Source organism: Muscardinus avellanarius (assembly GCF_963383645.1).
Source record: "Muscardinus avellanarius genome assembly, chromosome: 19".
Classification (NCBI taxonomy): Eukaryota; Metazoa; Chordata; class Mammalia; order Rodentia; family Gliridae; genus Muscardinus; species Muscardinus avellanarius.
The window spans coordinates 19,609,198-19,679,347 of NC_137805.1; the positions used below are offsets into that span (position 1 = coordinate 19,609,198).

General features: G+C 54.3%; 3 protein-coding genes across 4 annotated transcripts; 2 read left to right on the forward strand and 1 right to left on the reverse strand.

The window, feature by feature from the left end:
- Positions 1-16,560: 16,560 nt before the first annotated feature.
- NXT1 (nuclear transport factor 2 like export factor 1) lies at positions 16,561-16,983 on the forward strand (the record flags this gene model as incomplete). Its single annotated transcript, XM_080716132.1, has 1 exon — positions 16,561-16,983. The coding sequence occupies one exon, from the start codon at positions 16,561-16,563 to the stop codon at positions 16,981-16,983; it is 423 nt and encodes a 140-aa protein (XP_080572258.1).
- A 17,160-nt stretch (positions 16,984-34,143) lies between these two features.
- On the reverse strand, positions 34,144-56,434 carry NAPB (NSF attachment protein beta; the record flags this gene model as incomplete). 2 transcript variants are annotated; one of them, XM_080716174.1, is made up of 11 exons in its annotated part: positions 34,144-34,254; positions 35,500-35,550; positions 35,939-36,007; positions 36,947-37,051; positions 39,736-39,820; positions 39,937-39,992; positions 42,730-42,807; positions 42,939-42,985; positions 44,706-44,822; positions 46,872-46,951; positions 56,337-56,434. In XM_080716174.1, the coding sequence occupies 11 exons, from the start codon at positions 56,432-56,434 to the stop codon at positions 34,144-34,146; spliced, it is 897 nt and encodes a 298-aa protein (XP_080572300.1). The 2 variants fall into 2 exon arrangements, with proteins under 2 accessions (XP_080572300.1, XP_080572301.1); XM_080716175.1 differs by lacking the exon at positions 44,706-44,822.
- A 10,364-nt stretch (positions 56,435-66,798) lies between these two features.
- Positions 66,799-69,851, forward strand: LOC308277170 (cystatin-like 1; the record flags this gene model as incomplete). The annotated part of the gene is made up of 3 exons (XM_080716293.1): positions 66,799-67,017; positions 69,145-69,261; positions 69,768-69,851. The coding sequence occupies 3 exons, from the start codon at positions 66,799-66,801 to the stop codon at positions 69,849-69,851; spliced, it is 420 nt and encodes a 139-aa protein (XP_080572419.1).
- Positions 69,852-70,150: the final 299 nt, after the last annotated feature.

Consider the following 70,150-nt stretch of genomic DNA (forward strand, 5'->3'; position numbering starts at 1 on the left):
ACATCAGAGTCCTATGTGGAAGAAAGCAGTTTTTTGCAAAGGCCACTCCCACCAAGCCTCCATTTTGCACATCCGTCCCTCGCCACTCCAGCTCTGGAGGACAGCAGCGTGTCCAGCACACGCCACGATCCTGGGCTGACGGGGTCGCTCAGCAGCGCACACCACCTCCGGGGCTCTGCCCGGGCCAGGGAGCCTTGGGTCTGTGGGTGCCCACAGGCCTGCTGGCTTTTCACTGCCAAAAGGCCCGCACCCCCCACCTCTGGAAACTCCTGCAGACACCCCTTCCTCCCTGCAGTGGAGAGAAGAAGGAACGCCCAGCTGGGGCTTCTCACCTCTTCCCCTGCCCTCTGCACCCCGAGCCCCTGGCGTCATGCTCCTTCTCGGGTCCCCTCTGTGAACGGGCTTGGGGCGCAGGGCACCCGGGTATCCTGCTCACAGCCTGGTGCCTCCCCACCAGCCACTCTCAGGGCCCTCTCCAGAGCCCTGCACCCAGCCCAGGTGCCTTCCCTCCGAGCCCTCTTGCTGGGCCCCAACAGGGCCTCCCAGGTGTGTCCCCGCCTCACCCAGCCCAGAGCAGGGCCCCGGTCTTCCCACACCCTGCACTGCACACGCACTGCTGTTCTAACCTCTACTCCTCCAGCCTGGTCCCAGGTACCCAACCTGTCCAGCATGCCTCGGGGCCTCCATCCTGGTGGACAGAGACTGTCCTCATGGTCTGGCCTCCCACAGAGGATGGGTTGCTAAAAACACACACACAACCATACACACACAGAGCCATGTATATTCACGCAGGAACAAACAACATGCAAACACATGTGAACACATACACATATACACATGTGCACAGACCAACTCAAGTATGCAGGCACAGATAAACACATGCACAGGCAAGCTCATGTTGCATACATGCAAACCCACACAATCATGCACATGCAAGCATACATAAATGCATGTAGACTTACACACATGTACATAAAACTCATGTGTGAACATATAAATACGCACAGGCAAACACATGAGTACACATACAAATACACATACATGTGTGCATATCCACATATGCACATGCAAACTCAGGTACATTCACATATAAATATGTACACACATGCACATGAAAACCCATGAATGCACCCACAAGCATGTGCACAAATACCTGCATGCCTATGCATACACATTAAAAACACACAGTGGCTGGGCGTGGTGGTGCACGCTTGTAATCCCAGCAGTGGGGGCTAAGACCAGAGGATCGCAGTTCGCAGACAGCCTCAGCTACTTAGCGAGGCCCTTCACAACTCAGTGAGACCCTGTTTCAAAATAAAGAATAAAAAATAATAGGGCAGGGGGTGTAGCTTGGAGGTCAAATGCCTCTCTGGGTTTCATCCCCAGACCCACAAAAATAAAAAATAAAAAAAGAATAGAAAATAGGTCTGGGGGTGGAGCTCGTAGGTAGAATGCCCCTGGGTTCCATCCCCAGTACTGGAAAAAAAAAAAGGGCAATAGCATTGTTAAAAATATAGAATTTTAGCCGGGCATGGTGGCGCACGCTTGTCATCCCCACGCTTGGGAGGCAGAGACAGGAGGATCGCGCAGGTTCGAAGCCAGCCGCGCGCGCTGGTTTAGGAGACCCTGTTTCCAAAATAAAAATGTAAAAATAGGTCTGGGAGTGTAGCCCGGAGGTAGAAGGGCTTCCAGGAACCCCAGTACCACCTATATATATATATATATATATATATATATATATATATATATATATAGAGAGAGAGAGAGAGAGAGAGAGAGAGAGAGGGAATTTTAGTTGGCTTGATGGTGCATGCTTGTAATCCCAGCACTTGGGAGGCTGAGACAGCAGGATCACGGGTTTGTAGCCAGCGTGCTGTAGCTTTAGCCAAATCCCTTTTCAAAATTGTTTAAAGGGAGAGGGGCTGTGAGGGCAGCTCAGGGGAAGAAAGTCCCTTAGTTCAATCCCCAGTTCCAAGGAAGAAGGAGGGAAGGAGGAAAATATGAAAGAAAATAATGTGGGCCCTGAGTGGACGCCAGCTCTGCCACTAGGATCTTGTTGTTTAGAATATTTTTGGTGATGAGGAGAACAGGCCATTGGGCGGCTCCTGGCACGTGCGGGCAGGGTGGTGGGGAAACCGTGGACGCGTCTTCTTGCACTTTGTCTAGGCCCATTTTCAGAGGTTTTGAGTTCGTCCAGGAGGAGTACGCTCTGCTGGATCACATCACCGGCTCAGGAGGCTGCAACGCGGGCTTGTATGAATGGAGTCAAACGTGCAGGAGCCTTTCTAGGGCGGGACTCCGTAGGGAACCCTGGACTCAGGCAACGCAGGGAGCCCTCCTAGAGCGGGGCCCTCGCCTGCCCGCAGAGACCTTCACACCGAGGCCGAGAGCGAGGGCGGCTGCTGGTTGCTGGCCCTCCTGACTCCTTCTGGGCCAGGGGAGTGTGGCAAAGTGCTGTCAGATTCCAGGACCGTTTGATAAACGGACATGGTTATTAAACAGTTACCGTGCCTTCTACAATCTCTGAGTTACCGGATGGCACATAGGGAGTCTTGAACAAGTTCAAGCTCTCCAGAATCATGGAAGGGGGGCGCAAAGGCAGACTGCTGCAGGGGCCTTCCCGGCCGAGAGCGGATGCCGCGTGGGCTGGGAGGGAGGGCCAGGGACCTTGCGTGAACAAGAGGTCACCCGGTTCCAGAAAGCCCTTGGCAAGAGGCGGCGTGCTCGCTGAGCCCTGCTGCAGACTATTGTTTAGCCGAGGAAGCCATCTGTTCCTGCCTTGGGAGACGCCCGGCGAGCAAGGCCACCGCAGCCGCTTTGAGCAAGCTGGCCTCTGCGGAAGCAGCAGTCTCTGGCCGCGCGCGACCCGTCCCCACTTAGGGCGGGAAGAGCCCTCGTGGCCTGTGAGTGGTCTTCAGCGCATCTGGCCTCCATGGGACTTGTTTCCAAACCGCAGAGTTAGATTTATCTCCAAATGAGATAGCTTAGCCTGCATCCAGAGGGTGTGAGATGGAGATGAGCGTCTCAGGAGCCAAGCAGCCGGGCCCGGGCCAAGCGTCCGCCAGCGGACCTGAGGCTGGCTGCAGCCGACGTTCTGAGCTCCTGCCCACGGCCTTGCCCCGGTCCTGCTCCTTCTCCTTCCCCCACCACCTGGGCGGCCGTGCAGGGCGCCTCCTGCCCAGAGAAGACACCTTCCTGCTCGCTCCTTGTCCTCGATGGATGTCCAGTTAAGCCCCCAGAGCCAGTGGACAGTCCAGGGCCTTCATGTTGAAAGTGCTGGAGAGCAAAAGGTGCTTTCCGAACCACAAACAAATGACTTGCCTTTTTGGAGAAAAAGAAGATGAAGAGTGACAGAAATTGTCCCTGTTCTTGAAAACCTGCTCCTTCTCCTGGGACAGGAAAGAGGGCACAGATCTGCGTCCTCATCAGAAGACCCAGGAGCTCCCTGGCAGGACCCTGCAGAAAGACTGGAGTGTCTGTCACCAAGAAGGAAGGAAGGAAGGAAACTGCGGTGCCTTGCTCGGGCATGGGCAAAGGGGCTCTGTGTGCCGGGTATCGAGGTGGGGTGGGGAGGCCTGAAGTAGAAGAAATAAAGGAAATAGATAGGAGGGAGAGAAACAGGGAAGGAAAGGGGGACTTGGCTGTACATCTCAAGCTCCGCCCATTACTGGGAGGACGCGCAGCTGAACCGCTGCACTGGGCTCCACCGGCTCCCGCGGACGCCTCTGCTGTGCGGGCTGTGGCCACGGCTACGAGTGAGGCCTCAAGGAGCTGAGGGCCACTTTCGCTGAAGGAACTGAGCCCTGGCCTGGGCCCGGGACGCCCCACGGGAACAGGACGCCGTGGTCTGGCGTCTCAGGCTCCCCTGCTAAATGAACTTTGGTCAGATTTCTGCTCAGCTCTGCACGGAGATGCTCCGAGCACTTGAGTTGTATCCAACAGTAACGCGGGGTCAACTTGGCGGGGACCTCCTCCTGGCTGCGGACAGAGAGCTGCAGGGGCGTTAGCAGGCCGCACCGCCCAGAGATGGCCTCTGCTGCTACGGCACGTTCACACTCACTCGAGACGCGCACGCGCGCGCACACATGCATGCGTGCCCAGAGAGAGCCATCTGATCAGATGTCCTCTGTGGCTTCAGGAGAGACGACCTCTGTACCAAGCGGTCTGCGCTGGAGTAACTTAAAGACATCTCCAACGTGCGCTCAGAATCCACAGCAAGAGCACGGTTTGCTGCTTAGATGCCACGTCCTTAAAGCAAACACAAGCTTCCCCATCTTAAGCCGAGGCCAGTGCCGTGTAAGTAGACTGCACCACTACTCACTGGACACGGTTCGTTGGGTGTGAGGCAGAGCCTGGTACATCGCAAATACAAATGAGGAAAAGACACGGTCCCCTGGTGGCCTCCGTCCGCGCATCCGGACCCCGGAAGGGAACGCTCTGATGTGCCTGGCGTGCGGCCTTACTCCCGGCAACGGGACGCCGGAACAGTCATGACGCCGTCGTTCCATATAGAGCTCATTCCATTCAACTCTTGATTAAGGTTACGCATTGATGTGGTCGCACTCAGCAAGTTCAGAGAGCACAGAGTCAGACGCACAGCCTCTCCAGCTCTTCCGCCCAGGACGCCCGGAGGCAAGCAGAGTCATGGGCTGCTTTTTTTTTTTTTTTTTTTTTTTTGTACTAGGGATGAACCCAGGGACATTTGACCTCCGAGCTATACCCCCAGCCCTGTTTTTCATTCTTTTTTTTGAAACAGGGTCTCACTGAGTTGCAGAGGGCCTCACTAAGTAGCTGAGGCTGTCTGCGAACCACGATCCTCCTGTCTCAGCCTCCCGAGTGCTGGGATGATGAGCGTGTGCACCGTCACGCCTGCCTCATCTGTTTCTTATTCATCCTTCCAGATAGTTCTGTTCTGGTACACCCCAGCACATATTTTTTTTTTTTCTTTTCCTTTTGGTGGTGGTGCTGGGGATTGAACCCAGGAATATTTTGCCTCTGAGTTACACCCCCAACCCTTTTTGATTTTTTATTTAGAGACATGGTCTCACTAAGTTGCAGAGGCTGGCCTCGAACCTATGATCCTCCTGCTTCAGCTTCCCGACTATGGAATTACAGAGCACACCCCTGCCCCAGGCCCACCCTCATAGCTTTTTATCTGTTTCTAGGATACTCCCTAGGGCCGTGGGGGCCCAATCCCTGGGGCCTCAATTCGTGTTCCCTTCCAATGCTTCCTTACTAGCTATTAGAATAGGCTGGCGTGGTGGCGCGCACCTGTAATACCAGTACTTGGGAGGCTGAGACAGGAGGTTCACAGGTTCAAGGGTCAGTAACTTAGTGAGACTGCTTCAAAACAAAAACATAAAAAGGACAGGAGGTAGAGTGCAGAAGTTGAGTGATCTTGGGCTCAACTCCAGCACCACAATAAGTAAGTAAGTAATTCAATCAACCAATCAATGAATAAATAATTGCGGGTATGACTTGAAGGTAGAATGCCCCTCGGTTCAATCTCCAGCACAAAAAGACTCCCCCTAAACCAAAAAAGAGCGTCAACTCCATCATCATCTAACCCTTGAGGGCTTTCATTAAAATGATTAACTGCAACCCACAATAGACAATATCACTTAAAACGCTATTTATTTATTTATTTGTGGTACCCGGGATTGCATCCAGGAGCGCTGTACCTCTGAGCGGTGGAGAGGGAGTACCAGGAAGCCAAGGACCGAAGAATGTCCCGTGCCCACCTGGCCACATCACTGAATCTCACGGCCGGAGACAATGGCAATGCGCCAACAAAAATTATTTTAAGTCAGGCATGGTGGTGCACACCTGTAATCACGGTGCTTGAGAGGCTGAGATGGGAGGGTTTTCAGGTGTTAGGCTAGCCTCGGCAACTTAGGTCTTCTTGTCTTGGCAGATGCCTCTAGATTCTAAACCCTGCGTCTGTAATTCAGGTGCTTGACTTGCCAGCTTCGGACAATCTGCGATGGCTTTGCACAGTGAAGCTCACTTCTCACTTCCCAGAGAGCCTCTCAGCTAACGTGGCGGGCTCGGGGCGGCCAGCGCTCCCTCCCGGGCAGGGCATCCATGCCACGGCAGCAGAGGCGGGCTCCGATCCCTGTGCCCTGGGGCCACGGCGGGCCGAGCCCGCAGGCAACCCTTTGCCCAGGTGCCACTCAGGAAGGGTTTCTAACAGTGCCTCTGGGGCGAGAGCAGCCTGCGGAGTGCCAGCGCTGCCACCTGGGAGGCAAAGCTGCACACTAGGTGTTCAGAACTTCCTCACAGGGGAAGAAGAGAGCCCTGTGCTGCCGCCATAAAGACAAAGCCGACCTCTCTGTACTCGTGTGTGTGTGTGTGTGTGTGTGTGTGTGTGTGTGTGTGTGTACCAAGGACTGAACCAGGGGCATTTTACCTCTGAGTTACACACCCAGTCTTTTTCATTTTATATTTTGAAACAGGGTCTTGCTCGGTAGCTGAGGCTGGCCTTGACCTGGCATCCTGCTTTCTCAGACTCCCAAGTCTCATCTGTATTTTCAAAGGCTAATCAAGGGAAGAACTTGTTTCCGAGGCTCAGGGCTTGACTTGAAGGGAGAGGATCACTTTTCAAAGGCGAGGGCGCCCTCGCGTGGCAGAAGCTTTGAATAACAGCTAGGGGTTGAAGAGGCTGGGTACAGAGGGCTTCAGAACTGGAAAACCAGGCTCAGTAGTCAAGCCTGACCTGATCGCCAGAGAGTGTGGATTGATTCCTCATCATACTGGCTAAGCCTCGGAGCCCTTTTGGACCCTGCAAGCTTTCATCCTCCGGCCCAGAGCAATGTTTCTCAAAGTGTGGTCGGCAGGTAGCACCAGCTTCCTATGAGGACTGGTTAGAAAGGCAAATTACAGCCAGGTGTGGCGGCGCACACCTGTAACCACTGTACCTGGGGGCTGAGGCAGGAGGATCGCAGGTTCAAGGCCAGCCTCACCAACTTGGCAAGCGCCTCAGCAACTTAGTGAGACCCTGTTTTAAAATGAAAAATAAGACTGGGCAGGGGGTGCAGGTGAAAGGTAGAGCACTCCAGCTTCAATCCCCAGCACCACGGGAAGCAAAGACACGTGGAGGTGTGGGGGAAGGTGAGCGCCAGGAAGGACCCAGGACGCACATGGGATGAAACACTGGAAGCCGGAGAAGCCGAGCAACCAAGGAAGTCCCAGGCAACCTCCAGACAGGGAGGAACTCTGCTCCTGTTTAAGGATTTCTTCCTTCCTTCCTTCCTTTCTTTCTTTCCTTCTTTCTTTTATTTTGGTGGTACTGGGGTTCTTGGAAACCCTTCTACCTCCGGGCTACACTCCCAGACCCATTTTATATTTTATTTGGAAACAGGGTCTCTTAAGCCAGCGCGGCTGGCTCTGAACCTGCGCGATCCTCCTGTCTCCGCCTCCCAAGCGCGGGGATGACAAGCGTGCCCACCACGCCCGGCGTGTCTAATGATTTCTAAAATGAAAGCTGCATGGCGTGGTGGGGGCGTGCACACGTGCGCTGGGATTGAGCCCAAGGGCATGCTACATTCCCAGCCTCCCACCTTTTTTTAAGAGGGTCTTGCTACGATGCTGAGCCTGGCCTCACACCTGCGATCCTCCTGTCTCAGCCTTCCAACCTGAGACGATAGGCATGGGCCACTGTGTCGGGCTTAGAATCATTTTAAAGGAAACCATTCCGTGGCATTTGATGCATTCCCGGTGCTGTTCAGCCTCTACCCAGTTCCAAGCACAGCCACGCTCCTGTCACACTGTCGCCCAAGCCTCCCTGCCCACACCCTGGGAGCTGCAGTCCGTCTCTGTGGATCCTCCTGGTCTGATATTTCACATAAATGAAACCACAGGAGGAACCCTTTTGTGTCTGCCTTTTCTCACTCACATGTCTGAGTCTTGGGGGGAGAGGTATTGGGGTTGAACCCAGGGCCTTTATATTTTGATTCAGGGTCTCACTAAGTTGCTGCAGCTCTCACTGAATTGCTGCGGCTGGCCTCGAGTCTGCGATCCTCCTGTCTCAGCCTCCCAGGTGTGCGCCACCTGCCGGGCTCACTTAGAATGTCTCACTGGCATCCCAGCACGTGAGTGCCACGCTCACCTTTTCACAGCTCAAGTAAGCTCCTCACATGGAGAGCGCACGTCTTGAGGGACCCAACCGTCTTGATGTGCTACTTCCCACGGAAGTCAGGAAGTCAGCCTCCCGACTCAGGATCTCGAGCCCTGGGAGTTCAGGCACAGCCACCGTACCCGGCCATGAACGGAAACTTCTGAGGCTGAGAGCCTCCCCTCCTGGCGGCCTCAGGTGTCCACCACAGCAATGGACGGCTTGGTGCCACACATGGCCACCTGCCGCTGCCGCGTGGCTCGCCTCTGTGCCTGCTCACAGAAGGAACACAGCTACCTCGTCCCCAGAAGCTGGCTCTGTGTGGGCCACGGACACCGCCTCGGCTGCAGCCCAGCCAGCCATCTGCAGAAGCCAGAGGGAGCCAGCCACCCTCGGGGCAGTGGCAACACCCTGGAAGGCTGCAGGGGACGGTTTCCGAGCTTTCTTTGAGAGCAAGGGCAACTCCAGCTCATACGGACATGAACTCAAAAGGAGACTCCGTGGTCCTGGACTCTTCTGGAGCGTGGAGGCAGCCCACGGCACGCAGCCGAAGGACGGACGGCAGAGTGCGCTGTGGCTGACCCCCGGCATGCGGAGCACTGCACAGCTTACTGGCTCAAACTAACAGCCATCTATTTGTGCACGGACCTGCTAGTCAGGTGGGGCTCCGCAGGGCGGGCTCACTGCTGCCCAAACCACACCGGCTGGCGCTGCCCAAGCAAGACCAGGGGTATGTTTCCAAGGTGGCCCGCTCACAGAACTGGCCGCTGGGCACTGGCTGTCAGAAAGTGGCTTAGGTGGCCGGGCGTGGGGGAGCACGCTTGTAATCCCTGTGCTTGGGAGGCAGAGACAGGAGGATCACACAAGTTTGAAGCCAGCCTCGGGCACTGGCTTAGGAGATCCTGTTTCCAAATAAAAATGTAAAAATAGGTCTGGGAGTGTAGCTCGGAGGTTGAAGGGCTTCCAGGAACCCCAGTACCACCAAAAAAAAAAAAAAAGTGGCTTAGGTGGCCACTGGGGTCCGAGCACGAGCCCGCCAAGTGCGGGCACAAGCTGCGTCTCCTTTTAGGGCCCAGCCTCGACAGTTAGTAGCGCCACCTCCTCTGGTCTCACACAGGCCGCCTGACCCAGGCGAGGGCACCCAAGACAATCTGGGGATGGGATGGGATGGCGAGCTCAGGCAGCGCCAGCGACGCCGGAAAGACTTTTGTGATCAGTTTTGAAAAATATAACTGCCATGTGAGGTGAGAAATCACCAGTTATCCGGGTAGCCATACCTCCTGTGCCTGTGCACAGAGGGCGTGTGAGAGGCACACCAGCATGTGTGTGAGCAACAAGCACGTGCATGTGTGCCTACGTGAGGCGTGCATGTGTGCACACGTGAGCTGTGCATGTGCTACTCCAGCAGCAGGGTGCCCCGAGTCCCATCCCCAGTACCCCCCAATAAAACACTCTGTAGCTCCTAAATTCGTCCTGCTCTCCCCCTCCCTTGGGGACAGCTCTTCCACCCACTTTCATGGACACTCCCCCCACGTGGATCCAGAGGGGCCTTCCTGCAGGTGGGTCAGTCCAACTGTCCCCAGGAGTCTGGCTGGAGTGGAGGGGCTCGGTCAGTCCCTCGCAGGCCCTAGGCACCTGCTGTCAGACTGTCCTGCAGCCCCAGAAGCCACCTGGGCAATGCCTGCCACCAACTCTGGAAGCCCTGCAGTCTTCCTGTAAGCACCTTTGGGCTTAAATCACTTCTTTTGCTTGCAAAGAATAAGGATGAATACCCACGGTCCATTCCACTCCACGGAGGCTGTGTAGCTGTCTGACTCCTCCCTCCAACCCAGGCAGCCGGCTGGGGGAGACTATGGAGCCTCCTGGCAGTGACCCCGGAACCTTCTCAGACAGCAGCATTACCGCCGGCGGGCAGACACGCAGGTGCACCTCCCCAAGGCCCTGCCACTTCAGGTCCACAGAGGCCTGGCGCGGGCCGCCACCTGCAAGCCCAGCTACTCAGACGGCTGGGGCAGGAGGCTGGCAGGCTCAGGGCCGGCCTGGGCAACTCAACTTGGCCACGCACGGTCTCAGACAGAAACAGATGGGCCTGGGAGACAGCTCAGCGAAGGAGCGCTTCTGGTTCAATACCCAGCACAGGGGAAAATTACTTTTTTAATAATGTCTACAGAGTCTACACTCCCATTTTACACATGTAGTAACTGAGGAACAGAGAAATAGGACTCGGATTTCACGAAACACTGACCCCACAGGGTCTGCTCATCCTGAGGTCCCCTGCGTCTCCCTACTCTGCCGCGACCCTGCCTCCTCTGGAGTCTGCGTGACCCTGCACGCATGACGTGGCACGAGCTTCACGGAAGCAGCCCTGAGGAAGAATGGGTTCGTTCGCAGGAGAACTCTTTGCTCCTGGATGCTCTTTCGTAGCTACTGTTCTTTTGATAATGATTCTATTAACTTTTCACACACATGGCTCCCGTGATGCTGGACGAGGTCCCACAATCAAGACTGTAGGAACAAGTGAAACTGATTCTGTGGAAGATAAATTTTCTGGTAATATGTTTGAGCCCTCAGACGCCCCCTGCCTTGCTCTAAGCTATAATAAAATTGGCTAGGGAAGAAAAAGGGGGTCCCAACACATTAGTGGATATATTACAACAGCAAAAACACTTCAGGAAAGCCCAAAACAGAACTTAGTCACCCAAAAAGCTTAAGTAGTTAGAAGAAAGGAGGAGGCTAAGGCCCACGCCTCCCACTATTATGACTAAGTCTGGTCCTGCTGACATTATTGGGAATAGGCGGTGGCAACCCCCTAGGGGGAAAGAAGCTAATGGTACCATTTACTGGAGTTTACAAAAATAGGGGCTAAATGGGTTACTATTAATGGTAAAAAGGTATCTTATTTTAAATTAACTAGAGCAGGACCGGTTTGGTGTTTTATTAACATATGTCCAGAAGAAAAGCATAACAATTAGAAAAGAAGGTGTTTACTTACTGGAAAAGGAGGCCGTACAAAACTCCCTGGTTACATTGGACTTGGTTTTTTTACAATGTTTGAAAATAGAATGGAAAGAGATATTCGAATATATATATAATGGAAAGGAGCTTATTACAATATATAAAAATATATAAAAAGAAATCTTAACGATAATTTTTAGTTGTAGCTTTGATCTCTTCATACAGGAAAAATGTTGTGCCACAAGTCTAGCAACTGGTCAGCATGTGCTGCCAAATCGAGACGTGCGCAGTGATGGGTATCCTAGTTAGAGTGTGTATAGAAACCATTGATTTAATACAATACTTGTATGTAAGCCCAAGTTATCCAATGATGTAATCAATTCCTTTATTCTGTATATATTCCCTGCCCACTACCTTGCGAATTACACTCAGATACAACATCCTTCAGTTGTCTGTGTCTGTCACCCTCAGCCGAATCCTTGCCCACCTTCCAAGACCCCTGTCCCAACGGTCCCAGCGCTCCGGCCGAGCTGGTCCGTCGCACTGCCCCCCAAAGCCAAGCCCGCAACTGAGCTCACAGAAACAGCCTCTGCTCAGCCTGGGCCCCAGCAGCTCTCCTGCACAGCAGAGGTAGAGAGAGGAGATGTGTTTGGATGGCAGAACTTCAGGCACAACTGCTCAGCCGCTGGGCACCGACGGGCTTCCAACACGAAGCCGCTCGTGGCAAACAAACGCCGTCAAGCTCCTGGCCAGAACACTGACCTGGCGAACATCAGTCCTGTTTACAGAAGTCAGCCCCTCAGAGTGTCAGGGCCTCCGTGTGCGGCCAGATGCGCCCCACCTCGCTGGGCGGGCTCCACACTGCAGATGGCGCCAGCGGCGCCCCAGCTGCGCATCTGCCGGAGGCACCCCTGTGATTTGGTGACAAATCCTACCAATTTGTCAATGTGCTTGTCCCAAGTTTTAAAGCCGGTTACTGGAGGGGCTTGGCAGCGGGGGATGCTGCTGTTAATGCAAAATGTCAACGCGTAATCCTGCCTCTGCAGCGGCTTCGCCGCCGCTCTGGGCTTGGCCTACAGGAGGCCCTCCCACAGCCGGTTTCCCTCCTGTGTCAGCCTGGGGAGACGAGTATGGCTATGATTCCCACTGTGCAGAGGAGGCAACTAAGCCCAGGAGGAAAGAGCCCGCCACGGCCAAGGCGCACCTGACAAGCTGCGAGTGACTCTGCTCAAGTCCGACTTGCAGCACTGGCTCTTGAAACTGCAAGTTCAAATCTCAGGGCCGATTTGGCTTCCTACACAGTCATTAGAGGGCGTGGGGCGCACACACTTGTCATCCCAGTACTGGGGAGGCTGAGACAGGAGGATCGCAGGTGTGCAGCCAGCCTCAGCTACTCAGCGAGGCCCTCCGCAAATTAGTGAGACTGTTTCAAAATAAAGGATAAAAAAATAGGGCTGGGAGGTGTAGCTCGGAGGTAGAACGCTCCTGGGTTCCATCCCTAGTACCACACACAAAAAAAGGGGGCTGATTCCTTCTCACCTTTTCTCCCTGCCTCAGGGCAAGATGCTGTTGCAGCGGGGAGTGAGCAAAGGCCCCCTTCCCAGAATCCCTTGACAAACACCTGCCTCGGGCTCTGTGGCTGCACTTGGGCTTCCCGGCACTCTCAACTAGGGCCTACACTGTCAGTGGTCTGGCCCCGAGGGCCAGGGCTCTGTAACTTCTCCACACTCAAGGATTGCAGAGGGAGTCAAAGCCAGGTTGCTTCCAAGAGCAGTAGCTGTGGGAAGCGCTCACTGAACCCTATTTACTGAGCCGCTGCGCTGGGCCAGGCGCGTGGCGATGCTGGAGACACCCACTTCAAACACCCTTGCCTTCTCCTCCACCTGCTGCTGGCGCTGCTGCCTACGTGGTTAAAATCGTGTTTTTACAAGTCCTCGGGGCTGGATAAACGCTCTCCAACCAGCTTCTCTAGGTTTAAATGGACTCCAGGCTGGCTGTGTCCCTCAGCTGTCTTATCAATACAGCCAGGAACGATGAATGCTAACCCCGCACTGAGCTCTGTAAAGCTGTGCCTGTGACGCCAGCCCACTTGGGCCAGCAGGACCCTGTGGGCTCACTCTCCATCCTCTGCGCCGCCATCTGAGTTGTGTACCGCAGATCCTAGCACTGCAGCCCTGGGAATTTATAACGCCATTTTAGAGTGACTACTGCCCCAAAGATGCTCATTTACCTGCAGCTTTTCACCTACTTGATGGCCGTGGCGGGGTTATATCAAATAGCCCACCCTGGCTACTACAGTTGCCCTGAAATCTGAGAGCCAGGGTTCTTTAAAGAACGAAAACAAGGGAGTAAAAAAGATGTCAAGAAAGTCGAGGTCAAACTACTTTATTTAACCTTGCTTTGCCCAGAGGGCTCTCCCAGCTTTGCACGACTCACTTGGCCTCTCAGAGTAGCAGGTGAAACTGAGATCATTGTATCTGAAGAAAACAGGGTTTTGTTTTGCTACATTTAAGTTTCCCAAGTTCCCACACTAAAATATTCCGTTCTGTTGGGCGTCTTCTTAACACCCAGTAAAACTTCAGCCCCAGTTCCAGGTTGGCTGCAACTGAGCTAGTTTCGATGCTGATACAACAGAATCACCCTAATAACCAAGCTCTGGCCAGAGTTAGCACCAGGCGGGCTCCCGGGTGCTCCTCAACTCAAGGACACTGCACGGCCAGCTGCCACGTCTCTCCTGGGGTACTTGTGTCACGGTCCAGCCTGGTCACTCACACCCAGACTCAGCTCTCTGCGTGCCCATCGGGATCACGGAGTGGCTGCAACGCCAAGGGGAGAGCCCGGCTCGGGCGCTCGGCCACGCAGGTGCCAGGCGGCTCCGCTCTCTCGGATCTCTACCTTCCCAGCCGCTAAGTCGGCCTGACAGCCTCAGTGGGGCCCTGCTGCGTCCCCGTGACGTCACCCAGCCCCATGAGCCCCTGCAGTGAAGACGCCGGGACGGTCGCGAGCCGGACGCCTCCTCCCTTTACCCTGCACACCTTTCCCCGCCTCCAGGGCCAGGCACCCGCGCTGCCGAGCGCTGACCGCGCCCCCGCTCCGGGGGAGTGGTCCTGGACTGCAATCCAATCAGAGAGCCTCCTAACTGGCTGGACCAATGAAAACCGGAGCTCCGATTTACCAAGGTCTTCTGGGAAAGTCCCTTGCCGGAAGTCGCGGGGCTCTTGAGCCACACAGGGGCGGGGCTAGCCTCTCGGGCCGCTCTCTCACTGGCTGGGCCAACTGCCGGGAGGCGGGAGGCGGAAACCAGGAAGCTCGCGCCTGCGCAGAGCGCGGCGGCCGCGCGGGAACCGGCCGGGGGCTCGGAACCCTTCCCCGCCTCGGACTCGGGCTGCCGGGCGGGGCCTCCGGGAGGAAAAGGCGGGCGGAAGGGGCGCTCTTCCCGCGGCCCGCCCGAGGCGAGCGGCGGAGGGCGCGTGGGCGCCTGGCGCCGGCCGGCCGAGATCGCGGCGCAGGTAGGTGGCCGCCGCGGCCCGGGCCTCCGCGTGCGTCCTCGCCGCCGATCGCCGAGGAGACGCCAGGTGCGCGGCCACCGGTCGAGTCGCGCGGAGCAGCGGACGGCGCCGAGGCCGGGGACCGCCTCCCCGCTGGACGCCGGGCGGAGCGCAGGTGGACCCCGGGCCCGCCGCCTCCGTGCCCGTCCTCCTGCGCCCTGGGCGGCGGAGGGGGCAGGGTCCGTAGGTGCCGGGAGCAGAAGTGGCGATGGTCATTTCCCTGGAAGTCGGGGAGGGAGCGGGCAGCGCCTCGTTAGAGCTCGCTGGGAAGATGGGAGCCGAGCGAGCGCAGGGCCGAGGGGCGCGGAGGCGGAGGCGTGGTGCGCGCCGGGGTGCCGCGCGGTGGGGTGGGAGGCGTGGGCCCTGGAGGGAGAGGTCCAGGCCAGCCGTGCTTAGGTGCTCTCGTCCTCGATTTCAGAAGTGCAGGAGCTGGTACCCAAAACAAAATGACAGCAGAGCCTTGACGACATTTTCAGGGCGCCTCACTGCCCTAGAGAGAAACCAGGACTGTACAAGTCGTCCTCGGTTGTTCCCTGCTCATCATTTGTGGTGACCATTAAGTGCCGGTATCCGTAGGAAGCACTCAGCTAGTAACAGTTGGGAATGCTTGCTGAAGCTTAACCTCGAGCTCCGTGGGAGCAGTGGGAAGAAGCAAGCTGGCGTCTCATACCCACGTCTAGGACCAGCTCTTTGCCCTGAACAGTACCCAGCTTTCCCAGCCCTGTGTGAAACCTCTCGGCTGACTCATACACTGATAGTAAGGGAAGAAAAAGTTAAGGCCTTTCAAATGAGAAAGTTATTTGCGATTTGTTTCTAAATGCAATTTTTATATATTATTGTTACCTTTTTGGTATTAAGGATTAAACCAAGGGGCCTTTTACATCGAGTTACACCCTCTAGACCCATTTTATTTTTTACTTTGAGACAATATCTCACTAAGTTGTGGAGGGCCTAGCCAATTTTCTGAGGTTAGCGAGGAACCTGCAGTCCCGACTCAGCCTCCCAAGTACTGGGATTATGGGCGTGTGCCACAACAACCAGCTGCTAAATGTAATTATAGCCACTATTTTAGCAATGTCCTCTGTTGTGGTTTGTGTGTGTGTGTGTGTGTGTGTGTGTGTGTGTGTGTGTTGTTTAAAGTGGAGTATCTTAATCATATTGTATGTTTATAGAGAAAAGTGTTTCTCTGTGGTTTGGGACTCTTTTTTGAAACATGACATCGTGTCCATCCCTTTCCCCCTAGAACCTCTTTCTCTTGTGACACTGGCCCACAGGTCGGAGAAGGTAGATACTCATGCCAGGAGCTTGGCACCTTCTGATTCCCACTCATCCTGCGCTGTTTTGCTGTGGATAGCTTGTCACAGGGACTGCGGCTGCCATTTTGGTCCCTGGCACTCGCTCTTGCCCAAGATCTTAATTACAAGTCTGCCTTCTCTTCCCTTGTTGGGGAAGCTCATGGTAGTCCTCACCGGGTGATGTGTATGTGAGGTCTCTGGCTGGCTTTGATTGGACCAGCGACCACTCTTCTCTCCAACCTGGTCCACTCTCTTTACCCAGAAGAAATAGTTTCCCTGCTTCTTTAAGGGCGGTCACACTTGATGAAATGTCGACAGAAGGCCTCCAGTAAAGAGTGGCTTGTTGTCGGGTGTACTCTGTTTACTCAATGGGCCTTTTAAAAAGCGTAGTAACCTGAACAGGTAGGTAGCAGGCTTCTCCGCTTAGCATGTGATGTCCTGTTTAACTGTGGCGGTGCCGCGGTTGTGATAGTTGTTTTGCAGGGAGCGCGTGGGCTCGGTCAGATCCAGCAGGGCTACGGCTTGAGCCTACCGTCGTAGCTCAGCGTGTGCGAGGAGGGCTGTGGGGCGGAAGGGACGCGGGCAGCCACGCCCATGCTCTCTAACCTTGTTGCCCGCAGGCCCGGCAGAGCCCCCTCTCTAAGCAGAGATGGCGTCGGTAGATTTCAAGACCTACGTGGACCAGGCCTGCCGCGCGGCGGAGGAGTTCGTCAGCGTCTACTACACCGCCATGGACAAGCGGCGGCGGCTGCTGCCCCGCCTCTACATGGGCACGGCCACCATGGTCTGGAATGGGAACGCCGTTTCAGGACAGGAATCCTTGAGTGAGTTCTTTGAAATGCTACCTTCCAGCGAGTTCCAGATCAACGTGGTGGACTGCCAGCCCGTGCACGACGAAGCCACGCCGAGCCAGACCACCGTGCTTGTTGTCATCTGTGGAACAGTGAAGTTTGAGGGCAATAAACAGCGGGACTTCAACCAAAACTTCATCCTGACCGCCCAGGCCTCGCCCAGCAACACAGTGTGGAAAATAGTGAGTGACTGCTTCCGCTTCCAGGACTGGGCCGGCTAGGGCGGCAGGGCCTCCTCCCGGCCGCGGGGGAACCGCGCTGCAATCTCAGGACTGGGGCACGCTTCTCTGTGTGGCCACGAGGCTGCTGGCGACGGCGGCCGCGAGCTCCTGTGTCTGGGCCCTAGGCGTCTCTCTCCTGAGTACACACTCGTCGTAGTTGCCTTTTAAAGTAGTAAACTTTTCTATTTTTCTACTTGTCCGGTAGAGACTCTGATTCTGGAAATCCTGGCAAATAAAGTAACACAAGTGTCGCTTCTTTTCCTTTGCCTGGTGCCTATGACTTGGGTTTGAGGTTGGAGGAGGAGGAGGTGGGCTTGGTAGAGAAGGGAGGCTGGGAGGATGAGGGCTTGTCATTTTTTTGCACTACTGGGGATTGAACCCAGGGGTGTTGTACCTCCAAGCTACACTCCCAGCTCTTTTTATTTTTCTATTTTGAAACAGGGTTTCTCTAAATTGCTAAGTAGTTGAGGCTGGCCTTGAACCTGTCATCCTCCCGTCTCAGCCGCCTGTAATACCAGCATTTAGCTCTCTCAATCTTCAGTGAGGGAAATACAGCTCATGTGAGCCATCATCAGTTGGGGTTTGTGTTGTGGACTGTAGCAGTAATTCCAAGTGATGATAAAGATTTGCCATGGGGACCGCCCAGCTGACTGTTTGGGTGGCTCCTCCCCAGCTGCCTTCCTCACGGCTTCCTGGGGGACAGAAGAAGGCTCAGGTGTGTTCCTTGCTCTCCGCTAAAGCGGGAGACAGTGATATGGCAAGCTCAGTGTAATCAAACATTGAATAAGTGGTCAGCGCTAAGTCGCACATGTGACTGTGGCTCCTGTGTCTCAACCATCTCAGTCTGTGTAAGTCACACTGGTGGTCACTCAAGGAGATCAACTGAGACACTTCTCAGAACATGTGCCTGTCGATAGGCAGTGCATGACTGTCATCGCAGCCCCCGTGCCTCGTGCGCAGTGGCCAAACAGGTCTTACTGACTTGTGTAAGGGGCTGAGGCTCTAGTCAGATACCCAGTGAGGTCCCAGGCCTACACACAGACTTTGAGACCCTGGTGCGTGGAGACTGTCCCCTAGGACGCTGCGAGGAAGGCCTTGGAGGGAGAGCCGCTGGTGTGAGAGTGCCAAGACTCCCGTTCCCTGGGCGAGCTGGGTGCTGTTCCTCACCTCAAGCCTGGACAGAGGGCGTGAGGCTCTAGGGAGCCCCTCAGCTGGACGTGAGCTTTGTGGAGTCTGGGTGGCCAGAGAAGCTTACAGACAATGGGTTTCGTTTTTCTTTTTGGCCAGGCTGACCAGCCTCCCGAGTAGCCAGGATTACAGGTGTACACCACTGCACCCAAGTCTTCTTAAATTCACTCAAATTCTTAAATTAACTTGTGTCCAAGTTGGTGAGAATGGGGGCACCATCCTAGTTTGAAACAGACCACATTCTGAAGCTCCCTGCCAGGTGTTCCAGGATACCTGCACCTGAGTGAACACAATTCACAGGGACCTCAGCCTTGCTCAGTGTCCACTGTGCACCCGCCCGTGTTTTTTTCTCTGCCAAGTCACTCTGCCCTTCGCCTACATTCTCCTCTGAGGTCTCCAGTCCCTCCTGCCCTGAGCTGGTGGCTGGAGGTTGGGGGTCCAAATCCCGGCTGTGTTTGCTCTTGTGATATGGGCTGTTTCTCTTGTGCATTGTAGAACAATGTATCTACGTTGTAGACTGTGGATAATAACATTGCCCCCCGTCCAGCTTTGTGGGAGGAGATGAGAACCCAGTAACAGACCAGCAGGTCCTTACCTCTGTAAGCACAAAGCATCCTTTCGCTTTCATTTTCATTGTAATCAGCCCACGACTGGGCCTTGTTTGGGGACAGCTGCAGGGAAGAGAGGTGCTTTCTGGAGGAAGGCTGTGGTCAGCCAGATGGACAGGGATCTGGGGAGAAACTTCCCCAAAGATGTATAGTGGCCAGCAAGCACCAGAGTAAATGGGAATGCATATCACTTTCCCTTTCCTGATGTCTGCAGTGTAGACTGAGCCCAGAACCTCCCTGTGGGCAGCGGGTGCTCCACCACTGAGAACACCCCAGCCCAGGCCACTTTCTTGGTAAGGAAAAGTGCCCGTCACTCACACATTCTTCAGATACTGACTGCTACAGGCTCCTCCTGAGGAAATAGAAAAACACAGTCTCCCAACCCAGAAATCCTCTCCACAAAGGTAATAGAGAAGCTGGGCATGGCAGTGCATACCTATAGTTCCAGCATTTAGGAGGCTAAGACAGGTCACAAGTTCAAAACCAGCCTCAGCAATTTAGCAAGACCCTTGGCACCTTAGTAAAGCCCTGCCTCAAAGCAATAAATAAAAAGATCTGGACGTGTAGCTCAGAGGTAAAATGCCCAATGCATACACAAAGGCAGTAGAAAAAGAAAATACTTTTTGTGGTGCTAGAGTTCAAACCGAGGACCTAGACCTTGCTCAGCAAGTGCATTACCCCTGAAATGCACAAGAAAACACTTTAAAAAAATAAGCAGGGCATGGGGCCACATGCTTGTAATCCCTATACTTGGGAAACTGAGATGGGAGGATCACAGGTTCAAAGTCAGCCTTAACATTTTGCGAGGATCTCAGCAGTTTGTATGAGATCCTATTTCCAAATAAAAAGTAAAATAGGGCTGGAGGTGTTGCTCAGGGGTAGAATGCTCCTAGGTTCAATCCCTAGCCCCACTTCAACAACAAACACTAAACTAGAAGTTGGGCATGTAATTATCAGAGACTGAGGCAGGAGGATGGCTTGAGTCAAGCTTTTCAGTCTGGACAACAGCGAGATCTATTCAAGACAAACAGACCAGAATGTAGCGCACACCACAGGCAACCCACTACGAGATGCAGGCACAAACCTCATCCTTTCCTACAGCCAAACAGATGTACGTTATGTACGCGTTTTCAAGATACCTAGACTTTTAGAGGACGAGCTATCTGTTCAACACATATAGTCCATCCTAACTTTATCTAGTAACTGAAGTGAATCTGTGTTAGCTAATTAGCTTTATGGGGGAAGAGGGATAAACTTATCTTTGTGGCGGGAGATAGTTCTGTCCACTGAAGTTTGGCTCCTATCCTCCTGCAGCAAAAACCGGGAGCTGAGAGCTCTCTCTCTCCCTCTCCCTCTCTCTGTCACTCTCTCTGATATATGTTCTAAGAGAAAGATCCTAAGTTCTAAAGAAAGCCATTTCCAGGTCATAAAGCAGTCAGAAGGCCTAGCTTGCGTTCAAGGATCTGTACACATTTCAAGAGAGGAGGAAGCACAGTACTAACCAGTTTTCTAAAAGTTCAAAGACAAGGGAGAGGAGTCTCACTTTCAACCGGTTTAGTTACGCCTTGCTTTTATTTTGCATTTGCCCTTTCACTCCCCAAAGTGACCTCAACAGCGTGTTGGCAAGAGGTGTGTGTGTGTGAGTGCGCACGCGCGCGCGTGGCTGGTGGCAGTGAGGGGCACGGGGCCTGCAGAGCCTAGGCCTTGGCTGGGAAGGTAAGGTGAACGTTTGCAGAGGCGCAGAGGTCTGACCCAAGGCGGGCCTTTCGTAGCGGGCTTTGGCTGGGATCGGTGCAGAACTAGAAGCGCCCAGGGCATGCACTGCGTTTCCCGGGGAAGAGCAGGCTCCTTGGAGGAGCTCGCCGTGGAGCGGCGAGGCGGTTCTGCCGCGCAGCGCGGACGTGGAGGTGCCTCGGGCCGGGCACGGCCCACGCCTCCCCGCAGCAGGGCCCAGGATGCGCGCCCGCCGCCCGCCTCCCCGGGTCGCGGCCCGGCGGTGAGACCTGCACGCCTGCCTCTTGGAGGAAGCCGGAGGAGGCCGCAGGGGCCACGGACTAAGCGGCGGGAAGACACTGGCAAGTGACAACCGGCGCCGGAAGTTCATCGGACGCCCGCGACTGGCTCCGCCCCCGGCCCAGGACCGCCCTTGCTGCCTACTGCGCAGGCGCAAGCGCTGGTTCGTGGCAAGTGACGTAATCCCAGGCGACCAGTCCGTAGCCACACCCCCGCAGACGTCGGGTGGAGAAGCTCTGCGCTAGCGGCCGCCGCAGCCGACGTGCGCGCGCACCTCTCCGCCCGCCCCGAGGAGGCGGGGCCTGCGGGGCGGGGCCGCGGAGGCCAATCAGCGGCGCCCGCGCCGGCGCGCCCCGCCCCCGGGCCGGCTGTTCCAGCGGGCCTGGTGCGCGCGGGGCGGCGGCGTCCGGGCGCCGGCGGCGAGGTGAGTGCGCTGCCCCGGGCCGCGGCGGCCCCTCGCCGGCCCGGCTCTTCCGGAGGAGCGGGACCCCGGGGCGCGGGCGCGGATCTCCCGGGAGGCACGCGGGCAGAGCGGGGCCGGCCGGCTTCACTCCCAGCGGGGACGCGGGCGGCGCGGACCTCGGCCGCAGGAGGCGGCCCGGGTGCCCACGCGGTGCCGGGGTCGCGTCGCGGCCGCAGCCCGGCGCCCCGCCCGGCCCCTCGGAGCGGCGTCCCCCGGGCGTCGGCAGGCCCGGGGCCCGGCTGGCGCGGGCGTCCGCAGCCTCGGCCGCCCACCCAGCGCCGCCCTCCCCGCGCCCGGGGTCTCCTTGGGCGACATTGAGCCGCCGCCTGGGCGGCCGGCCGCAGTGGCGCCGGGAGCTCGGCCTCCCCGAGTGGAGGCCGGGATGGGCCGGTGGCACAGGGTGGAGCCGGCACCGGGAGACGCGGCGCGGCCTGCTGGGGACTGGGGGTCCCGGGGCATCTGGGCTCGGAGCGGGGTTAGGGGGAGGCGAGGGTTGGGGGTCGGAGACCCGAGACCAGAGCACCCTGGGAGAGGAAGAGTGGCTTGCCGGGAGAAGGGGGAGGTGCGCGGTGAGGAGAGGGCGTCTGCCTGGGCGGCCGGGATCTGGAGGGTCCGCCGCGCAGCGTCAGGCAGGCTCACGCCCCACCTGCCACGCACTCCAAAACCCTGCCCCTCGCGGGCGAATGGGGCCATCACCAGCCTCGGCCTGTGCCCAGAGGCCAGCCAGCTCTTGACCTGCAGCGAGCGCTGACGATCGAAGTAGCCTGTGCGAATGCAGCGGAGGAGCTGAGCCGCAGTGAGGTTCACTCCCGGTTTAATCAGCTGGGCACTTGTAGGCTCCTCACCGCGTGGTGGGGGCTGAAGGGAAGCAACTGGAAGCTGCTTTTCCAGGCAGCTTTCTTCGTGAGAAGTAGCGCTTGTCTCGGAGCCGTTTTCAGTAATGATTGTCTTAAGGCTCGCTCTCACCGTGGCAGCTAGCGTTTCACCTAAATTACCTGTTTCCTGACCAGTGAGCTGGATATTACTGTTGTCATACACCTCTTACTGCTCTGGGGTGTGTCTGTGCCTAAATTAGGAAATGACCTTGATAAGCAAATTTGGGTGTGTATGTGTGGTGCTGGGGATGGAACCCAGGGCCATTCTACCTCCAAGCTACACCTCTAGGCCCATTTTATTTTTATTTTGAAACAGACCCACTAGGCTGATGAGATCCTCCTGTCTTAGCCTCCTAAGTACTGGGATTACAAGGGCGCCCACCACGCCCACAATGACTGCTGTAATAATGCACATCATTGTCCAAAGCTTAACTCTCTTGTGCTTATCACTGGGGGATATCCCCGGTACTCTGTTTTCATGCAGATCATATCTTACAAAAGTGCACGGGGAAGCTCATTTCAGAACACTGCCAAGAAGCGAGATGCAAGTTTATCGGTTAAATGAGAAAAGCGTAGATCGTCAGCCAGTGTCTACTCAATATAAATCTGCAATAATCCTTATGATTTCTAGTCCTTTTACTTCAGTGTGGCTCACATGTGAATTAATTCTTGTTTTATTTTTGTTGTTTCCAAAGCTGTGTTTTGGCAGAAAGAAAGATGGAAAGTGGTGCAGTGCTGCTGGAATCCAAGTCCTCGCCCTTCAACCTGCTGCAGGAAATGCACGAGCTCCGCCTCCTGGGCCACCTGTGTGACGTCACGGTCAGCGTGGAGTGCCAGGGCGTGCGCGAGGACTTCGTGGCCCATAAGGCAGTGCTCGCAGCCACCAGCAAGTTTTTTAAGGAAATGTTCCTGAACGAGAAGAGCGTGGACGGTGCCAGGACTAACGTTTACCTCAGTGAGGTGCAGGTCGTCGACTTTGCCTCATTCCTTGAGTTTGTTTACACAGCCAAGGTGCAGGTCGAAGAAGACCGGGTCCAGCGGATGCTGGAGACCGCGGAGAAGCTGAAATGTTTGGACCTGTCAGAAACTTGTTTCCAGTTAAAGAAACAGATGTTGGAGTCGGTGCTCTTGGAGCTACAGAGTTTCTCGGAGTCTCAGGAGGCAGAGGCAAGCAGTGGCCCCCTGGCAGGCATCCCTGGCTCGAGGGGCACGCACCCCAATGGCCTGGCGGATTCCTCAGACTACCCAGGGGAGAGTGTGGATGACGGCGTGCTGCCTCCTGAGGTGCCGCTGAGGAAGCCCAAGGAGAAACCCGCCAAGAAGGACGTGGCCAAGCTGCCCTACCCCAAGATCAGAAGAGCCAGCGGAAGGCTGGCCGGGAGAAAGGTGTTCGTAGAAATCCCCAAGAAGAAGTACACCAGAGGGCTCCGGGAGAAGGAGAAGGGTGCGGCGGAGGAGGCCCAGGGCCCGGGCCCCGACGGGGCGGGAGCCGAGCCAGAGCCGGCTGTCAAAAGTGAGGGCAGCGGTGCAGGCGTGGAGCTGGAGGTGGCGCTGCCCGGGGCCGCCGGGAAGGACCAGGGCGATGAGGGCGAGGAGGAGGGCGGCGACGGCGACGGCGACAGGAAGAAGAGCAACTTCCAGTGCACCCTCTGCCAGAAGGCCTTTCTGTACGAGAAGAGCTTCCGGAAGCACGTCAAGCAGCACCACGGCGTGTCCACCGAGGTGGTGTACCGCTGCGACACCTGCGGCCAGACCTTCGCCAACCGCTGCAACCTCAGGAGCCACCAGCGCCACGTGCACAGCAGCGAGCGCCACTTCCCGTGCGAGCTGTGCGGGAAGAAGTTCAAGCGCAAGAAGGACGTGCGGCGGCACGCCGTGCAGGTGCACGAGGGCGGCGGCGAGCGCCACCGCTGCGGCCAGTGCGGCAAGGGGCTCAGCTCCAAGACCGCGCTGCGGCTACACGAGCGCACGCACACGGGCGACCGGCCCTACGGCTGCCCCGAGTGCGGCGCCAGGTTCTCCCAGCCGTCGGCGCTCAAGACGCACACGAGGTAGGTCCGCCGCCGCACTGGCCCGAGCGGGCGTGCGCACTGGAAGCTGCGCCCGGGATTCTGCCTCCCAGCTACACCCACAGCCTTCTTGTGTTTATTTTTTTGTGGTGCTGGGGATTGAACCCAGGGCACTCTACTTCTGAGCTAAACCCCCAGCCCAGTTTCATTTTGAAACAGTGCCTTGTTAAGTTGCTGAGGGTGGTCTCGAACCTGCGACCCTCACCGTCTCAGCCTCCCTAGTACTGGGATTATAGGCACGATCCTAAATATCCAGCTTCTCTGTGTGCATGCGTGTGTGTTATGATACTGGGGATTGAACCCAGGGTCATCTTTTTTATATTCTATTTTTTGGTACTTGGGATTGAACCTAGAGACAATGTGCCTCTGAGCTACAACCCCCGGCTCTTAGGTATTTTGAAACAGGTTCTCGCTAAATTGCTAAGGCTGTCCTCCAGCCTGTGATCCTCCTTTCTCAGTCCCAGTACTGGGTTTACAGGAATGTACTGAGCCCGGCTTGAATGAACTGCTTGGTCATTTTCACCCAGTCTCTGGAGCAAAGGAGTTTTGCGGGTACAGTGGAAATGGTATTGCAAAGTGAACTCTGAAATACACCCTGAGTTATCATCTGAATGTTGTACTTTCAGAATCCACACAGGAGAAAGACCCTTTGTCTGTGATGAGTGTGGTGCGAGGTTCACTCAGAACCACATGCTGGTTTACCACAGGAGGTGCCACACAGGTAAATACCGCGCTGCTGTGACCGGACGTCTTCTCTGGCTCTAGGGGTGGAGCGTGTGGTCTGGGGGCTGCCGTCTACCAAGGTGTGCAAAGCGCTCCAGAAGAGGAAGGGGCACACCGACTGCCGGCAGTGCCGGTGTGCGCAGGCCACGGCCTCCACCCCACCAGGCAGTAGGTGTCAACAGGTATTTAACAGTTCTTACTGTTAAATTCACTTCCAGGGATCAGTCACAAAGAAGTTGCCCCAAATGTGAGAAAAAATTGTGTGCTGTTGGCGCCCCTCTTGCTGCTTTTAATAACATAAATTGCAAGCATCCCAACTGCCCGGCCACAGGGAGTGCTTCACTACATTGGTGAATCCATTCCCTGCCTGTGACCTGGCCGTTGAGAATAAAGGTCTGACTTGATTCCATGAAAACTTGAGTGTGCCTGGACATGGGATTTAAATGCTCAGTTAAGCTCAGGGTTAGCCCCAACTCCACTGAAAGCCTGCTCAGAGGTAAATTGTTCTATGAGAAATCGTTAGTAGGATGGTGGGATTATCTCCTTTCTCTTTCCAAAATCTCTGTGGTCGTTTATCATAGGAGGAGGAAGTCCAGGCTGGCTTTATTCTGGTTCAGCCAGTGGCGGGAGGTGCAGAAGCGTGCACACTGTCTGGAAGCGCAGAGAGCCCGACTCGGTCCTCCGCACATCCCCTCCCTCCTCTGCTAAATGTTCCATTTCTAAACAGTCACGCAAGCTCGCGCTCACTCGCCGTCAAGGCCGAGATGAGTCTCTGACCCTGTGACTGCCTTGGACTGAGACAGCAGAACTGGGCCTATTGCAAGAGGGGTGGGAACAGTATCAGGTCACGGCAGAGGACTAACTGGTAACGGGTCATTTGATGAGGACACGACTGTGTTAAGATCTCAGTGTTATGAGTGTATTGGACTTTTATTAATTTTTAATTCTGATGCTTGTGAAATCAGGGACAGACCTAGCAATTACCTAAGTCCAAGTTGTCAGGATTAAAGGACTTAAACTACAAAAAGTGAGATGGTATTTACAGCATTTTCTTGTCCTGCAATCCAGGCAAGCTAATTGGACTCTCTATTCTCTTTCTTATTAGTAGTGGGGATTGAACCCCTGGGACACTCTGTCTCCAAGCCACATCCCCAGCCCTTTTCTAAAAGATCGGAAACAGGACCTCCCTACGTTTCTGAGGCTAGCCTCTGACCTGAGCTCCTCCTGTTTCAACCTTCCAAGTGCTGGGATTACAGGTGTGTGACACCATGCCTGGCTTGGATGTGCCACTTTAGAAGTTAAATGTATAATCCATGTAAGTGTTCTTTTAAGAGAGACTTTTATTTTGACAAAAGGTCCATAGAAACACAAGTCTTCCAAAGAGAAGTTGTGAAATCTTTTACTTGTTCAGAATGATTTTATTTCTAAAATGTGAGTTGGTTCGACCACAACTCTTTGTAGTCTAGTGAGTTTCCTTGGATTTCGAGGATATTTTACACCAAACCTTAGTGGGTTGCAGGCATCTTCTGTGAATACATTTTGTAGGATACTTTTAGTAGAAGTTTGAATGTGGCTCTGCTCTCCCGTGTTTTAACCCCGTGTTGTCTTTGATCTTCCTTCCTCTCTGTGTAGGTGAAAGGCCCTTCATGTGTGAGACCTGTGGCAAGAGTTTTGCTTCCAAGGAATACTTAAAACATCACAATAGAATCCACACCGGGTCCAAACCCTTCAAATGTGAAATATGCTTCAGGACGTTTGCCCAGCGGAACTCGCTTTACCAGCATATTAAAGTGCACACAGGTAAGGCTGTGGTGTCCAGGGAGGGGAGTTGGCAATGGTTCTTCTAGGAGTTATTAGAAAATTATTTGGAAGGTTTTAGATTTACTAAAAAGTCATTTAGTAGAAGCGTTAGGACAAACATGCCTATCTTGGTGTGTCATATGGCAGTCTCTTTCTTTGTTTGGGACTAGGGATTGAACTAAGGGGCATTCCACCTCCTAACTATGCCCTTAGCACTTAAATTGTCTTAAAAATTCTGAAACAGGGTCTTTTAAGTTGCGAAGGGTCTTTCCAAGTTGCGGAGGCTGGCCTCAAACCTGTGATCCTCCTGTCTCTTCCTTCTCAGTACTGCCTAGCCTGCCACTGTACCTAAACAGTTGTTTTTACCAGAATGTCTAGTTTCTGGCTCTGAGAAGCTGAAAAGTGGGAGCATTTGTGTGTGTCGCGGCGGGTGACCAAGTGTCTGCTACGTGGGGATCTTACTGAAAAGGACAGACAGCTCACCTGCAAGCATGGACACTTAAAATGGACGTGCACGTTTAGTATACTCAGATCACAGTCCAGCAATGACCAGCGTGTTAGTGTGCACACAAACGCAGATTCAGTGACTAGGGGTTTCCAGTGTCTTCTCCATCCCCATTTCTGTGGAGAGTGAGGGTCACTTCTACAGATACAGTGTAGCTGCGGGAACGGATTCGGGCCTGTTCCTGGTGTAGGCATCGCTTGGTGGTGGAGTGGTGCCTGCTGGGTGGCTTTCAAACTGTTCTTGACATAACCTTCCTCTGTGACAGTGCCAAGGCTTCCCAGGGGTTGGCAGAAAGGTTTGAATTTGGTATGGCGGCTCAGACAGTCACCCCTAGCTTTCTTCCCTCCTCAGGAGAGCGGCCCTATTGTTGTGACCAGTGTGGGAAGCAGTTCACTCAGCTCAACGCCCTCCAGCGCCACCGTCGCATCCACACGGGAGAGAAGCCGTTCATGTGCAACGCGTGTGGCCGCACGTTCACTGACAAGTCCACCCTCCGGAGGCACACCTCGGCAAGTGATGAGGGCCTGCTCGGGAGTCAGCCCTGCTGTCCCAGGCACTATTTGTCAGCGTTTCTGTCCTTCTGACCGCAGTTCCTGATAGGCACAACTTAGAGGGAGAAAGTTCATTTGGCTTTCAGTTTTGGAAGCTCAGTCCATGGCCTGCCCGCTCCAAGGCAGAAACCTTGGCAGCAGGGAGCACAGGAAAAAGCCACTCCTAGCCGGGAGCTGGAGGCAGGGAGTGGACACACACACATTCTCCCCCCCCCTACACACACACTCACCCAGCCACCTTGGGGGAGAGAGTGCCGTGCTGCACCGGGGACAGGCTGTCAACTCAAGGGGCATTCCACAGCCGAGCCGCAACAGACCGTAACTGAACAGGCAGAAATGCCCTCGTCCTCCCCGGGGCCGGAGGAGCAGCAGGTACAGAGAGAGCGGGTGGAGGAGGCCAAGGCAGGCACGCGATGGACAGTTCCTGCAGCAGCGCTGCTGGTGTGCAGGGGCCGCCCGTCACCCAGGGCCTTAAGTGCGGCAGACTCCAGGTGTGAGCAAAGATGTGCTTGTTGGTCCGTGTGCAGCCGGACGTTCATAGACGCAGTGACTCTCCTTTTGTTTGCTTTGTAGATACACGATAAAAACACTCCGTGGAAGTCTTTCCTTGTTATTGTCGATGGCTCACCCAAGAATGACGAAGGGCACAAGACAGAAGAGCCCGATGGAGACTGTGTATCACCCAAGCTCCCAGATAAGCTGCTGTCTTATGCCGAAAATGGCCATTTCCACAACCTGGCTGTAGTCCAAGCTGGCATGCCCGCTGTGCCTGAGAACAGTGCCGCCGACCCCGCCTGCCGGGCGGCCGACCCCGCGCTGTCCCAGGATGCTCTGCTCGCCACTCCCGTCAGTGAGCTTGGCGAGCTGACTCCACAGACAGACTCGGTGGCCATGCCGCTCCACTCTCTGACCAGCATGGAATAAGCGTGCAGTCGCCTGCCAAGCGGTGTGTGCGTGTGCTGTGTGACAGCCGTGTCCTACATGCCAGGAGCCCAGCCTAATTGGACGTGTGATGACCTCCACAGGTGTCCCGGGACTTCCACCAACGTGCATGATCGCGTCAGTGTCCTTCAGGCATCCCCTTACCCCTGGTCTGCATGTCGGCCGTGTGTGTCTTGGTGAGAATGCCCACGCTGGTTCTCGTTGAGACCGCTGCTTGTCTTGATCGCAGTGTGGAGCATGACCCGGCTCGTGGGGATGCTCCTAATGGTCTCCTGGCCCCGCCGCCTTATATTCTATGTGCATTTACTTCTCTGATAATTGTATTTTTTCTACCAAGTGGAGACAAAACCAGGGCATGAGTTTCCAGCTGTCTCTTTGAGAAGCAAGCTCGGTTTGCTCTTGATGCCCTTGAAAGGGGCTGAAGAAATGGATTAGCGCATTCATTCCTTCCAGTCCCCTATTTGTAGGCACCGAAAGAGGCGTGACAAACACTCAGAACCTAGCAGAGCTTTGCTCCTAGCGAGCACACAGCTAGGGTCTGTCGTCACAGCCTTGAAGTGAGATGTGGCTGCATCAGCTTCATTTCTACAAGTGGAGTTAGGTAAAAGCTGTCCTACCAAAGAATCTAGCAGATACACTGTCTTTTTTGCAAAGAAGCGTGTAAAGTGAAGCCGAGGTTTGCACTTGCATCCCAGGCAGCTGTCTTGTCCATTGAGCCGACTGTGGGGATGCGAGGGGCCAGGTCACTTTTGCTGGGGGTTTCTCACCCAATTTCTATAATTTCCAGAAATGCAGACTTCCACACTGCCCCGCTTAGAGGTTAACACAGGTGATTGCCACAGCCAGGTCCCTGGGGGCTGGGCGAAAGGACCAGAAGCGCCATCGTGCTCGCATGCCGCAGCCCTGGCAGTGGGTCACACAGGACCTCGGTTGTCCTGTGCTGGGCTTCAGAGCCACAAGGGGCCGGCTGCATCTGCTACTTGACCTTTGGTCCCGGGGCCATGGGGGTGTGGTGTGCGCTTGAGAAATGCTGAGTCATGTGGAAATAACCTTTAACATACTAATTTAAAAGAGCGCGTTAAAGGGAGAATTCTTTTGTTTGCTAGTTGCTTTTCCCTTCTGAATTTAATTTATTAAATTTGCTGTGAAAACACTTTGATTTTCCCAAGAGGAAGGTACCGTACCCTCAAGTTCCGGGATGCATTGGAGCTGCAGTGACTGCGGCAGCCCTTCCTCGGCCTCGCCGTCTGTCCCGTGTCCAGCTCGGTGACCTGCGAAGCCACCATGGGACGAGTATCGGGCGCCGATGTCTCACACCTGCTCCTGAGGTCGCAGGACTGAGGTACCCCAGACTGTTAGGACCACATCTTATCCTAATCGTGTTTACAGAAAAAGTAGTGACTGTCGCACAGTATTTTAATCTTGGTGAGGAGACTGAGCCTGCCCAGCCGATGTGCTGTTTTATGGAGTAAAGTCATCTTGATTAGAAGGAATTTAAACTATAGATTATTTTGTTACTGGAAGAATTCTTGTCTTGAATTTGTTTCTTTAGAAGTTCTACAAAAAACTGTTGAATGTGTTAATAAATATCCACTTTGCAAAAGTAGTGCTACAGTTCTCAGTTGGTCTACATTATTATAATGTGGGGTCTGTAGAAACAAGATTTTTAATGGAAACAAGTATAATTTGCTTAATAGCATGAAGAATATAATTTAAAATCAGGGTCTAGCTAGGTGGGCACGGTGGCACACCCTTATAATTCCAGTACTTGGGAGGCTATGACAGAAAGATTCGAGGTTCAAAGACAGGCTCGACAACTTAAGACCCTGTTTCAAAATTTAAAAAAGAATAAGCCGGGCGTGGTGCCTCACGCTTGTTATCCCAGCATTCGGGAGGCTGAGATCTGAGGATCGCGGTTCACGGACAGCCTCAGCTACTTAGTGAGGCCCTCCGCAATTCAGTGAGACTCTGTTTCAGAATAAAAATAAAAAATTGGGCAGAGGGTGCAGCTCAGAGGTCGAATACCTCTGGGTTCCATCCCCAGACCCCCCCCCAAATAAAATAAAAAACAAAAAAGAATAAAATGGAGCTGGGGTGCAGCTAGCTTGGAGGTACAAAGTCCCTGGGTCCGATCCTCAGTACAAAAAAATAAAAATAAAAAGTTGGGGCCTATGAGCCTTTACGTAGCACGCCCGTGGAGTCTTTGGCGTGGCTGTCCTGGGCTCCTCAGTCCTCTGGTGGCAGTGTGGGAGGAAACACTGGCCCTCGCGCAGTGAGGCCAGCGTGCATGCTGGGAGTGGAGTGCATTCCTAGTGTGTCGGGGTGGGGTGCGGTGCTGGGGACTGAACCCAGAGGCAATGCCCACAGCCTTTTACAAGTTTTTATGTTGTTTCTGTGTGTGGTATTGGAGAATGAGCCCAGAGGAGTTCTACTTCCAAGGTACACTCCCAGTCCTGCTGTTTTTATATTGAAACTGGGTCTCCCCAGGTTAATGAGTCACTACTTGCTGAGGCTGTCCTTGAACCTGTGATCCTCCTGCCTTAGCCTCTCAAGTTCTGGGGTTCCCGGAACATGTCACCATGCCTGGCCACCCATCTTTTTAGTGTATTGTCCTAGCAGGCCTCAGACACAGTTCTCTGTACAGCTTTGTGCCTTCGTGGTGGAGAGCTGCCTGAGACTCAGCAGTCTTCCAGCAAACACCTCTCGACCCTGCAAGCAACTGGAGTCCAAGGAGCTCAAGTGACGGATGAGCAGCGGCCACGCACGCAGGGCCCGCACACCGGCCCGGCACACACAGGCCAGCTCAGGCTGCAGAGCCAATGTGCTGCCCAGCCCAAGGCGCCACCAGGTGACAGCGGTTCCAGAGCCCTGGGGAGAGGAGAGCCATTGCCCGATGCTTCCAAGAACACCTCCAACGAAAGGAGTGGCTTCCGCCCGGTCACGTTCGCGAGGAAACGCTAGCCAGGCATACTCATGATTTCCACTTTATTCATTGTATGGGTTCACATAAAATAAACACTCTCTGCTAAGGGAGGTACACGATACAGGGTTAGTCTTCGTCATGGAACCCCTGCCTGGGAGCAACTCGGCACGTCACTGGGCAGCAGGCAGGGCCTGGGGCATGCTGTGCTGCTGGACCCCCACAGGAAGTCTCAGAGGTCTGCATCTGGACGCCGAGATGCACGAACCAGCAGGGACAGAGTGCACGGGCTGGAGCAGGTGCTCGGGTTACAGTGACATCACCACACGGTCACGACTGCAAATACTGTTTTTAGGTCACTAAACAAAAAAGGAATTCACACAAGCTATAAAAGTGTTGCCACAAAAAGCAAAGCTTTCCTGTAAGAAAACTGATCTCAACCAAACGAAGCCAGGTTCACTAAAGCACAACTGAATGAATGAGCGTCACTGTCCACAAACAGCCTCCTGCGGCTGGGGACGGCTGCACCCGGCACCCGGTCCTGGGGCGGCGTGCACTGCGGCCACCTCTCATCCGCCTGTCTTCTGGCAGGTGGGTCGCTGCCATCACAACTACTTTTGTTCTGTGTGTGAAACACTAAAATAAACTCTTCCCAGGCACCGATTCCAGCACTGTCCCAACAGCCAAGGACGACCTACAGGGTGAAGGGTACAAACGCTATTTTGAAAGACATTTGGTTTTACTTTATGTGGTTGGACCAACTCTTAGCGACAGAAACAGGCTCTGAACTAGCACTGGCTGGCAAGTGTTGCTGCGCCCTCCTGACCAGAACCCACGCAGAGCCACAGAACTGGAGCTGCAGACCCACTCCCTGTGCCTCGTTCCAGATAGGCCACCCGGCCACGAGCACCTACTCCTCTGACCACTCTTTCATAACAGAGTCTAGCAGCAGGGAGGGAGAAGTGCCAATGGCTCTTTTAACCTTCAGTGATGGCCAGCTTTTACTGAAGGATCCTCGTCCCGGTCCAGGTCCATCCCTCCACTCCACTAGACACGCTGATGTCACCGGGCTGCCTGCTTCCCCAGCTCTGCATGGACGTGGCCACCGGAGGGCCGGTGAGTCCTCGCACCCTGTGTGCCTGGCTGGCCTTGCGGGGGCGCTCCCACTCCACCTGCTGCTGCTCCCTGCTCTCACCTCAGACGACCCGGCCTGCTCGGCAGTCCTCAAGCCCTCCTCGCTCGGCAGCCTTGTCCTGGGCATCCAGAACACCTCAGCAATCCAGAGAGGGCTGTCCCCAGGTAGCCACTGTATCCTACAAGCTGCGTGACATGAGTACCTACGTGTCACAAGTGCAAGCAGTGCAGCTGAGAAGGGCCAGAGCTGTCTGGCAGCACATGTGCTTCCCAACACAAACCACGTCAGGATAAAACTGTACAGAAGGTTCTAGAAACAAGACCACATCTACAGGGTAGTATCGGCATAAAGTACAGCAGGGATCCAGTTCTTAAATCAAGAGAGCATACATATGTAAACCAAACAAGCAGGACAGAGTTCAAACACAAAGCCAAAATATAAAATAACGATCATCTAAAAGCCTGGGCTCCTCAGGCCGGGGCTCTTGCCCAGCTGGGTGTAACACACACAGCCACAATGACCACATCTAAACCCCACACCCATTCCCAAGCTTCACCGGGGACCATCTGCCCAGCCCGGCCCAAGATTTGCACAGCTGTGCCAGAAGGCAGCCCAATGCAGTAAGTGTGTAAGCATGGAAACGAACAGGGTGTGCCGATGAAAACATTTCCACGTGAAGACAGACTTCCGCTCCAACTAACAGTGCAGACTTCCTCCAGGGGAAGGCAAACGCTGACACTCGTAGACCTTTTGCACTGTGCACACGTGTTTAAGTAGAAATAATCAGATCCACCGCGATGTCTGCCCGTGCGGGGAGTACTGGCAGGACGTGTCTTCCTCACGTGCACAGGCAGCCGACAGAGTCCAGCTGCTCTAATTCTTTGCCATGCACACGTGAGCACATAGAAGAGTGTAGAAAGCAAAGACACCACTAGCACCGTCAAAGTCATCACAAAAGAACGAAAGTAAAACAATTTCTAATGAAGTTAGAAACTCGTTCCCAGTAACCACCCTAACCACACACACTGATGTATCCATCCCGACGCCCAGTGCACAGAGAATTTGCTAAGCATCTATTCGAACAAATGGGCCGAGTGCTAGAGTCCAAGAAAAAACACAAAGATGTGTGGCAACACCCTCACGGGCTCTAAACACAAGGACAGGACGAAGGCGTGCGTCCGGGAGCCCTGGGGGGCTGAGAAGCACGGGCCTCTGCTCCACAGTAACACAGACACGGGGAGCTGGGACACAGGCCGCCGGGCTCAGATGCAACGGAAGTAAGCCATTACACGGGCATCCATGAAGATCACTGGGCCCTAAGACAAAACTAAAGAGGAGTGAGCTGCATGCCACGAGGACACAGACAGTTCATTTTAGGTCTCCGTCTCCTTCTCCATCCCCTTGGATGGACTTTTTGATACGAAGCAACATGGTGGTCAGCCACTGATCCAAGCGTGATATTGAGTCGAACTCCTTCACCTGGTTCAGGGAAGAAGAGGAGGAATTACTCCAACAGACCCACTCGCACAAAGCGACAGCGACCCAAGGCGCTCGGCTTACAGCGGCCATCTGCCCACTTCTTCACTGGAGAGGGTCCACTGCAGTTGTTATCTTTCCTTATTAAAAACTCTTTACTTTTATCCGGGCGTGGCGGCGCACGCTTGTAATCCCCGCGCCTGGGAAGCTGAGACGGGAGGATCGTGCAGGTTCGAAGCCAGCCTCAGCTACTTAGTGAGACCCTGTTTCCAAATAAAGTATAAAATGGGTCTGGGAGTGTAGCCCAGAAGTAGAAAGCCCCTGGGTTCCACCCCAGTACCACCAAAAAACAAACCCAAAAACTGTTCACTTTTCCTTTTAACTCTTTGATGGTGCTAGTGACCAGTTATCTCTGTGCTTTTACAGAGCTCCGCAGGCAACATGTACATGGTGAACTGTACTAGAGGGGCAGGTCCAGCTGACAGAGAGCTGCGGGTGCGAGGAGCAGGAGAGTCGGTGCTCTCCGGCCACAGCGGCGGCTCCGTGAGGCGCAGGAGCCCAGCTCCCGCCCCATGCCGGCCAGGGCGCCACTGCGGAGTGAAGGCGCGGGGTGAGCGTGGGCTGGAAGCAAGTTACACGGGCCAAGGTGCGCCTGCCACGGAGGGAGGACGCCCAGAGAGCCTCAGAGAGCAAGACGGAAAGCAAAGAAAAACTGCTACTTAACTTGTGCCACAATATAGCAAACTCAAGACTCAGCTTTGTTTACTTATTTATGTTTTTTGTGGTACTGGGCATGGAGCCCCGGGGGCATTCTACCTCTGAACAACACCCCCAGCCCTGTTTTATTCTTTATTTTGAAACAGGGTCTCATTGAGTTGCAAAGGGCTTCACTAAGTAGCTGAAGCTGGCCGTGACTACTCAGTTTTATATATTCTATTTTAACTAAATCTATTTTATCCTTATTTGTGGATTAGATCATTTTCAAAAGAAAACACTGAAATAGCAAATTGGAACAGTATGTGATATTTGCTCCTAATTTAGCCTCACAGCTAAATTCGTTTTGAACGTGAGTCGAGAAACAGGGCTGAACTCAACTGGACCCTCAGCCTGGCCACCAGCCCATGGTGAGACCAGCAGCCCACGCCCACTGAGCGTGCCGGGAGCGAGGCGCTGGACCGCGCTCAGAGCTCGCGTGAGTAGCGTGAACCTTCAGAAGCGTACCGCACCCCACCCACACACGCCACTTACTGCTTCAGTGTAAGCTTCACTGTTCTGTTCTTCATGAGCTTCTAGAAGTTTCTGGTAGGAAGGAAAGGCAGAAGGAAGGAGGGGGAGAAGGAAAGGAAAGGAAGGGAAGGGAAGGGTGAGTTGGTTTGGTCAAGACCCAAATTCACATTTCTAAATGACACTTTAATCTAGAAATCGTCGTCTCATATGGACGTTGCTAAGTCTCTCGCAAAACTGGGGAAGTAGTCAAGTCCATTCCAAAGTCACCGAAGTCTGGACTCCAGCATCGGGACTCAAGGAAGCGCTGTGTGGTAACTCGCTGCCTCCATCTCTGGTCCTGGGATGGCAGACACCTGCTCAGAGCGCAGCAGCGGCCGCCTGCCGGCCCGCCCAGCTCAGGTCCCCGTGCAGGCCCCGCGACCCCACAGCAAAGGCTCCTTACAGCGCCCTCGCGACTTACTTTCAATAGTTTACATTCTCTTGAATCAGTAAATGCGGGAAACATTTCTTCATATTTCTCAAGAGCAAGCTAGAGAGAAAAACAACTGTCAATGTCACACTTACTGAACCAGGAAGCCCAGCTTTTGACTTCCTATGAACTTCAGAAAGATTGACCGACACCCCGGTTAAGTGTTTAAGAGGTATGCTGTTAAACTCAACATCAAAATCAACACAGGAAAACCATTTATTTTGAACTTCAAATTCCAAATAAGAATAAATTTTTGAATTGGTTCTTTCTATCTTTATATTTACTTATTTATTTTTGGTACTGTGAATTGTATCTAGGGGCATTCTACCTCTATGTTACACCCCAGCTGTTTTTATTTTGAAATGGTCTTGTTAACTTTCTAAGGCTGGCCTCAAACTTGCAATCCTCCCGTCTCAGCCTCCTAAGTACTAGGATGACAGGCATGCCCCATCATGTCTATGATTTTTTTAAAGTTAGACTTCTGCAGAAAAGACATGAATGAAATATAATTCTGAAAATGTCACAGCAAGATGTCTGTTCATTCACTCAATGAACATGCTCTTCCTTAACTCTATGCAAATTCCAAAAAGCCACACTGAGATTCCTGCCGAAGGCTGAAGGAGCCTAGGACATCCTCGTCTTCTTAGTGGCTTTGATTCAGTTCTGCATCAGGACATGGCGACACCGAGGGGCCCATCCTTGCCCATCTCCCCACTTCCACTCTGCTTGGAGCCTCTCCCCACCTGCGTTCCAACTCCATTTCTCAGTTTCCAAAACTGACACCTTCCAGTCATTTATTATTCCAGTTTTATTAGCAAAACTACTGAAGGAAGATTTTAAGGAAAAAGATTTGATAACTGTTTAAGAGACTGGATGGCACACACACCACAGAATTATTATTTGTAACGTACCCAATTTATGTTGCTACTAACACCCAAACAAACGGCACCACCGAGAGCACGCTGCGCCCGGCACGTGCAGAGGCGCGCGGAGCCTGACCTTGGCGTTCAGCTCGTCCACGATGAAGTGGCAGAGGGCTGCTTTGAAGAAGTAATCCTTCGCACTGTACTTCAGCAAAGGGTTGTCCATGGTGTTGGCCCCGACCTAGGCACAGGAAGCAGTCCTTAGGCAAAACATTAGGCAAAGCAATTCTTTGTTTATCCATCTGCTGCCCTTTAGAAAATATGTGAGTATGTATTTTAATTTAGCTATGGGATGCATCTTTTGACAGAATACCAAACAGTAGACATTTTTACTGGACAAGAAATATTAATGCCTGAAGTGCCAACCTGTTAAATGACTCGGGAGATCTATTTCCAGGAAGAAGGGCAGACACGCTCCCCCTATTCTTCCAGCTAAGTACAACTAGAAGCACCGGCCATTTTATATGAAACAAACACCTGTGTATTGGATGAGGAGGACAGGCCAGCCCTTGAAACACCCAGAACAAAATTAATGACCGATATCAGTGGACGGGCGCCCCAAAGGGACAGACTGTATGGCTTACTCTTGTTCAGTGAGGACACCGTGAGGGCTAATTTGTGCGTCAACCTGAATGGGTGCCCAGCTACTGCCGTGGTGAGGGTGTTTCTGGATGATAAGACCAACACGTGAATTAGCACGGCGGCTCAGTAAACAGGCCTCCCGTGCGGTGGGCCTTACCTCACTGGCTGAAGGCCTGCACTGAACAAACAGCCCGAATGTCCTAGCATTGGGTGCAGCGTGCGCCACCCACTCCCTGGGCCTTCGGGTAGGGACAGCAGGTCGGGGTCCTCAGCCCACTCAGCAGGTCGTTCCTTCAGGCACCCCTCTCCTCCTTCTTCATGACCTGCACGGTGCGGGCACACACCCCTCACTGGTTCTGGTTCTCTGGAGAACGCTTCAGCCCATTAAGTCCCCAGCTTTCAATTTTACATACATGGATGAAACACAATGGTCGAGCAGTCAGTATACTCCCTGCCAAACCCAAGATGGCTTCTTTACAGAGATTGACAAGCTGACCCTATGACCTATATGAAGACACAGGAGTCCAGAGGAGCCACAAACACCTCGAAAGGCGAAAGCTCTCAGGATTCAAAGTTCCTGACTTCAAAGGCTCCTGCAGAGGTCCAGTCATCAGACGAAGTGTCTCTGGCCTGGGACAGATGAACAGACAGAGCCCAGAAACAAACCCACAGAGTGGAAGGAGTTCTTGACAAGGGTGTCAGGACCGATTAGTAACAAGAAGCATCTCTTCAAAGAATGGAGCTTAGCCAGCTGGAATTCTGCACGCGGAGGAATGGAGCCGGGCGCCCACCTCCTATGCATACAGGTAAACTAAGTCAGCAGACGGAAGACCTAACCCAAGGGCCAAGACTGCAAAGCTCTTAGCACGAATCACCAGGACAGGGCTTCACACCACTTCACTTGGCAACGATTTCTCTGATAGGACATCAGGAACATAAAAAGAAAATCAACTTGGCTTTATAAAAAGTAAAAGAGTTCTGCCGGGCATGGTGGCGCACACTTGTAATCCCTGCGCTTGGGAGGTGGAAACAGGAGGATCACGCAGGTTCGAAGCCAGCCTCGCTGCCTTAAGAGACCCTGTTTCCTATTAAAAATATAAAAAGAGGTCTGGGAGTGTAGCCCAGAGGTAGAAGGGCTTCCAGGAACCCCAGTACCACCAAATAAATAAATAAAAAGTAAAGAGTTCTGTGTGTCCAAGGACGCTATATAACAGTGGAAAAAGGAAAAATCCAGATTGGGATAAAAGACTTGCAAATCACATGTCTTGTTAGGTATCAATATCCAGTATAACAAGGAACTCCAAAAACTCAACACTAAAAAACAATCCAACTGGAAACCAAGACAAGGAGCCATCAAAAGAGAAAAAAGGAGAAAAAAGGCAGAAAGGCAGCCTGTGCAACAGCAGCAGCATTGCTCACCGTGCGTGTATCTGGGAGGCTGGCACCCAGAATCCAGAGATCTACAACATGGCAACGAGAGACCCAATCCAGATGGGCAGAGGCTTGCAGAGACGCTTCTCCAAAGAAGGTACCGACGGCCATAAGCCACGAAAAGAGGTCCCGTCACCAGTCGCTACAGACCCACAAGACGCAGCCACCCTCACCAGACGACCATGAAAACCCCGTGTGGGGAAGTCAGAGCCCTGCGCGCTGCTTCAGGGAACGTAAACAGTGCAGCCGCTGTGCAAAGAGTTCGGTGGTCCCTCAGAAAGTTAAACATGGGCCTACCACACGGCCTAGGCATATAACCAAGAACACCAAAAAATACTCTAAGAAAACTTAAGTACAAACGTTCAGAGCAGCATCACTCCCAATAGCCCCAAAGTGTAAGATACACCCCAAAAGCCCACCAACTGATGAGTGAAAGAACACACTGGAGTATTACTCAGCTACGAAAAATAATGAGTGCAGATACCCACTGCAACATGGAGAGCCCTTGGAGACGGCATGCCAAATGAAAGCTGCCAGTCACAGGGGCACTGCTGGCCACCTCATCAACGTGCAAGGACGGGCCAGCGCACACGGCCAGAGCAGATGGGCTTTCTGAGTCTGGAGGGAGGGGAAGGGCGCCGGGCTTCTCTGGGGATGATGGAAATGTTCTAGAATCACGTAGAGCCAGTCCCACAACCCTGTGGACTGCCCGCTGCGAGGATGACCCCACCCAGACCTTCTGGTGCCTGGCGTGGTAGGTGCTCAACAGAGACGCTATGTGGATGGACACTGCGGCCCAGAAGAACTGCCAGCGGGCCTCGATGGGCCCTCGTCCCCACGGGCCGCGCTCACCTGCTCGTAGATCTCGATGGCCTTCTGGTACTGCTCCAGCTGGGCGGCATACGCTGCCACCTTCAGCAGACACTTGTTGGCCGAGCTGGAGTCAAGAACCAGAGCAGAGTCAACAACAAGGCGAAGGATGCAGCCGGAGGCGGAGGCCGGCGTGCCTCCTGCACCCACGGCAAGCCTCACTGGCTAGCCCAGGATACTTGCCTGTTCGACTCTTCTCCTTTATAATAATCAGCAGACTGTTCGTAATGTGCAATCGCCTGAAAACACAATGTTATTGATCCTTGTGAGTGCATCCGAGGAGCTGCAGGTCAAGCTGCTCCAGGGACACACCTCTCACAACGGCCCTGGTTTGGGGAGTGCCAGAAAGCCGTGCCCCGGAAGCCGCCTGGTGGCAGCGTGCTTGCCCGCTGTCAAAACCTGCTCCTCCCCCACCACAGAAAGTGCCCAGCCGCACCCCCTTCCTAGTGTGCCCTGCGCCAAGGGCCTTGGGGCCTAGTCTCCAAGGACGCAGACACACTCGCTGGGCCGTGGCTGGCCGTCCAGCCTGCTCTGTGCTCTGCTCTGGGTCTCTGCATTTCCCCTTAGCCAGACAGCGCCGGCCAGGTCTGCAGTGAGCCTGGAAGTCGAAGTGAAAGATGGCAGAATTCGCTGGCGGGCTCCCAGGCACCCTCACAGGGCAGGACCCCACGGGCTGGCGCCTACACACCCTTACAGGACAGATATATCATGCGCCTACCACACCACGCAGCTCCCAGCCTGCGAGCTGAGAGAAGCCCCTTGTGCTCTAACTCCATGGCGACTGTGGCACACAGACTCCTTCCCAATGCCACAGTGGCTTCTGGAAGACCAGGTGCCTTCCATCTAAATGTGGGGCAGCCGACTGGCATCAAGGAATCGGGCTGCGGCAGGCCCTGAGGCCTGGCCAGGCTGTGCAGAGGACCTTGGGAATCACACGACTCAGAAGGCAGAAGGCCAACCAGAGCCCGGCGCGAGGCCAGGTCGCAGAGCGGCCCCAGGAGCAAGCGCTGCCGCCAGCCAGGCTTCCCAGGGAGGCTCTCCAGGGAGACGGGGCTCAGGGCAGACCTACAGAGCCACTGCAGAGGGCCGGTCAGCGCTGGGTGTGTCACTCTGTGAAGCTAAGAGAAGTAATGTAGGTTTATAATTGGCACACCGCACTGTCCGACAAGTCCGAGAGCAGACCCAGGAGGATTAGAGGGGCTAAAATCATCCGTGAGGAACAGATGTCAGGGCCTTGGGTAACATTTTCAAGCCTGAATGCCACGCACCACTGACCACGGTCTCTGGAGTCCAACCAGGGAAGAGAAAACAGTGAAGTTTCTCAACAAGGCAGAAGTCCAAACATCAGGGCAAACATCAGTGAAGCCTGCGTGCCTGCATGTGTGCGTTCTTCCAAAATCGCTTTTAACAGGAGACATGAGTAAAAGAAGGCGCCACCTGCTGTCGGATCTTGCGACGGCAGGCACTCGGAGGGGGTTTCTGAGCCACAGGACAAAGGGCAGTTTCTGAAGGAAGAGGAGGGCTCTGGGCTGGCTCTGCCCACTCCCAGTGCCATGGAGAGGCACACGGGGTGGCGGCCCAGGACTGCCTTGGTAGCAGAAGCGCAAGGACCCAGTCTCCTGCCCCCAAGGGCTCCTCTGCCTGCCGGGGCCAGGACACGCAGCCAGGAAGATGCTCTGCAGGACCCGGGGCCTCCTACTCAGCACCACCCCAGACATGCTGGCCAAGGCCAGCCTGCCTCCTCCTGGCCACCATCGAGCCCACCAGGGAATACCCGAGGCCCCCCCAGGACCACAGGTGGCCTCTCAGAGACTGCTCACACGCACACGCCAATGCGGACGTGATAAAGACCAGGGTGGAAGCCAGCCGTGGTGGCGCATGCTTGTAATCCCAGCATTCAGGAGGCTGAGACCAGAGGATCACGGTTTGCAGACAGCCTCAGCTACTTAGTGAGGCCCTCTGCAACTTAGTGACCCTGTTTCAAACTAAAGAATAAAAAATAGGGCAGGAGATGTAGCTCGGAGGTCAAATGCCCCTGGGTTCCATCCCCAAAACCGCAAAAAAAAAAAAAAGACCAGCGTGTTCCTTAGAAAAGTGTGGTAGCTGCGGGGTGGGGTGGGGTGCCATAGGAGGGACATGGGATAGCCGGATGTGCACCGATAATCCAAAGCCGGTGGCCAGCTAGAAGCCTGAAGGACCAATGCCCACCTAGTACCACCCGCGCTGCCTCCCACCTCCCAAAGCGCTCGCCATCAGGACGGCGCGGCTGCTCAGGTGGCAAGCATTTATTCAGAGCCGACTATGCGGAGAGCAAGGCCCCTCCGGGGACGCAGTTAGAGGGCACGTGGCCACAGGAGCGAGGAGGAGCAAGCCTGTCTGTGCACCATGGGGCCCGCAGCCGTGAGGCGGGAGGCTTCAGGGGTGGCCTAGGCAAGGCGCCAGGCGGCCTGTCATGCTAACTAGCAGGCGTGAGGGGCCTCTGATGGCGACCAAAGCTCAGAGGTGTGGGAAGTCAGCCTCACGCACTAGAGGGGCAAGCCGCCGGCCACGGGGCACCTGAGTCATGCGCAGGGGAGTGGACGGGACCCGGCGGCAGGGTGGACTGGGGACCACGTCCAGCCTCAGACCTGCTGGCTCTGGCCATGGCTGGATGCCAGTGGGTGCTAGTGGGAATCGAGTCCAGGGCCAGGCCTGGGCCGCAGACAGATGTGGAAGCCCCGCACAGACAGCAATAAGCAGCTTCCTTCCCGAGGCTCAGAGATGTCAGCGGACAGCACAAGAGTTTCCCGGGCACACTAGTGCTGTGACATGAATGTGGCCGCAGGACGCTGGAGCAGGGATCCTAGCCGGCTCTCCCTCCTCCACGCTCACTCCGGAGCGGCCCCTCCGCCCAGCCAGCCACGCAGAGGCCCGCGGAGCCGTCGGTGGACCTGTGCACACGCGGGTCCCGGGGCCCCGGAGCGGCGCCTCACTCACCTTCTCGATGTCCACCAGCTCGGTCTCGTAGATCTCGGCGATGGTGATGTGGTGCTTCGCTGCGATGGAGAACCTTCCCTGGGGGAGGGGCCAGAGTCACCCACCTGGCTCACCCACTTGAATGCCAGTTGGGTTGGGGACAGAAAATAACACTCCAACTGTAAGCCGTCTCCAGGGCGCCCCCGGCCACTCAAGCAATGCCGTCTTACCATGTCTGTGTAAATGTCGATGGCTGCATTTAAGCAGTTGATAGCCTCTGAAGCGTGGGCAGTTAAGAAAGACAATGAAAGAGCCGTTCAGTCAGAGGGTTCAGGTGAGCCTGTCTTCTCGGCTGCAGCAGAACGTTAGCGCATGCAGTGGGGCGAGGGCAGCCGCTCAGCAAGAGGCAAACACCAAGTCACGCCCAGTCCAGATTCGCAGCGTGCTGTCTCCGGCAGCCACAGCCAACTCGGGCACGGGCTCCTCCATGCCCGAGAGCTCAGCCGCTCTCAGCCCTTACGGGAGGTTTCCAGCCAGGGGACAGACTTACAAACAGGAGCACAGGGATCGTCCCCAGTACTGCCCAGCCTGCCCGCCGACACGTAATGGAAATGGATTCATCAGTGTCATGTGGGTCTAAATTAATTTTGTAGATGGCACCACTTCTCAAGAGAGATCACTTCAACAGGCTCTACTCTTTGCAATGTGTGTTCAGACAATTCTCAAGCCAAGTTAGACGAGTGCACCATGTCTCAAAGGTGCTAGCTTTTGGTGTGCTGAGATATTCCCAAGAAGGAAAAACGCAGAGGATGATGCTAATAAAGTATACCCATTCTTGAAAGAGTGAGCCAAGAAACCCCCGTCACAGAATGTGGTCTGTCTGTCTGCCTCTGGAAGGGGCTGGCCGCGCCAAGCCCCCAGTTTTCAGCTTGGATGAGGCAGCTGTGGAAAGCCTGGCTGAAGTCACAAGCAGACAGACAACCAAAGTTAGAGCAAGTCCGCCAGACCGGATTAAAAACTTGGGACTCGCTGTAATGCTTTGAAAACTTCGCAGAGTGCTGCCTAGCTGTAGCTCCACTAGCGCTAGGGGCAGTCCATGGAGCTCCCCGCCAGGGGCGCTGTCCACGTGCGCAGCCTTTTTCTGAATTCGAGGTCATGGACGTTCAGGCTCATGTGGTTCTTCGTTACCACGTGGGCGCTGAGTGGTCTCTGGAGACTCTGCCCTGGGTCCTAACCTCGCATCATGTTCTGGAGACTGTACCCAGGATTCTAACCCCGCAACATGTTCTGGAGTCCTGATGCCTTTCCTCCCACCCTGCCACCCCCCTGGCACTCAGCTCGGATGCTCACTTTCAGAAATAAACTGTGTAGTCAGTTTATCAATTTTCGCACAAAAGCCCCCAAAATATATTTTATTTCATTCTGACCTATTTGTAAAAGTCAGCATTTGTGTGTTAAGCTACGTGGACTGCTAAAAGAAAAAGAGGAGACACAGAGCTGTCTATGTATTTGTTGCGTGAGGGGGAGATAAAATACTTAAAATCGCTAAGTGTATTCTACTAAAGAAAAAGAAGTAACATTTACAAAATTTTACCTCTTTAAATATCTAATTTCATTCTTTCCTCAACATAAAACTTTGAAAAAAATCACTTAAAAAAGACAAAGAAATACTATGTGACTAAGATGTTTTTAACCATTGGATACTACAATTTCCCACCAAGTATAGCTTAACTCACTGGGTATTAGAAGTTCCTAGTATGATCAAAAACTTACTTTGCAAAATCAAGACGTAAAAAGTCTTAGATATAATTAAAGGTAATTGGCAAACAATTCTCCAAACAACACAACTGGAGTTCAACAAAGCGGTTGGCACCTAAGCTGCCCGGATAAAAACTCCCAAGTCACCAAAATCTCTCTAGTCCTCCAAATCCAGATCCCTTTAGCAGGACTGCAAAGGCCCGCATGCTGACCCGGAGCGGGCGGGCGGGGCGCCTCACCTTGCGGGTCGGCCTTCTTGTACGCGTTCCCGGCATCCACAAAGCTGGTGGCGGAGTCGTGCTTGCTCTGAAGCTGCATGTGGAGCTTGGCAGCCTGACAGAACGCATTTCCTGCGGCTGGAGAAGAAGCAGCCAGAGTTAAACACGGAGGAACACATCTCCTGCAGAACAGCTCGGACAGCGCGCTAGCAGGGCTCCCTCCCTGGAGACAGCGAGCCAGCCTCGCCACAGCCAGTAGAGCCTCGCGCTGAGCAGCTCGTGAGCTGGAGCCGGCCCGGCCTGCCGGCTCCTCTGCCTGAAGCCTCCATCCTCCAGTGGCGCCCCAGGCCTAGGAGGCAGGACCGGCTGTCTACAAGCACAGAATGGGCACTGGCAAGGGGCTTCCAGCTGCAAACAGCTGGAGCAAGGCACCAGGCTGAGGCCGGAAGAGCTGATTTAGTAGGCATTTGTCAATCGCTTCCCTGGACTTAGTGACGGACACGGCATGGGGGTTGTGGAAAGGAGCTGCCCTGACTTCTGTGGCCGGACGACACAGCCGGCACCTTGGGAGCAGAGCGAGCCCTCGCCACACAGTGGACTGCTGGCTTCTCAGCCTGCGGGGCAGGGGCGACAAACGTCTGGGTTTTATTACAAAATGACCCGGTGTAAGGTATTTGTTCTAGGAGCAGGACTAGATGGAGGAAGGCGCCGCTCAGTCAGGTGGACCTGGCCCAGAGCTGGGGTGGGAAGCGGAGAGGCCCCACCGGGCAATGTGAGCGAGGACCACGGCCACTGGGTGCTGCAGGCCACGGCAGGCTGAGTGGGGACACCAGCCTGTATGGCTCCCAGGGCTCCGAGGCAGAAGCGCCTGGCTCAGGCCACAGCCCCTCTGGCCACTCCCACCGCCACCCTCAAGCGCACCTCGGCCGCGCCTGCACACCAGCACCCGTGTAACACACTCCCTCGCCAGCCTGCATGCCACCACCCCTGTGTAACACGCTCCCTCGCCAGCCTACGTGCCAGCACCCCTGTGTAACACGCTCCCTCGCCAGCCTGCATGCCACCACCCCTGTGTAACACGCTCCCTCGCCAACCTGCGTGCCACCACCCCTGTGTAACACGCTCCCTCGCCAGCCTACGTGCCAGCACCCCTGTGTAACACGCTCCCTCGCCAGCCTGCACACCAGCACCCCTGTGTAACACGCTCCCTCGCCAGCCAGCGCTTTCCTCTCGTCTCGACTTTGATGGATTGGTTCTGCCCGAGGACTGACCCAGGGGCCCTCTACTGCTGTGCTGTTCCTAGGTGTCACAGGTGTGAGGGGCACTGGAGGAAAGGCAGGCGTCCAAGGGAGACACTCTCATAAAGGGTGGGGAAGGGCCTGCTGAGACTCCCAAGGACCTGGCCTCGCTCTGCCCGTCTCACTGGTCTCAGAGCAGGGACGCTTGGAAACTCTCAACCCGCACGAGGCAAGGACCTGAGGGCACGCATGCCCCGAGCAGTTCTCAAGTTCTACTGCTTTCCATTCCTCGTGGCACTGTATTAACTCAAGCGCGGTCACAGTGGAACAGAATGTCCCCCGAGGAGCCATGCACTGACCAGCATTCAGAGGCTCGCTGAGAGTCTGGGCTGAGCGGGCAGGTGCGTGTGGCTGGAGGAGGCCCCTGGGTGCATCTCGGGCTTTGTCTTGAACCCTCTTGCGGGCTCTCTTGCCCCCGGCCTCCCTGATGTGAGCAGAGCCCTGGCTCTCCCCTCTCCTCTCCACCGACAAGCCCCGAACTCCAGAGACCCCAGCCTCACTCAGACTGAAACTGGAAATCTACAAAGCTGCGCAAACAAGTCTTTTCTACGCTGCGTGGAGTCGTGTCCAAGGAGAGCAGTGAGGACGCTGCCGAGTCAAGCATGTTAGTAAGAAGTGAGGATCATTACTCTTCCTAATTCCAAGTAGTTTTAACTCTTTAGTTACCACAAACCTACGAACTAGGTGGTTTATAGAAACCAAAACAGACCCTGTCCCCTGCTCAAACTTGCAGGCAGGATGCAAAGCCAGTTCTTGGCCCGCGGTCCTTGCAGCTCAACACCCGTCCCAGGCCAGCGGTCTCTCTCTGTATGAGAGGACACGAGTCATCCTCTCCCACAAAATAATTTTAAGGGATTATTTGAAAAGCAAACAAAATCTCTTTACATACCACTCCAGTTTTTAGCCATCTTGAACATATTTGCAGCTCTGGTATACATTTCACAAGCCTCTTCAATTCTTGTATTTCCTCTAAGAGAAATTGAAACCTTGGGTTACATTTTATTATAACACCATCCACAGTCTCTTCCTCCCTCCCTGGAACAATAAACATGTACTGAGCACTCAGCTCCTGTCAGACACAACAGTGCTCGAAGGAGATGGACTCCTGCTCCTGGTACTCCGGAGGACGCAGGTGCACCTGGTGAAGTCCCGCCAAGGCGGCCGCCCAGCAGACCCGCAACTGAGAGTCAGACACAGATCTGACCGAAGGCAGGGACTACACCGCAGCCAGGTCCTTTCAAGTTTCCTATCAGTCTGAGTAGTGAGAAGTGTGCTTTTCAAAGGAGATCACATTTTGAAGGACACCTTTACCTCGCTACTGTTCGAGTTTGCACTATGTTGTTTAGACTTAAAATCCAAAGGCGGAAAGCTGGAGTGTGCAAAGGCTGCCACGCTGCTCCCCGCCGCGTCCGCCGCCACTCTGGCGGGCAGGCCCTTCTCAGGGCCAACGGTCAGCCCTGGCCAGTGCAGGAGGCATTCCCACGGCCCGAGCCAGGGCGCACCAGTGCCGCCTGAACATACACCGTTCTGGAAAGTTCTTCACCAGGATAACTTTAGCTACTCAGAAGTTTCTTCTTACATAAAAGCCAAATCTTTTATAATTCCCTGAAAGTTTTCCTAATTCAACATTGCTTTTACTAAGTTAAGGCCCCTCTATGAAAGACATTTGTCTATCTTATGTCTACATTATAAATATAAAACAACCAGAGGAAAATCAGAACCCAGTAGACTCTACTTGTGTGGTACCCATGACACAGAACTCAGAATGGACACAAAGGCTCGGACACGGGAGAGGTGGAGGCTGAGCCCGAGAGACCGGACCCCACAAGAATGGAACGAGCAGGCACAGCTGCCGGGAGCCCACCCACTCCGCTCACGACGCGTCAGCAGAGCCCCTGGTCAGGCGCACAGGGAGGCCGGCGGCAGCTGGAGCCGGACCCCTGGCTGCTCACAGAGTGGCCCAGGCTGGCCTCACTCCTCCACCATCCATACCTTTGGGTTATTATGACAATCAAAAGAAAGAGCCACACAGAGCCATGGAAGACCTGTCCCAGAGTAGGTGCTCAATCAGAACGGATCCTAACTGCATCAACGGCCTGAGGTATAAAACCCTTTGGGATGTTTGTACATCATATGTTTATCTCATAAGAAACCTTTTAGCTACAAGAAACTCTTACTACTTAGTACAGAATAATAACCCAATTTTAAAACATACAAAGGTCTGAATATTTTTTCAAAGAAGATCTATAACTGGCTCTGAACACATGAAAAGACACTCAGGTCGTTACCACCGAGGTATGCAAACCAACACTTGGCGTGCTTAGACAGCAGGGCTCCTGCCTAGGCGGCCGGCATCGAGTGACAGACAGTGACCAGAGCTGGGGAGGGTCTAGAGAAACCGCAACCTGAGAAACTCCTGGCAGGAATATAAAATAGCGTGGCCATTACATTCCAAAGGTTAAATGCCGAGGAACCACGACCCAGCAGTTCCACACACTGAAGAGAAATGCAAAAGCATTCCCAGAAGAAACCTGTATACAAGTGTTCGCAGAAGCATTTGTCATACTAGCCTTAAAGGAGAAACAGCTCGACTGTCCCTCAGGTGATGATCAGGTACGTAAAATGTGGTACACACACTGCACAATACCAGCAGGCAGCGAGGAGGAATGGAGCTCTAAGTCACGGCACATGAGGCCGGCCCTGAATACACGCTGCAGAGAAGATTCCACGCACGTGGCAGGTCTAGGGCAGGAAGATCTACAGAGACAGGGCCGCCCAGTGCTACCGTCTGGAAGCATAGCACAGCACAGGTTGAGACGGGGTCGCAGCTGAAGGGCAGCCTTGGTGACACGGCAGGACTGTTTCAGAATAAGAGAGAAAAAGGACTGGGGATGAAGCTCAGAGGCACAGTGCTCCTGCGTTCCATCTCCAGTATGAATAAAGAAAACAAAGTCAGGTTGAAATGTGATCCCAGAACATGGAGCCGGGAGGTACGGCCCGCGGAAGAGCGTCCAGATGGGGACGAATGACTGAACGGCGCGGCAGATTTCCCCAGCGGGAAATTCCTGCGGAGAGCATTCTCAACCTTAGCCGTGGCTCCCGACCTAACAGAAAGCAAAAGCCAGCCACTTTCTTGTGTCATTTTTTTGAAGAGCACCAGAAATCCTGAGCTGTAATTACAGTGCAGTCATTCTTAAGGTTTCTAAGTAAAACCAGCCTAATTAAAATGCGCTTTACCCTTATTTTCAGAGACAGACACAGGCAGGGCTGGAGCTACTACAGTACACTAGCGTTTAGGCCTAATATTCACACACGAAAGACACTGCCTTCATCGTACAGAAAAGAACACAGGGTGCAGGCTGGATGGCCTGCTGTGTCACCGGGCCAGGCCAGCAGTACAGCCGGAACCAACTTCAAAGTTGGCGATCTTATAAAAATACCCAACGGACCTTCTAGACCAGGAGACCCTCACCACTCCTGAAACGGCAACATCAGAGGCAGTGTCGCTACGTCGTCAGAGAACCTGCACTTGCCATAAACAGACACAGCAGCAAACTCCACGAGTGAGAAAGGTGCACCTTCAAGATGACCCCAACGGCTTATGGTGCTTTATATGTAGAAAGCGTGATTTTTATGAGTTTTAAGCTCAAATATTCAGAAATCATACCCAACTATTTCAAGTGACTGCTATGCAGAGATTCTTGAAAACAGAAACAAGATTGGGGAAGAGAATCTACATTACCAAGTGACATAACGTAAGCACGGCAGGAGGCCGAGATAGAGGGGCTAGGCTGGCTAAATGAGACAGAGGGGCCAGGCTGGCTAAATTAGCTGTCTGTGGTATTACGGAATTCTGACCTTGCAGAAGAAAACGTTTCCTCCACTATGAAAGGAAACAGCAACAGCCAACCCAGGAACCACCCCTGCAACCCAAGACCATCGCCCAATCCAGTCCAGGACCACCATGCACCTGTGACCATCACCCAAGCCAGTCCAGGAGCTGCTGCCTGCACCTGTGACCATCGCCCAAGCCAGCCCAGGACCACCCTGCACCTGTGACCATCACCCAAGCCAGCCCAGGACCACCCTGCACCTGTGACCATCACCCAAGCCAGTCCAGGACCACCCTGCACCTGTGACCATCACCCAAGCCAGCCCAGGACCACCCTGCACCTGTCACCATCACCCAAGCCAACCCGGGACCACCCTGCACCTGTGACCATCGCCCAAGCCAGCCCAGGACCACCTGCACCTGTGACCATTGCCCAAGCCAGCCCAGGACCACCCCGCACCTGTGACCATCGCCCAAGCCAGCCCAGGACCACGCTGCACCTGTGACCATCACCCAAGCCAGCCCAGAACCACCCTGCACCTGTGACCATCACCCAAGCCAGCCCAGGACCACCCTGCACCTGTGACCATCGCCCAAGCCAGCCCAGGACCACCCTGCACCTGTGACCATCGCCCAAGCCAGCCCAGAACCACCCTGCACCTGTGACTATCGCCCAAGCCAGCCCAGGACCACCCTGCACCTGTGACCATCGCCCAAGCCAGCCCACGACCACCCTGCACCTGTGACCATCGCCCAAGCCAGCCCACGACCACCCTGCACCTGTGACCATCGCCCAAGCCAGCCCACAACCACCCTGCACCTGTGACCATCACCCAATCCCAGGGAAAGACAGACTCCCAATTCTTGACCAAGACATCTGTTGAAATCAAGATGTGCCAGAAACCATTAAGGGGAGAAATATCGCAAGGAGGTGAGAATGCCCAGGGAAGAGAATCAAACTCTGGGACTAGAGAAGGCCTGAGGGCCTGCACCAACCCCACCAGGTCCCAACAAGTCCCACCAGGGGCCGGCAAACAACGCGATGAAAAGCCATCCAACCTCAAATAGTCTGAGTCTCCATTTCCCCAGGCTGAGTAATTCCTGTTTTGAAGCACTTTACCTCACTGGCAACTATCGTACACACCACTTTAGAACTGTGGGTGGGAGGAGGAGACATCAAAGTAGACTGGTGGGAATTAATGACACACCCAGAGTGAGATGCCCCAGGATGGCGACAGCTGCAGGCGGAAGCTACAAGAGTAGAAAGGTCTCAGGGACGGTGGTGGGCGGGCCCCTGCTGTGCTGCAGAAGCAGGGGAAGCTGGGCAGCGGCAGGACCCCCTTGGGGGTCATCCCGCCAAGGACAGCCAGGGGTCCACACCTCCTCGCTACTCCAGCAACTGCTGCTTAGCCCCTAGCCTGTGCCTGGGAGAGGGCCAGCCCACACAGGCTGCAATGGGGTACTGACTGCGCCATCCAGGAAGGGCGGGCAGACCCACATTACTGTTTTAAAAGTTGTCCTGTAGCCGGGCGTGGAGGCGCACGCTTGTAATCCCCATGCTTGGGAGGCTGAGACAGGAGGATTGCGCAGGTTCGAAGCCAGCCTCAGCTACTTAGTGAGGCTCTCAGCAAAACTTAGCGAGACCCTGTTTCCAAATAAAATATAAAATAGGTCTGGGAGTATAGCCCGGAGGTAGAAAGCCTCTGGGTTCCACCCCCAGGACCACCAAAAACAAAAATGTCGTTCTATATCCTGCTAGGTGCGGTGGCACACACTTGTAATCCCAGCTGCTAAGGAGACTTGAGGCAAAAGGTTGGCCAGCCTAGCTAACTTCCTTCCTTCCTTTCTTTCTTCCTTCTTTCCTTTCTTTTCTTTTCTTTCTTTCTTTTTTTTTTTTTTTTTGTAGTATTGGGGATTGAACTCTGAGATACACATCCCAGCCCGATTTTTTTTTTCTTTATTTTGAAACAGGGTCTCACTAAGTTGCAGAGGGCCTCACAAGTTGCTGACCGTGGACCTGCGATCCTCCCATCTCAGCCTCCCAAGTGCTGGGATGACAAGCGTGTGCCACCACGCCTGGCCAACTTAGCTAGACCTTGTCCCAAGATAAAATAAAATAATGACCCGGGGCTGCACCTCAGTGGTCAGCGCTTGCTTCACATGCCTAAAGTCTGGGTTCCATCCTCAGCGTCACAAAAAGTTCCCACGTGCCTTTTAAAACAACCAGCAAATACAGAAAGTATTAGGAAAAGGAGAGGCAAATTCAAAATCAGCTTGTAATATTTCTGCCAGGTACAAGTATCTATTCTGTGATAGTATCAATTCCAAGAGCAATTTTTATCTGATACTTCAGTTCTATAACCTACAGTAGATTATTTCTGGATTTAATCATTTGGAAAGACTAGTTTCCCTTACAGGATACAGAAAAATAGAGATTTCTGTAGCAGGGAAGTCAGCACTGGGGGGAAGGCCAATGAAGACGGGGAGGCAGCTCCACAGACCGGGCTCTAGAGAAGGGAGGCCAGAGACAGAGATCTGCTCAGCCAGGTGGGGCACTGGGCACTGCCACACAAGGGATAGCCCAGGGCCACGCCCACCACAAGTGAGCCCTATTGTCCATTTGATCTTACGACAAGGAGAATACATGGCAAACACTCAAAAATGCAAAGACAAAGCCACTCCGGACAATTTATCATTTGGCCCAAACTGCCACTTGACAGCCTCAGATGCTTAGGACACAGTCCCAACCTCTACAAATGGCTAACAGGGTAGAGATTCGTGATTATTTCACGATAGTCCATGGGGCCCCTCATTGACTTTATATAGACACTGCCAGATTTTTAGCTTTTTAATAAGCCTTGAGATTCTGGAACATTTTTAAAAAAAGAGTGCACAAACCCAGGGGAACATCTTCCCACCGTCCTTGGGCTCCACTCGCTTCCCTGTGGCGAGAAGGCTATCTTCTGCCTATGGTCTCTTAGCAACGAGAGGGAGCCGCTTAGAAAGAGATCTTCACAAAGCAAAGCTAACTTACTGTGAGACTCAGGCCACTTGAAGATCACACCAGCAATTCATTAAGATTCTAAATAAGAATTTGAAATCAGCTACAAAATTCCACAGCGCATCTCTGGCAAGGAATGCTAACTCTTTGGGTAGCCATTTTTACTGTACTACTAGTACTAGAGCACAAAAAACAAGGTCTGATTCTGCAGCTACTAAAGCAGATGACTACTTAACTAAGTAGCAGCCAAGCAGAAGATCAGAACACTGGCACCTGAGCTTCCTGGGAGGCTGGTGAACACTAGCATGGTGCTCCTGGGATGCTGGCATCCCATCAGCCAATTTCCTTTGGCAGAGAAAGAACACTGGCACCTTGTCTACTAAGCAGAGCATGGAATCTGTCCCTTCCACACAGAAGACACCTTTGACTGACCCTTCCTGTGGCTATCCATTCATATTTCCATCTAATTTCACTGACAGCAACTAGAGTGGCTTGGAACAGCACTGAGAATACAGTACTGCCACAAAACCAGCGTGGGTGGGGGACAAAGCTAGTGACGTGGGCGAACTCACGATCGGCTCTGGCCAATCAGGATATCAAGGGTGCCTGTGAAGGGAGGTACCTGCAGTAGGCCAGCACTTTGGTTGGCCGCTGCGTCCTTGGAACACGGGCACCTCTCACACAGGTGAGCCCAGTGCTGTGCCGGCCGGCATGTTTAGCTAATTCTGTGTTGTTAGTTCGGGATTCTGATGTGGAGATAGACTATAAATGAAGATGTACGGAAAGGGGGTTAAGGCAGAGGAACATCTCAAACTGATACAAAAATCTTCCCACTGCAACAGAGAAATAGACCTGGTCTTTAGCTTCAAATAATTATACAGTATTACTGAAACGCCCAGCATTCCAAGTACTCTTCTTCCCCCAACTTTTCCAGGATCTGGTATTACCAGAAACAGCAGGACTTCAGAGTGGAAACAGCTCTTGCATAGTCCTTTAACTGGTTCACAGCTATTTCAGGTGAGTTATTTCACCAAAAGGCCAATGACCACATTAAGTTGTGGGTTTAAGATCCTGGAGGAGTCACTTAATTCACCTGGCCCTTTGCTCCCTGCTGACAATTTTGATAAACATACAAACTAATACCTCATAATTATCACCTGCAACATCCACAATCGAAGTGTTCTACGAACATACACCCATGACCCTCGCACACTCTGAGAAGTATTCTTCTTAATCTCCATTTTACAGCAGAGGAGCCTGAGGCTCTGGAGGCGAGCCGGGTCCCAGAGCAGGGTGAACAGCCGACAGCGACGCACGTGCGCGAGCTGGGACGCAAGGACTGAGTGTGCGTCAACTGGGCGTGAATGATGAAGACAAAAGCCTTCACACGTGGCCCGTCAACGGCACCAGATCACAAGGGCCGGAGACGGTGCTTCAAGAACAAAAGCTTCCTCAAAAGCCTGTGGAATTACTGGCTCAAGAACTGCCCCAGTTCCCCTGACCAAAGGGTGCGTGGCCCTGAGACAGGCAAGCACCCAGGGCAGTCATGCCTTTCCTCTGCCAATTACACCCTCTGGGCAGCACATCCTGATTCCAAGGACACGGCAATGTCAAGACCACCTCCCGGTGTGAGGTGCCATGACATTAAGTTTCATCCGAATGAATTTTAAGTATTTTGTGATATCAAAGAAAGGCGTTTTCATTTGGCATTAGTGTCAAATACTGGGCAATTCTCCTTATAACTTTGAAAGGGGAAGCAAATTTATGATTTATGGCTAGATCTTCAATCTCATATCAAATGGGAAATTCAGAAGCCAGTCAGGATGAGTGTCCTTGAGAACAGCGGCCTTAGCTTTCTGCATTTCTCAGCCCCCATTACCAGGCCCTGAATAAAACTGCCCTGAAGCCGGGCGTGGTGGCGCAGGCTTGTAATCCCCACGCTTGGGAGAGGCGAAGACAGGAGGATCGCGCAGGTTCGAAGCCAGCCGCGCTGGCTTAAGAGAACCTGTTTCCAAATTTAAAAAGTATAAAAATAGGTCTGGGAGTGTAGCTCGGAGGTAGAAGGGCTTCCAGGAACCCCAGTACCACCAAAAAAAACAAAAAACAAAAAAACAACTTGCACTGTTTGTGAGCACTTCCTACAGAGGTACTGATAATACTAAAATATTATAATTTGTTGTGCCCAAAAGAATGAAGCTGGAAGACAAGTCCAAGCTCTTTGGGTGTGTTTTCTGAACTAAGAATCCAAAAGGAAAAAAGAAAGCAAGAGAGATTTCTGCGGCTGTCACACCAAACAGCTGAATCATTCACAGAATCAACAGCCCTGACATTTTCCACAGGCTTTCGGGCAGGCTCTGCTTTTGTGAGATCGGAACTAAAAACCTTCTCCAGGATGGCATGGGAAAGTGTACAGGAAAATAAGGAATTCCCCAAAAGACGCTGGTTTAAACCCAGCTCTTCCTTATCCTTAATCAGCGCATAATCAATCACTGGGAGGGAAAATCACTGCTGAGGACACTACATCCAACAAGTCTCTACTGGGCACAAGGCCCTGGGCTGAGGCCAGCGGCCCTCCACCTCTGGAATGGGCCGCCATTGTTCCCCCACCCCAGACACCACAGACAAGGCAGATGTCAGGCTGGGTCCAGGGATCCCTTCCCAGCCCGCTCCAGCCGGCCCCAAAGCTGCCCAATGCACAGGCTCTGCCCACTATGGGCGGGGTCCCTCCAGGCAGGGCTGGGCGGGGATCCCTGCAGCACAGGGGGCCAGCCAGGGAGTGGGGTCCCGGAGGTCGCACCCAGGGGCCTTCTGGGGTTCCTAGGGGCGCTTGGGGGAAGGGTTCTCTGCAAGGCCCCTACAGGTTCTGGGGTTCCAGGGAGCTGTACTGAGGCTCTGGAGACCCCTCAGTGCACTACAGGGGTTGCAGGAGGCCTCTGGGGGGGGCATAAATAGCCCCCGGTGTGTTCCTGGGCCTTCAGGGGGAACACTGGGGGCCCGGAGGGGACCTGGAGAACGAACAGGCTCCAGGTGCGTTCTCGGGGACACTGGGGATCGGGGGATGGGGTCTTTGCTGGGCGTGAAGGCCTCAGGCGCGTAGTCGGGGACTCAGAGGGGACCCTGGAGGATCTCTGGAAGGCGCATAGGGCCCCAGGCGCGATCTCGCGCGGTCTCGGAGCTGCGGGGAGTCTCTGGAGATCACGTAGTGCCGGGTGACTTCTTGGGGACTCAAAGATCACTGGGGGTCCGGAGGCGTCTCTCGAGGGTGCACAGGGCCCAGGGGCGTTCTGGAGGACACTGGGGACCCTAGGGGGCCTCTGGGGGGATGCGTAAGGGCCAGGCGCATTCTGGGGGGCCCACGGGAGCTCTGGAGGCCAAGGGGGCCTATGGGGGCGCTGGGAGCTGAGGGGCGCTCGGTGCGCCCTGGGGACACCGGGAGCGAGCGGTGGGGGGGCCCTGCGGTGGCGACTGGTTGAGGAGGGCCCAGCCGCAGACCCCGTAGGGCACGCACACTCTGTGCTCACCCGAACAGCCCCCGGAGGAAGGAGTGGGAGGCCTTGACTCGTTTCTCGGCCTCCGCCATCAGCTGGACCGCCTCTCTCTCTTTCCCTGCGTTGTCCATGTCGCCAGCCGCAGCCGCAGCTTCAGCCAGAGCCACAGCCTACTCCGCCGCTCCCCAGCGCCCAGGGCGCCACCGCCCTCCCTCGCGGGCGCGAGCGCGCAGGCGCAGCGCGCAGGGGCTGCCGGGATTTGTAGTCCATGTTTCCACCATGGCGGCGGGGCGAGGGCGCAGACTACAGTTCCCAGAAGGCCGCTGGGCAGCGGCGTGGGCGGGGCTCCGGCGCGGGGGCGTGGTTCTCTGGAGGGTGCTGGGTCAAGCTGGACTGAGCTCCTGAGGTGTGCGGGATTGGGAACTGGCCTGTGCCTCCCGGTAAAGACCATCTGAAATACGCAGCATCAGTAATCCCTGCTCCACACGACCAACGCGCGGCCACGCGATGCATGAAGGGACAGAACAGATGGAACTCTCAGCCTACGTGCAGGTCCGGCAAGACTAATCCGATGCCAACCCGGGAGCGTTGCTACTCCCACGTGATGCCAACCCCAACACCAAAAAAAGGAGCAACAGCTGGCGGCAAGAGCTGTTTTTGTCTCTAAGAGCAAGCCGTTGACTAATGCATCATCTTACCGAATATAAATGCAGGGCTGCTTCTAAGTCTCCCCTCACTCTTGGCCCCCCGCCTCGGTTAGCAGGAATGCAGCTACGCCGTCTAGGCATACTGCGCTCTTTTTATTGACTGAATTCTCCTAAGTGGACGTGAGCCTTTGAATGCAATGATGCTTTACATAAGGCTGGCCATGGACGGCGAATATCCTGAGACGGAATTCTCATCTGCCAGGAAGACTTCTAATCTCCGAAGTGAAGTCTTATAGAGAGATGCGATGCTGTGCCAATGACTTCCAGGTCTGTCTAGACCATTTATGCTTGGCCATGCTGCAGGAGAGGCAGGAAAGCAAATATGAGAAGCTCTGCCAAATTAAAGTGCACGGCAGTTGTAAGCCATTAGTGAATGCACTGTGTGCCCTGGCAAGCAGGCTTAGTAAGAAAACGCAGCCTGTCTTTAGAGAGCTGGGCCGGAGGTGCCAAACTCCTAGAAAGGCAAGTTAGTAGCGCATGGGTCCCAGAGATCGCAGAGGGCAGCTCTCCAGGGGCAGTGAGAGATCGCCGTGCCCTGTGCAGGACTCTTTACGAGGACTGCGCATTACTCTGACCTGAAGAGCTGGTGTGTACATGTTGGATCAGCACTGGGGAGGAAGGAGGCAGGAAGTTCATCGGAGGAGGCAGGAAGTGCTGGAGCGAAGAGAGACGGGAAGCAGAGCGGTCTAGAGAGAGTCCACAGAGTAAACGCTCCACGCAGTTCTGAAACCTGGCCCACGGAGGAAAACCTGGGGGTGTTTAGGGATGCGAGTGAGACCGCAGGCGCTTGGAGTCAGGATCTCCTGAGGTTAGGGTGCAGAAAGTGGGTAGTTTCAAAGAAACCTCCACCCTTGATCTAGGCCGTGCTCCTTTTTACTTATTTTTATGGTCCTGGGGCACAAACCCAGGGCCTTGCACACGCAGGCAAGCGCTCTGCCACCGGGCTAGGTCTCTCTTCGCCTCTATTCTCGAGCTCACAATTCTTGATTCTCAAGTCTAGTCAGCAGAAGAAGAGCTAGAAGTCTTTATAATCAGAGAGCTCGCCCCTCGGTGCGAGAGGAAAGGGTGCAAGCCCCACACCCTGCCTTGGGTGCCTTTGCTTTTCTTTAATAAAGTTTTGCTGTGTCTTGCTTTTCAGTGATATAGGTTAGGAACCCACCCAAAGCTGGGCACGATGGCACCTACCCATAATCCTAGTATCTGGGAGGCTAAGGTAGGAGGATCACAGGTTCTAGACCAATGTTGGAAACTTAGTGAGACCCTATTTAAAAAAAAATTAAAAAGGAGTGGGGGTAGCCGGGCGTGGTGGCGCACGCTTGTAATCCCCACGCTTGGGAGGCGGAGACAGGAGGATCGCGCTGGTTCGAAGCCAGCCCCGCTGGCTTAGGAGACCCTGTTTCCAAAAATAAAAAAGTATAAAATATATCTGGAAGTGTAGCCCGGAGGTAGAAGGGCTTCCAGGAACCCCAATACCACCACCAAAAGAAAGGAGTGGAGGTGCAGCTCAGAGGTATAATGCCCCTGGATTTAATCCTTAATACTCCTCTTCACAAAAAACAAAGAAAGGAGAAAGAAAGTACAGCCAATCGGACCCACATTATTTACATTATTTATTCCATATTTGCAAATTTACTCACTTTCCAGAATTTCTTTGTAGCCCGAATGCGGTGAAACATGTGAATGCCCTGACGCACACGCCAGCCAAGGCGGGACACGCTGACCGCTGCCTTCCCCTTCCCTCCTCACGTGCTCAACAGGCGTCCCTCGCTGGCTGTGGACGGCCACGTTTCTGCTTTTGTGATTTTATGTCAGGGGCTTTCCTGGGTCTCCAACTTGCAGGTGGCAGATTGTGGGCTTCTCATCCTCCATAATCGTGTGAGCCAAGTTCACGTAGTAAAGCTTACACGCACGCACACGCACCCGTACACTCCCCGGGTCTGTGTCTCTGGAGATCCCTGACTAACCGACCTCCTCTGCGCTGCGCTCACCTAGGACCATGGCCAGGACGCAGTGCATCAACACAGCTCTTGGGTCCCGTGACCTCCGGTTGTGATTGGTCCACGGGGCGTCCAGGCACAGAGGAGAGAACAGAGGAGAGCGAGGTCACCGTTTTTGTCCCCTGGTCCTCCCTGTTCCCGTCAGCCTTCAGGCCCACGGCTGCTAGCATGGCTGCTCCTGGCTGCAGACAGATGCTCAGGGGCCAGGGTCCCTCGGACTCACACTGCTCTACAGCCAGCCTGCAAATGCCCCCACCAGAACTGGACTTTGGTTCCCAGCCCATTGAACCCATGGGCATTCTACGTCCAAGCTCCGCCTTCAGCCCTTTTTAGTTTTTATTTTGAAACAGGGTGTTCCTAAGCTGTTCTTGCTGAGTTACTGAGGCTGGCCTGGCCAGAACCTGCTATCTTCCTGTCTCCCAAGTACTGGGATTACAGGTGAGCACCGCTGCGGCCCACCTGGACTTTGTTTTATTGCCGGTACCTCTGTTTACTCCAGAGACCCCAACCTGTTGAGCGAAGCCCGTGTGACCTGGAGACCCAAACCCCTGAAAGATGCGGGTGAGAAAGCACAGCCGCAGGCCAGTCTTGCCCGCTACCTTAGGTGCACGGGGCCTGAAGGACACTCACACTGGCACACTTACCGATCACAAAGTCTAGATGGATTCAGGCTTCCATGTTGGAAGGAAAGTAGCTTTATAAAGACGTTCAAGTGGTTTTATGACCTCGAGTTCCTAACCAAGACATCAAAAATGCAGACCAGAAGAGGGAAAGTCGATAGGTTCATCCCACTGCGGTGGACACTCTTCAGCATGCCATAAATAAAAGGAGAAGACGGGCCACAACCAAGAAGCTATTTGCGACACATATACCCAAAGGAACTTATCAAGGACAAAGGGATCCTACAAATCAACAGAACGCGGACAGCCAAAGAGAAAACCGAGCCAAGGCCTTGAACTCAGGCTGGCAGCATCTCCCCAGCGCGAGGCCCCGCTGCCAGCGCTCCAGGCTTGGTGCTGGTGGTCGCCTGCCCGCAGCGAGGTGGAAGGGAACCGGCGGAACGGGGTGGCCGGAGCCCCTGCTTTTCATCTGCTTTGCGAGTGGCATCCGAGGGGAGCACCCAAACCCTCTCTTCTAGCTATTTTGACATATACCATAAATCGTTGTAACTATGATCACCCTGCTGTGCTTTGTAGAGCACTAGTGGAACTCACCCTTCCTAACTACCCGCACTTTAAAAAAGTTTTAATTAAGTTGGGCATACGCTTAATTTAATTAATAGTGGCACACGCTTGTAATCCTAGCACTTGGGAGGCAGAGGCGGGAGGATCACAGGTTCGAGGCCAGCCTCAGCTACTCAATGAGACACTCTCCAACTTAGTGAGACCCTATTTCAAAATAAAGAATAAAATAGTGGGTTGAAGGTGGAGCTCAGAGGTAGAGTGCCCCTGGGACCAATCCCCAGCACCGCAAAAAAAAAAGTTTAATTAATTATTATTCTTATTATTTGTGGTACTGGGATTTGAACCCAGAGGCATTCTACCTTCAGCCTGATTTTATTTCTTATTTGGAAACAGGGTCTCTCTAGGCTGATGAGAGTCTCACTGATTGCTGAGGCTGTCTTTGAACCTGCCATCCCCCTGTTTGAGCCTCCCAAGTACTGAGATTACAGGCATGTGCCTGTAGTTTTAACAATGTTCTTATGATCTGATACATGTGTACAGTGTGCTCTGGTTAAGCCAGGAGAACAAATGTCTCCGTCTCATGATAAAATACAATTATTTTATTAAATCATGGTTAATAACAATGAAGTCAGGCTTGTTTAACAGCCTGACTTGTTGAGAGCCCTCAGGCACCTCTCTTCAGTCATAGAATGGACAGTGAGCAGTAGATTGCTGTGAAGTGCGGTCAGCCCCGGGCTGCGGGGCACTGACTGAGCTCGGGCCGCCGTTATCCGAGCTCCTCCACCCTCCCGCCCCTCCCAGTCGCTAGTGGTGTTATTCTATCTCAGAGCAACTTTGTTTTTAAGCATGCACATAGGGAAAGAGCATGTGATATTTGTCTTTCTGTGCTTGACCTGTTTCACTTGATGGGTCACTGTCCAGTTCCAAAAATCTTCCCGCAAGTAGAGAATATCCTTCTTTTATGGCTGAATAAGATTCCACCCTATATTTGAATACCACATTTTCGTGCCCGTCCACCAATGCACCTGGGCTAATTCATATGCTAGCTGTTGTGAACAGGTACCAGTCAGTGTGGGCGTGCAGGCTCTGTTTATGTGTGACGTCATTTCCCTTGGACACACACTCAGGAGCCTCCGCACTGTGTTTGTGGGCCTCCCCGCTGTTCCCAGAAGGGCGGGTGGTACTAATCTACGTTCCCATCAACAGCTATGGCGCTTCCGGCCTCATCCTTGTGGCGATTGCTTTTTCTGTCTCGCTTGCCTGGGGTTTGCACCTGCTGTCCACCCTCTCTCCCCTCTTCCCTCCCCTCACTGAGCCGCCCTGCTGGCTCTTCTACTCCGTTCTTCCATGAGACCGATGACGTCAGCGTCTCCGTATGGCCGAGTACGTGCAGCATTTATCTTTCTGTGCCTGGGTATTTCACTTAACATAATGTCTTCTGGGTACAGGATTTTCACAACATAAGGAAATGATAAATTTGAGGTGAATGCTAATTGTTTTGATTCGACTGTTATGGATTATTGTATGTATATATCAAAATATCACACTTTAAAATATACACAATTTATTATTATTATTATTTTATTATTATTATTATTATTATTGTATTGGCAATTGAATCCAGGGGTCTTCTACCTCTGAGCTCTACCCCAAGTCTGTGTGTGTGTGGTGTGGTGTGTGTGTTATCAGAGGTTGAACCCAGGCGCGTTCTACCTCCACATTACACCCCTGGCCCTTTTTATTTTTTGTTTGGAAACAGTCTCTCTCTGAGAGTTCAGCTGGGTTGCTGAAGCTGTCCTCAAGCCTGTGACCCTCCTGCCTCAACCTCCCGAGTCCTGGCATTACAGATGTGAGCCGCCATGCCTAACAAATACAATTTTTAAAAACAAAGAACAAACCAGGAAAAAGAAAATGTGGGGCCTGAAGGCTTCTGAGACAAAGTAGCCTGTGTAGGAAGGAGCAGGTGAGCCGCCTTGCATTGTGGGAAATACCTGCGTGAAGGGGACCAGAGCGAGGAGGTGGATGGCTGCTCCCAGCCCGCTGCGTCTGTGCGCATGCTCGCAGACAGAGAGAAGGCTCCGACTTGCCGACTCCTGTGACTTCTCAGATTCCTTAGTCTGGAAAGAGAAAACATACACTGGGCCCGCTGGGAGAGGCCAGCTCGAGCCGTCTGCAGTGCCACCTTGTCTTGCTGACGCCGGCTGCTGTCACCCCTCAGGACCGCGGGCACCTCCAGCCAAGGCCAGCCACGGCCTCCGCGGCAGCCCCAGCGTCGAGGGCTCAGGGCCAGCCGAGGGGCCCCACTGGCAGCCTGGGCACCCAAGGGCCCCTTGGAAAGGCGCCTGGTGGCAACGTGCTTCCTGACTGGGTTACATCCAGGTCCGCAGCCAGTCTAGAATAGGGCTATTTAGAAAAAAAGAAATCATCAAATAGTGCTACATTTTAAAAAAGGGGGAGAGTGGAAAGAAGAAAGCAATCTGTCACCTACAATTTCCTCTTGCCCTCGGCCATCTCCTTGTGTACATGAGCAGACCCTGGATTTCCTATCACTCAGCTCTATGACAAGGGCTCGCGTTTCCTCCCTCTTTGAGGATAAGAACAGGAGGAGCACACCTAGCCCACCCGCACTCTCTGGAGAGACTAGGCCCTCCCTCTGCTGTCCGAGGCAGCAGCAGACCCAGGCAGCAGCTGGCTTCTCTGTTTTCCCGTTGCGTCCGCACATGACGCACTAGTTCACGTTATCCCACATACATGCCCATGTCTCCAGCTTTCTTATTTCTAGACACCCAAGGCTTCTCTTTCCTTTTTCTCCCATGAAAGCAATCAGACGTCATACACCTCCCGATTCCGCGGATGTTGTCAGGCGTGGCATTTTTCTCTTTCTGTGCGCACACAGCCAGGCCTCTTCTTTCGCGCCAGCCGCTCACCGACGCAGGATTTCCCTCCTGCTCCGTGGGCATGCCCAAGGCCCTGCTGTGGCTTCCCGCAGCCACAGCCGTGACCGCGCTCTCCGTTCTCGTGGGCCAACAAGATGCCTGTTTTTTCCTTCTTCTGCCGCCATTCCGAAGGCCTTACCTCCCCACATCCTGCTGCTCCATGAGGCGTTTGTCCCCCGCATTCTCAGGACCCGGGCAGGCCCATCTTTCCCCTCTGCATGGACTCGATCAAGCCCCTTAGCCTCTCTTTACGCAGGCTACCTCCGCCCAGCTGTGCCTTCCTCCACGGACATGGCCAGTCTGGTGTCTCTTCTTGGGCAGAGATGGCCAGGCTGCTGTGCTTCTTTTACTAGTGGCCTTAACCAGGAACCCCGTTTTCCTGTTATGATGTGAAGACAACGTGAGGGCATGGCCAGGCCCGTTTTCACCTTGTTGCGCATCCGTAGACGGAGGTGTGCGTGGCCTGCACGTCATCCCCAGTGCCACGGTGGCGGCAGGGCTCTGGCCTCCGCTCCCCTAGCACCTCTCCAGGGTAGACGTTGGCGCTCTGATGCCACCAGCCCCGGGACAGCAGGAGCGTCCAGGCGTGGCGAGGGAAGGCCTCCGTCAAGTCTTCTGCGGACCTGCGCAGGGCTGGGCTCTCCTCTCCTCCCATGAAAACTAACAGTGACCCGTCTTTCCCTTTCTACATGGATATTTCTTGAGCAGACTTATTCTTTGTGTTGTGAACACCGTGTCCATGGGTTTTAAAATCTGATTTACTGAATTTTAATTATCCTTTTTGGGACCCCAGTCCAGCAGGTGCGCCCCAGATTTCCCGGGCTCCCTGAGAGCAGCCATGCCTGTGCAGCCTCAGGACCCTCCTGCCTCCATTCGGCAGGGGCTCCGGCTCAGGTGAGGGGATCCAACGCTGCTGCCTCCTCTGGGTGGACGAGTGCCAGCCACCAAGGCAGGCTCCGGGGTCACGGGCGCGTTGAGCGGGGTCCTAGCAGGATTGTCGGACGTCACAATGGAGGGTGGCCTGGTTCTAGGGATAGGGCTTGAGGCCTTTGGCCTGAGTACGTAGGTTCAGAGTCAGGCAAGAGTCCCACAGGCGTTTCCGCACAGCCACAGAGGCCTGGCGCGGGAGCAGCTACTTCGTGGGCATCGGTGACTACGAGGGTCCTTTTTCTCTATTCCCATTTTATAGACATGGAAATTGAGACTCCGGGCAGGTGGATAATGTGCTTCCCCTACAGGTTAACGCTGCTGCGTACACATTCTGGACGCTTTCACTTATATTTTGAAATAACTCCAGACTTGTGGAAATAGCATAAAGCCCTGTATTCTCTGCCCCTCACCCCCCAAGGGGTAACATCTCATAGTCGCGGTCCAGAGGTAAAAATCAGGGAAAGTGACGGCGTGAACTGATACTGCGAACTGACCTGGAGGTTTCACTTGTGTGCTACTAATTACCCCTTGTTGCTCTTTTTCTGAAGTAGAAGCTCATCTTAACAAATGTTTTAAAACTAGGGTGCATGGTCAGGGAGATGCAAGTCAAAAGTACCCTGAGTCTTCATGTAACTCCAGTTAGAAGGGCAGGCATCGAGAACAGAAGCAGTGGTAACACTAGCAAGGACATGGGGAAATAGAAAGTCTCGGGCATCGTTAGTGGGACTGCAAACTGGCACAGCAGCTGCAGAGATCCTTGCAGAGGTTCCTCGAAAGACTCGGAACGGAGCCCCAAAGACCCAGCCACGGCACCTCTCAGAATCTTTCCGAAATAATTGAAGTGAGAGCGCTATGGGGCCCAGGCACACCTGCGTGCCCTGCAGCTCCGTGCACGGCCGGCAAGTCGCGGGACCAACGCAGGCGTCTGTCGACAGATGGGCGGACAGAACAACACACACGGTGGGATGTTAGCCCGAGAGAATGATAACCTCCTGGCATTTGCAGGAAAAGAGAAGTGACCGGAGAATGCTGTGCTCCGTGAGATCAGCCAGTGGAAGCAAGAAGGAAATAAAAGGTTTTTCCGAGAATTCTGGAGAGGCCAGGAGAGTAGTGGGAGGGGTGGGGGGAAGGGGAGGGAAAAGAAGAGGGAGATAGCTGAAATAGTGCTAGGTCCGCGCACGAAGGCGCCTCCCCCAATCTCACATGTGCGGAGGGGGACACGCCCCGTGCCTGTGCTCGTGCCTGTGCTCGGACCTCGGTACCACTTGGAACCTGTGCTGTCTAATTACAATGCGCCGACAGAAGTATTCCAAAAAGCCAGACAAAAACGGGACGCTGGTATGGCTTCCCCGATTTTCAGGCAGCCTTTGCTTTCTGATGAGACTCACAGCCCTCCCCCAGGAGAGGCTAGTGTTACCTCACAAAGGTCCAGTGGGTTCACACCTAGACAAGAGAGATGCCGCAGGCTACAGCAGGCAGAAGCCCTGGCAAGGGGTGGCTTGTCTTTAGAGGAAGTGCAGGGAGTAGTTGATGGAGTGGTGACACTTGGTAAATATCAGATGTTGGCAAGTATCAGGACCAGGAGTGCACAGCTCGGCAGCAGGAACAGATTTACTTGGGGACCGGGAGACAGAGTCCACGAGAGTCAGGGCCCCTGCCTTACAGGCTAGGAGCTTTTTGGGGCATTAGGAGGGAAGGATCGTTACACAGTCATGGCTTTTCCCCAGTGCTGGTCTTGACAGGGAGCCAGGCAGGGAGGTTTATGGGCTGGGGCTGGGGGTTGGTTAGGGTCGCTTTGCCACCACCCCTGGATTCTTTACTCTCCAGCGCCTCGGGCCAGACCTCATGGCCAGACCTCCCAGTGGCCAAGTGAGGCCCGTAGGATGTGCTACAAGCCTCAGTTTGTTTGTCTTGCGGTACTGGGGATGGAATCCAGGGGCATTCTACCTCCGAGCTACACCCCAGCCCTATTTTTATTCTTTCGTTTGAAACAGGGTCTCACTGAGTTGCAAAGGACCTCACCAAGTAGCTGACTGAGGCTGTCGTGAACTGCAATCCTCCTGTCTCAGCCTCCCAAATGCTGGGATTACAAGCGTGCGCCTCCATGCCCGGCTTCTGCATCTCAGTTTATTTAGTAGTACTGGAGGTGGAACCCAGGGGCTTTTCTACCTCTGGGCTATACTCCCAGACCTATTTTATACTTTATTTGGAAATAGGGTCTCACTAAGTTGCTGAGAGCCTCACTAAGTAGCCGAGGCTGACTTCAAACCTATGTGATCCGCCTGTCTCGGCCTCCCAAGTGCTGGATTACAAGCGTGCGCCACCTCGCCCGGCTGCATCTCAGTTTAAATGTCACCCTCTCCACCAGCCCCGCCCCTTCCTGTAAGTGGTGCCCTGTGCCCACTACATGCAGGTCCCTTCTGGGTTTTGTCCATGCCCCATGTGCAGGCCAGCGGGAAGCCTTGCACAGCTTGGGAGGTGTTCAGAAACCCCCTTGCCCGGGTTGTCAGAGAGGGCAGTGGGAGCTGTAAGCAGGTGGAAAGCTGCCTGGGGGTGGGCCCAGATCCCCTCAGGGAGAATGCCCTGGTCCTTAGGGGACGGTGGAAGACAAGGTTTGGATCTTGATGTGTTTAAATGCAGGCACGCTGTCTTCCGCTGCAGAGAAGCAAGAGCACGGCTCCGCGCGGTACCTGCCCCGGAAGAGAAGGTGTGGCTGAGAGGAGGCTTCCGCGGCCACCAAGATGGGGCTGGGAAGACGGAGGTTCCCCCTGCTGCTGCTGGCTGCTCTGGTCCTGGTGGCCAAACTGGGTCACTTTCAAAGGTGGGAGGGCTTCCAGGAGGTGACAATGAGCAAGAAGAACAGGAACGGAACCCTGGACTTCTTCATCCAGTCCTACAACAGGGCCAGCAATGACTCCTACTTGTATCGGGTCCAGAAGCTAATTCGAACTCAGATGCAGGTTCGTGCCTCGGTTTCCCTAGCCATCAGCAGGGTCCCCAGACACACGGGGCGTGGAGGAAGCCCTCTGCGGCCCAGAGAAGCAAAGGAAAGGCTCCCAGGGAGTGGCTTCTCTTGGAATGCGCCAGAGTGGTTTCAGACCCAGAGCCATCCAAGCCCCACTTGCAAAATGCTGCTCAGGGTCCTGGGGTGACCCTCGCCCTTAGGAGCTCAGCTGCTCAGGGCCCTGGGGTGAACATCGCCCTTAGAAGCTTCCACTGCTCAGGGCCCTGGGGTGAACGTCACCCTTAGGAGCTCAGCTGCTCAGGGCCCTGGGGTGACCCTCACCCTTAGGAGCTCAGCTGCTCAGGACCCTGGGGTGACCGTCGCTCGGGAAGGGCTGTCACGTGACAGGTTGTCGGCCCTCGCGTGGCATTCCCCATGCTCTCAGCATCCAGGGCATTAGAATCTCAGACTGCCTTTCCTCCGCAGACACCTGGAATCAGGAAGGCCTCTCTGGGGGAGGATTGGGGAGGGGCGCGAGGTCAAGGCTTCCGCCAGGTCGCCTCATCTGACTAGGAGAAAAGGTCTCTCTCCAGAGGGGAGGGCAGGTAGCCCTCCTCAGGGGGCTGCAGGAGGCAGGAAGGCTGGGTGGGCATCTTCATGTGTGTCCAGGAGGGAGCCTCTCTTCACACAGTCCAGGGGCCCCGGAGCACTTCCTCACTTCCACCACAAGGTGGCAGTGATCTCGCTCAGCTGCTTCTGAGTCCTTCCCAGCTGCTGCTGCAGGTAGAGTTGGCCCACTGCAAGTGTGGTGGTGCTGAGGCCCCGGGGGAGGCCGCTGACCAGCCAGGGAGCATCTGCCTGGAATGCTTCTGATGGACGCTGTAGCTGGGTCCCTAGTGTTGCCTCAGGCCACTCCCTGGAGCTCTGCCCTTAAGTTTTCTTGGGGAGTCTTCCTCCCAGGAGCAGGATGGGTGCTCTCTGCCTCTGCTGGCACCCAGGGATGAGCACAGTCTCCTTTGGTTTGACCTCGGATATTTGGGCTGAGAAGCCAGGGCTGCCGCCTGCGGCACTGCGCTCCTAATCCACCAGCTTCACGCAGGGCGGTGGGGCTTCCCTGCCCACGAAGGCCTTTCCCAGTCCCCCCACCCCCAGTAGAAGAAGACAAAGCACAACTGTAACTAGTACTGTGGCTTCTGAACTCACCTGGTCCCCTTCCTTCATGTCCTGATGCTCGGGAGGAGATGGAGATTCAGGAAGGAGGGCTTCAGAGCTTACAGGGGTAAAGCCGGCTCTCCTGCACGATCTGGCCTTCTCCCAATTCCATAGCTGCTCCAGAGTAATGCCACATGTCCTGTGCTCAAACATTTAATAATTTGCAATTTTTAAAAAAATGTATTTTTGAAGCCAGGCATGGTGGCGCACTCTTGTAATCCCAGCATTTGGGAGGCTGAGACAGGAGGATCGCGGTTCATGGGTAGCCTCAGCTACTTAGTGGGGCCCTTTGCAACTCAGTGAGGCCCTGTTCCAAAAAACAAAGAATAAAAAATAAAGCTGGGGGTGTTGCTCGGAGGTAGAATGCCCCTGTGTCCCATCCCTAGTACTGAAAAAAAAAAGTGTAATTTTTTGTGCACTGAGCGAGCTGCACGCTCACCCTGAGCCACCGACCAGCCATGGTGCGGTCTCCGAGGTGATAGTACTGAGGCCGTCCCAGCATCTGGAGTACGTGCCCCACCGGCAGGATTCCCTAGCCACTGCTCATGTGGCTGGCGGAGGGGGCATGAGGCCGAGGAATGCTTCTGGGACTGAAGGACCGGCCGGAGACACAGGCTGTCCTCCTCCTGTGCAGCGCACGTGCGCCCTGGGAGCGGCTTGCGGTCACCTCCCTGTCCTAAGGGTGGACTGGAGACCGCAGAGAAGCCATCTGCCGCTACCCAGCGGAGCAGCGAGATGCCCGGGGACAGGGGCCAACCAGGCGCCCACCGAGCCTCTGCAGTGGGAGGGGAGAGGATCGAGCCTTTGGTGGGTGAGCTCTGGGTTAGGAATTACAGCTCTGGAGCTCTCCCCTGGCGTCCTCGCTTCTCCTGAAGAGGCGCGGCCACTGGCGTGCAGGTGGCAGCTAAGAGCGCTCTTGCCTTCCGGCCAGCTGACCACCGGAGTGGAGTACTTCATCACCGTGCAGATCAGCAGGACCAAGTGCAAGAGGAACTACATCAAAAAGGACAGCGCCAGCTGCCCCCTGCAGAGCAAGAAGCTGAGGAAGGTGCGTGTGGGGTGGTGGGGCAGTGCCCCGAGGATGGGGAGAGCCCCTGGGTGGGCCTCGTCCTGCCAGGCTCCTCCGGTAGAGTGAGCGCCTGCCCCTCCGTCCCCAGCGGCCCCGCCTGCCACAGCCGCAGGGCACGACCTCTCCTAACTGCCTGGCTGTGGGCGGCGCTCCCGCAAACGCACACGCCAGGGCTGGAGGCAGGGCTCAGTTCACCTTGCAAAATGTCTCCTCTTCAGCTGATTTCCTTCCTTCCTTCCTTCCTTCCTTCCTTCCTTCCTTCCTTCTTCCTGGGATTGATTGAACTCAGGGATCTTCTACACCCCTGAGCTATTTCCCCAGCCCTTTCTTATTTATTATTATTCTTTATTCTGAAACAGGGCCTCACTAGGTTGCTGAGGCTGGCCTCGAACCTACGATCCTTCTGTCTCCGGCTCCCAAGTGCTGGGATTGCAGGCAGCCACCACCATGCCCGGTTTGATTTTGTTTTCTTTTCATCCCCACAGAGTTTGATTTGTAAATCTTTTATATATACGGTGCCCTGGATGAACTATTACGAACTCTGGAACAATTCCTGTCTGGAGAACTGAGCTAACGTACAAACTCCCGAGGCCGAAGACGGGGGCGCTGTGCATAATCATTATAAACTCTAAAGACTCCGTGGCCTTTGTTGGGGTGTTCACGCACACGCACATGCACACGCACACACGCTTAGTCACCCTCACAACCCAGACCTCAAAGCACCCACCCACCATGACAGCACACCCAGGAACACACTGTACACACTCACCCCACACACTCACTCACATCTCATCTGCATCCTGTGGACTTAGCAGCAAGTACCATTTGAGCAGAATGCCGCTGTTCCTTGGGGAGGGGGTTGTCATTC